Source organism: Mytilus galloprovincialis, chromosome 4 (genome assembly GCF_965363235.1).
Source record: "Mytilus galloprovincialis chromosome 4, xbMytGall1.hap1.1, whole genome shotgun sequence".
NCBI classification, from domain to species: domain Eukaryota; kingdom Metazoa; phylum Mollusca; class Bivalvia; order Mytilida; family Mytilidae; genus Mytilus; species Mytilus galloprovincialis.
The window spans coordinates 82,105,803-82,177,891 of record NC_134841.1 but is presented as its reverse complement, the minus strand read 5'-3'; the positions used below and the strand labels follow the sequence as shown (position 1 = coordinate 82,177,891).

At 31.6% G+C, this 72,089-nt stretch overlaps 5 protein-coding genes and 1 long non-coding RNA gene across 7 annotated transcripts; 5 read left to right on the top strand and 1 right to left on the bottom strand.

The window, feature by feature from the left end:
• Positions 1-2,445: 2,445 nt before the first annotated feature.
• LOC143073135 (uncharacterized) lies at positions 2,446-7,985 on the top strand. Its single transcript, XM_076248467.1, has 2 exons — positions 2,446-2,603; positions 4,614-7,985. The coding sequence occupies exons 1-2, from the start codon at positions 2,601-2,603 to the stop codon at positions 6,555-6,557; spliced, it is 1,947 nt and encodes a 648-aa protein (XP_076104582.1). The 5' UTR covers positions 2,446-2,600; the 3' UTR covers positions 6,558-7,985.
• A 2,290-nt stretch (positions 7,986-10,275) lies between these two features.
• On the top strand, positions 10,276-14,677 carry LOC143073134 (uncharacterized). The gene is made up of 2 exons (XR_012977403.1): positions 10,276-10,479; positions 12,316-14,677. It is a non-coding gene; the product is annotated as an uncharacterized LOC143073134 (long non-coding RNA).
• A 6,425-nt stretch (positions 14,678-21,102) lies between these two features.
• LOC143073133 (translocon-associated protein subunit beta-like) lies at positions 21,103-26,789 on the top strand. Its single transcript, XM_076248466.1, has 6 exons — positions 21,103-21,185; positions 21,904-22,067; positions 22,699-22,797; positions 24,332-24,443; positions 25,077-25,154; positions 26,626-26,789. The coding sequence occupies exons 2-6, from the start codon at positions 21,904-21,906 to the stop codon at positions 26,734-26,736; spliced, it is 564 nt and encodes a 187-aa protein (XP_076104581.1). The 5' UTR covers positions 21,103-21,185; the 3' UTR covers positions 26,737-26,789.
• Positions 26,790-32,760: 5,971 nt separating this feature from the next.
• LOC143073132 (protein TTE1956-like) lies at positions 32,761-35,465 on the top strand. The gene is made up of 4 exons (XM_076248465.1): positions 32,761-33,251; positions 33,756-33,880; positions 34,318-34,448; positions 35,184-35,465. The coding sequence occupies exons 1-4, from the start codon at positions 32,803-32,805 to the stop codon at positions 35,418-35,420; spliced, it is 942 nt and encodes a 313-aa protein (XP_076104580.1). The 5' UTR covers positions 32,761-32,802; the 3' UTR covers positions 35,421-35,465.
• Positions 35,466-35,920: 455 nt separating this feature from the next.
• Positions 35,921-49,567, bottom strand: LOC143073131 (COP9 signalosome complex subunit 2-like). Of its 2 annotated transcripts, XM_076248463.1 has the most exons (14): positions 49,473-49,567; positions 46,079-46,192; positions 44,928-45,008; positions 44,240-44,365; positions 43,950-43,967; positions 43,643-43,810; positions 43,110-43,214; positions 42,011-42,080; positions 41,504-41,603; positions 40,391-40,522; positions 39,571-39,668; positions 38,801-38,883; positions 37,930-37,988; positions 35,921-36,528 (listed from the first exon to the last, which is right to left on the bottom strand). In XM_076248463.1, exons 1-14 carry the CDS (start codon positions 49,548-49,550, stop codon positions 36,387-36,389), a joined length of 1,374 nt encoding a protein of 457 aa, XP_076104578.1. In that variant the 5' UTR covers positions 49,551-49,567; the 3' UTR covers positions 35,921-36,386. The 2 variants fall into 2 exon arrangements, with proteins under 2 accessions (XP_076104578.1, XP_076104579.1); XM_076248464.1 differs by lacking the exon at positions 43,950-43,967.
• Positions 49,568-55,543: 5,976 nt separating this feature from the next.
• LOC143073130 (DET1- and DDB1-associated protein 1-like) lies at positions 55,544-71,326 on the top strand. Its single transcript, XM_076248461.1, has 5 exons — positions 55,544-55,623; positions 58,533-58,613; positions 59,145-59,196; positions 61,382-61,443; positions 66,280-71,326. The coding sequence occupies exons 1-5, from the start codon at positions 55,621-55,623 to the stop codon at positions 66,376-66,378; spliced, it is 297 nt and encodes a 98-aa protein (XP_076104576.1). The 5' UTR covers positions 55,544-55,620; the 3' UTR covers positions 66,379-71,326.
• Positions 71,327-72,089: the final 763 nt, after the last annotated feature.

The following is a 72,089-nucleotide window of genomic DNA, read 5'->3' as shown; positions in this document are numbered from 1 at the left end:
TTTATATCTTTTAAAAACAGCTGTTTTGTAAATGAATGTTGTATGTAGTTTTTAAAACTTTATTTAGTGCTATCAAAATTGTTCTCCCTTATAAAAATCTCGCTTCCACCTTCGTCATCGTTGTGGGTACGGAACAGACACAGTATGGGAAAGACAATAGGTACATTTATGTTGTCAATAAAATTTACTCCAAATGTCGTCTTTTCATGCCCGGACGGAACATTTTTTCAATCCAAACCTACATCTCCCACGAAAATAAGGTCAATTGGTACGTTTTTGCAATTGGAAACGTATTGAAGTTTTTATCTCAAATTCCGAGACATTAAAGGTTTATGAATTTTATAAATCTTTGTGTTGGCGTTTGATAAAATGTATCTATTTTTATGACTGATGAAATACATGCATCAGTGTTTGCATTTCTATTTTCAATTTCGTATATACATGTATTAGTAATACCGGAAAGTGGAAAACACGTATATTTTTTCTTGTTTCGTTTTAGCGTTTTAGTTCGTAGAATAAACGTGACAAATAGTTTCTCCAAAAATAAATTAACAAAATGATCCAACTGCAATTATATGAAGTATTTGTCTTGTCTTGTCTGTATTTTATTGATTGAAATAATTATCAAGTTTGCATTAAGGTATTCGTTGTAAATAGTCTTCCTGGTACATTAACACAGTATAGGGCGTATATCAGATTTTATCAAATTCATTTTCAAAGATTGAAGACATAACTATATAGTGTGACATAACATCTACCCATTATAGTTCATTATACGAGTTCGGGTACCAATGTCGCCGATATTTGCGTTCAGTCATCCGTTGATTCCCAGTTACCTTATTGTGTATTATACTAACTTACCAAAATTTGTCAAACTATCAAAGACAAACAAGGACTTGTTAGTCTTGTATTATTTTAATTTTAGTTTCTTGTGTACAATTTGGAAATTAAGTATGGCGTTCATTATCACTGAACTAGTATATATTTGTTTAGGGGCCAGTTGAAGGACGCCTCCGGGTGCGGGAATTTCTCGCTACATTGAAGACCTGTTGGTGACCTTCTGCTGTTGTTTTTTTTTTTTCTATGGTCGGGTTGTTGTCTCTTTGGCACATTCCCCATTTCCATTCTCAATTTTACGTATAACTAACTTGGACTAACATATAGAAACTTATAGCCGATTATATTCATAAAAAAATGCTATATAAGATGATTACCTGTTGATAAATATGTCTCGTCTGTTGATATCTAAATGATATTTAAAAACTTTAACAAGTAAACTATGCAAGGCAGTCAAAATCACTTTACTTTGACTGTAGGTGCAGGGTAAAATAATCTCCGTAAAATTGAGAAGTGCTATTAAAGTTGAAACCCGAATAATATGCATGAACATATCATTAGTTGTTCATATTGTAAAGATATAATCGTCGAATGTATCTTTAATAGAAGGGAGTAAGATCGATAAAAGTCATAATCTGGCCAAGGTAAATTCGAAAAAAAACAACAATATTCATATTTCAAAACCAAGCTGATGTCGGCAAATGAATGGCCGGGATGCTATTCTGCTCCATTATGTTCAACTATTGTACAACTTTGTGCTATCACTTGATATCCTCAACATTGTGTAAACAGCACACTCTTATCACAAAAACAAAAAAGCATCGGTGAAGAAGACATAAACAAAATATATTTACCTATAACAATCTTTTTGGTGAGCCACTAGCTGGGTGAGTCTAAATACTTATGTGACAATATTTCTCAATACGAGGCTATTGAAGTATATTAGGCAGTTCTGCATTTCAAAATAGAAGTTTGAATTCATACACCTAATATGCAGGACAAAATTCAACAATATGCAAACGGACATCCTACGGAGTATTGTCATGTGAATATCTTTATATGGAGGTTTTTTGTTTAGTCTCCATCTAATTTATTTATAATACTTTTTGATTCTCGATTTCAATAAGGGTTCAAAAGGTATGCACTCCCTTAAGAGTTGTTGATAACACAGTTTCGTGTTCTGTTCGCCATTTTATATACAAAACATGTATGTCGTCTAAGACCATGAAGACTGCTCTCTTATTATAATATTTCTAAAGAGATGTTTCAAGCTAAAACCAATATCTTATATTTCATTTAAGAATATATTTCAATAGTTGGAAATTTTTGCGCTTATATCAGAATCATCGTTAATTTTGTTTAAACTTGCAAAAGTTATGTTTAACTTTCAATGCTCTCCTGTACTCTAACACTTTTAAAATTGTTTAAGGTCACGTATACCCAAGTAAAGGTCATTCATAATATTTTCAAATAATTGAATATTGTGTACTTAAAAATATAAGAGAGAAAAAATTCGACCAATCAGAATGTATCCAGGAAGTGGGGCTGTTTTCATAGAACCTAGTCAAGAAATTGAAGTATCCGGCACACCTTGAGAATTTAAAAATACAATCCGGACACAGTCTACTATATAAAGGTGTTTAATCTGTCAATCCGTCAAACCTTATTGATGCTCATCACCTGAGAGATTTAAACTAATACGGTTCTCCTGAAAGTTTAACTAAAAACACCGCATACAAAGCATCTAATACTTATAACTGACAATGGTAAGTTATAACATTCTTTGACTTAATTAACCCTGGGTAATGCATATAGTTTGATGAAATAGCGTGAGGGTAATAAGCTATTATCTTTATTATTTCTCTTAAATACTTAACATTAAAGCTGGTATTTTATTTTTATATTTTATTCCAAATTTAACTACATGTTTATTTATTTTAAAATGCATTCAATTTAAAGAGAAAACACTAGACTTTCATCATTGTAAATAACTAATTTGAAGAAAAAAATCAACTATCAACACAATTTTTTGCGTCTGCTAATTTTTTTTATTTTAAAGACATGATATTTAAAGGATTTCATCTTAAAGGATATTGTCTAATAGAATGCATATTTATTTGTTGTGTTTTCCGCTTTTTGTGTATAAAACAATCTTAATTTTATCTTAAAACGAAAGGAAACGAATTATGAAGTAACAAGACATTCATATCCTGTGAAAATGGGAAAATCAAAGTGACTTTTTTTAGGGTCGGCGACTCGCCTATCGGTTCATAGAAATGTATAGATACAAAATATAAAAATAAATATCGCAAGGTACCTTAATTAATGTTATACATTTGAACTAAAAAAAATCGGAACAAAAACACCCTGTAGAAAATCAAAATTTACTATACATGAAACCAATTTAACATTGACCTGTTATTTTTTTGCGGCTACTTTTTTTTCTTTTTTTTTATATACCACTTTGAAATTATTATGTTCAGTCTTTTAAAATAAACAAATAAGCGAACATCCTTAACTACTATGTTTTTTAACAAATACTGCTCGTTAACGAATTTTTTACCTTAATATTTTGTTAGATATGTTTAGTTTTGTCTGACAGGTTATTTGTCTGTTGATAACATTTTACGTTGGGTCGGGTTGCTGTCTCATTAACGTTTGAGCAATGACCCATGTATTATTCATGTATTATTAATGATGTCTCAAGAAACTGGAGGTCTATTGCCATGACAGAAATAAACCCCAATCAAGTTATAATAACAAAAATCGATGTATGCAATTTAAGATTAAACTAAAAAAGAAATTTTCGACCAAGGTAAGCATGTTTTTATGCCCCACCTACGATAGTAGAGGGGCATTATGTTTTCTTGTCTGTGCCTCCGTTCGTCCGTTCGCTTCAGGTTAAAGTTTTTGGTCAAGGTAGTTTTTGAAGAAGTTGAAGTCTAATCAACTTGAAACTTAGTACACATGTTCCCTATGATATGATCTTTCTAATTTTAATTCCAAATTAAAGTTTTGACCCCAATTTCACGGTCCACTGAACATAGAAAATGATAGTGCGAGTGGGGCATCCGTGTACTTGGGACACATTCTTGTTTTTAAAGTAAGATGATACATTTCATTTGTAAACACATTCCATGTTAGAACCAAAACATTGCACAAAGAAGGCACTCACAATTTTATTTAATCAAATCTTTGATAATTTGAATCCGGACCCAATTTGGAGATATTTTCTTTTTTCTCTTTTTTCTAGTGGACAAAATAAAATTGCAAAAATATGTTATTCATATAATGTAAAAAAGATGCTTATAATAGTTATCAAAGGTACCAGGATTATAATTTAATAAGCCAGACGCGCGTTTCGTCTACATAAGACTATAAGGTTGCACAACCTTTGATGAAGTGTAAATACTTTTACCGAATTCCGGATCGAGGCCTCATTCTATCGTTTATTTGAGTAACACCTTATATGTACATGTAATAAATTAACCGCAAATTAATATGATTTAAATATTTATAATAATTACAAGGTTTATAATTCTGTACGCAAGTTTTTTTCTACAAATGACTCGTCAGTGACGATCGATTAAAACTTTATAACAGCCTTTTTTTAACCATATTGATGTTAACTTAAATTCCACTAAAAATTGATATAAATGAAAACTAAGAAAGCTACATGTACAAGATGAACAAAATATTTACTTAGAATAAAGTAGTTAAAGTAGTATAAGAGATTGTTCGCCTATATTTAGCTTTGCTTTATTTTTTATTCACAGAGTAAAGAATCGTGTACCGTTGGAATAGGAAAATTGAGGCATGTTTCTTTGTCACTCTTGCAAGATGTTCTTCTAAACCTGTACAATGTCAAGGTTAAAGTCGAGAGTTTGGATAAACCATTCAAATCCAACAAAGAACTTCCGACCAGACGCGCCATAGATATGAAATCGGCAAGTGATGTCGTCCGCCTCAGACTTGAAGGTATTTTTACTGATAAAGAGGAAAGAAAAGAATGCTTTGAGGGCATTTGCTCCAAAATCATCGAAAGCAAAAGAGTCAAGGATATTATTGATCAACTGGAGATGTCGGTAGAGTTAGCTTCAGATACAGTGAAGGAATGGCAAGTTGAAAATGAACTTTTCGTAGGAATAATACCTAATTATTCCGGTGATACCATCTTGTTTGAAGCAACTATTGATGACGAAACAAACAAGCTACACCTCCACTGGGACAACGAAAAATTATCATCAGACTTCCTGCCCGCCGTTTGTGGTCTATCACAAGCACTCCGTAATGAGTCAAGGCAACCGTCATTATTTGAGTATCTGGCCTTTCAGATTGCTTATTACAACATTGTACATGGTCACCAGGGAAGACACGCAACAGCTAGATGCCTTGGAACTCCAGGCTTCCGACCATACACCCAAACCTATATGTCTTTGACAGACCCAGGCGATGGCCACGTGCTTGGTACGACACGTTTCAATGACTGGATGAAAGGTGCTATTGTACACGTTGAACATTTGGAACGACCACGTCATTTACCCAGAGAAAAAATCGAATCTTATCGCATCCCGTCGATAATTGACTTTGCCAGAGTTCGCCTTCATGTAGGGCCAAACGCACCAACAACATATTTTGTTGGAAGATGTGTTAAAGATTCTGGTGATTTCAAAGAAGACTTTCTGAAAATTGTGAATATAACAGCAGCCTCTGCAACTGCCGCTTTTAACCAAGGTGCAGCCGAGTGCAAGGTGTCCATGGAAGGTCTATCGACGTCACAAGCAGTAAGATATATGTTGGCACTCCGTGGTCAAGTCATAAAAAAGAAAAGGCAAAGCTTGTCTGCAGCCTGGAATCTCAATCAAGTAATTTTAGACGACTACGAACGAGAAAATCCAGCTCAATTAAATCAAAGAATGGAAATCGGGACAAGAGCCATAGAAATCACCGTCATCGGTGGATTTGATAAGATCACGTGGGATGGAGCAAGCGATACCTACCCTTCTAAATGTATTATGTATCAGCTCACATTTGAAGAGGCCCTAACAATAGTACACGAAGCACATCTTCGTGGACTTGTCACATATTTCTCAGCAGGATTTAAATTCAACGAGATTAAACATGCTGTTTATGCTGGTGTAGATGGTATTGGAATTGGTGGAGCACAGGTATTGAGGTTCATGGATAGCGAAACCGGAATGCATGGTCCATATATGGAAGAAAACATCCCAAGAATAATGGAAAGCCGAGATGAAGCAGCAAACTCCTTCAGAGGAAAAGGAGTTAAACTTTTAGCTAGACTTGATACTATGTTCTACGAAGGGTCAATCTCAGAGGAGAAAAATTCTTCCAGACAAGAACTATTTTCAGCACTTCTAAATATCAACAAGGAGAAAATTGAGGAGCTCGTCAATCGTCTTGATGACGTCACAAAAATGAAGAATGAGGGAAATGAACCGTTGATCGGGAGAGCAATGCGCCTGTATGAAGCTGGAAATCCTTTGCTGAAGCAATACTTTGAATCAGAAAGCGAATGGCTGCATTTTCTGAGCGTTTTGAAAAGTTATGTCGCCGCAAAGGATGTTGATTCTATCAGTGAAGAATACGACAGTGACCCGTGGTTGAATGCTCGTAAACAGTACCGAATGTGGCAATGGAATGCTACAAAGTGCATTTGCCGTCAGACCTCTTTTGAGGTGCACTGTAAATCATACCAATAAACTGTAAATCATACCAATAAACTGTAAATCATACCAATAAACTGTAAATCATACCAATAAACTGTAAATCATACCAATAAACTGTAACTCATACCAATAGACTGTAAATCATACCAATAGACTTCATTATGTTTTTTTCTTTCGAGGAAGTGTGTATTTTTATTTTTTATCAAAAGTAATGAGTTATCTATTGCTTTTGACAATGGTCTTTGTATTATTGTTCCTCTTGTTATGTTTGTTTTTTATTACTTTTCATCCACATACATTTACTATTATAAACTTAAAGTGTGTGTATGCATAAATGTTCTGTTATCCATTGTTTTTACCAAGAGTCTTTCAACTTTATACGTTTTGTATTTGTAATTTGTAAAATTGTTTTTTACCAAAGTCTTTCATATATATTTTGTTTAATGTTTGTTATTTCATCATTATGTCATTAAACCCATCTTTTTTGTTATAATTTTCATTTAATTTAAGACATCGACTATGAATCTTTTGCGAAAACGTCAATGTGTTTTTTCTTGATCGAATTATGTTGGCTTTACTATGTTTCGATAAATAAAAAAAAAAGATCCCTTCAGAATCAAAGAATCATACAGTGTATCTCCCCTTAAAAAATGGAATTGTGCATAACCAGAGATCTTTGAATTGGCTCATGCTTCAAATGAAATTAAAAAAAAAAATGTTCCATTTGACATTTCTTTTTTTATTTTAAAATAGTTTGAAATTGTACAATGTATGTTCTTTAAACATCTTAAATTGGAGAAAACAATACTCTGACCAAAAGATAACCACGGAGAGAAAGCAACCAGATTATTACATAATTTTTTTGTTTTCCGAGCTCTAACGTTATATCACCATAATTTTAAATCAAAATGTAAACGTTGGATGGTCAAAACCGTCCTGCCTGAATGACGGAGGAAGAAAGTTGTTCTGAATAAAGTTGTGATGTAGATTTTAAATATAAATAATTTATGCTGGACAATATTGAAACAGATCTCAATTATAAATCATGAAATCCTTTTTATCCCTTTTTTGTGTTTTTGAAAATTTTGTATTCTTGTTAATATTTGCAAATGTGCTTTGTCTTATATATAATGCCTTTTTGTGTTTCTTTTATGACATGTTTGTTTGTTTTTGTAGTGATTGAGATTGAGATTATAACAGTTATACAATGGTGATTGCCTATTTTTGACATTTTTACCTATAAATATGATCAATGTAAAGATAATTTGAGTCAGAGAAGAGACATGTTGCCGAGCATTAGAAAAAAAGAACTAACAAACAAACTTAGATTTGTTTGTCAATGTGTTATCGTTTATTTGTGTTATTTAGTATTAATTATATTGCTTAGATTTTATAGTTATAAAATATCTTATCTCATGTTTACTGTAAAATTTGTAGAATTAAAATGCATGAACTTGAAAACTTATTATTCTTGAACTTGAAAACTTTTCTTGAATTCTTGAACTATTATTTCTTTTGATTTTGCATCCGAGAGTTCGCTGTCCTCCTCAATGTTTCGAAATATCAGAAGATCAATGAAATTTGATTTAAATCCCCTTTTCTTAAAATTTTCGTAGCCTCCAACAGACTTGCTTCAGCAAAAGAGGTCAGCTGGTCTGCCATATTTAATTAATTTGAGGTCATACAGTTTTTACCACAAGTCGGATAATTTTTAATGCAGTGCATGTAAAAATCCTAACCGTCAATTATAAACAAGTCAAATGGAGCTTGTATGTACCGCCAAGTTTTTCACGTCGAATTGAATGTGTCTTTCGGTGTGAATGTATTTGCATTAAAAAGTAAACATACAGCCAGATGATATTAAGAAATGTAGAAAAATAATGATGCAATTTTCATCAACAAAATAAAGGAAAAATTATCCCTCTTAAATCAATAACTTAGACAAACTTGAAATTATCCTAGATGCATCTAGCCTGAAAGGCGTATAACTTTTATGATGCTTAACAAAAGTTATAGTAATGTATATGTATACGCCTCCGGATGCGGGATTTTCTCGCTGTGTTGAAGACCCATTGGTGGCATGAGGCTGTCACAGTTTCTGCTCTTTGGTCGGGTTGTTTTGTCTTTGGCACATTCCCCATTTCATTTCTCAATTTTATTCAAAATTAGCCTATTTAAGATCAAACATCCTGCTGGGGGTAAATTTTACGTGTTACTCAATGACTGCACTCAACACCATGGACAAGCTCACAGGCACTCGTCTGACAAATATTTGTTCCTATATACCTTTATATAAAGGTATATAGGAAATTTTTTCTGAGACGAGTGCCTGTGACAAGCTGCATGATAGTATATATAGATGGTATGCATCAATATACTTAGCATTAATATGATAGTTCTGCATATGTGTAACGAGCGGAAGTAAACTAACCATAAACTCACATTTCATATCAGCACAATGTGGTGTCACGTGTTCGGGCTGATACTATGGGGTTATCAGCCTGGGTGCGTTCGCTCGTCGGTAGTACAAAATTATGATTCAAAGATTATTATATGTCCTTTTCTATATATAGCCCGGGTATCATCCCTCGATCTATATAAGAACTCGACTAACGTCTCGTGGTGATATCCGAGCTGATTTTAGCTCCATGAGGGGTCCGAAATCCGCCTCTGTTTTTCAAAATCGAATAAAAGGAAACGGGATTTTTTTTTGTCACTAAGGGATAGTTTCATATTTGTTATTTGTGCATTTTTTAGTTAACGCACGACAATCAACTTTGAGTAATGTACAAGTATGCAGCGAAGTCTAGTCAGAATGAGGCATCATAGAAAGAGTGCCAAGCTCTCTTCACTTCAAAAACCCCTCATGATCAGTAACTCGTTGGTTTGTTCCAAAATAGCAAAATCTATCCTGCAGAGAGCCTAGTACTCTCTACACGCCACATGCGATGCTTAGAATTTTAAATTTTAATTATTGAGTTACTGTAGGGTTCTTAAAGTGAATAGAGCTTGGTACTCTCTCTACACGCCCTATGCTGACAGGACGTAGCTGCGTATTTGTACTTCACTCAAAGTTGAGTGTCATGCAGTCGTGCAATAACTTAAAATGCGCAAATAACAAATACGGACCTATCCATTGATAAAAATTATTCCGTTTCCTTTTAGACGCGTTTTAAAAACAGATGCGATGTTTAGAATTTTAGAATTTTAATAATTTGGTGAAAATTTCTAAATTTCAAATTAACATTTAAAAAAAGTGAAATAGTGTCGGAAAAATACTCGAACGTGACATGTATTAATCTGTGTATACATACTTATGAAATAAGTGACAGAAACATGTTATACCTTGTATTTGATCCAGGATCTTTAACTACAAACAGTCAGAGGTCAAAACGTTTCACGTATTGTAAATTCACCTATTATTTCATATAAAAACACATATTATTTTAAAACATTGTCAAAACTAATTTGCGGTCTGCTTTTGATGAAATTAATGTTTAACATGTTTTAATGGTTATCATGAAGACGTTTTTTGACATGTCATTTCTGAGAAATCATTATTTTCATACAAATATTGAAATAAAGTGTCATACAAAAAATTATTTGCCTTTAAATTGTTAAATGAATTAATAGGACGTAAATTTCGGCTGGGTGAAACACTTTTAACCTCCGACTAAAGCTTATGACAAACCCGGTATGGGTTCGGATGGGATTAACTACTTTTATTTCCTGTCAAGGAAAGGGACAGAACTCCACTTTCTTTCCTACGGTAGAATGGTTCCCTGTCCTTCTGTTTGGCTCTGATATACCTATATGTTATAAGGGAAAGAACCAGCTTAACCAACACCACAGAAAAGAATAAACATCTCTGGAGAGAATTCAGATAACAGTTGTGTATTGCAAGTCTGAGATTTATCAACAACGTGTTTACTAATTTAATTAAAAAAAATACATGGTAATTATAACCTTTAACGTGAGGGTACCCAAATTGCACCTATTTTGACAAAATGGGAACAAACTTGGGGTATGCAATTCCATCAGGAAAAATGCAACTCTCTCACTCAGTCACTGTGACAAGATCACAGTCACCATTCAAACATGACTACGTATTTAAAGACCACATTTTAGAATCCCTCAGCACTGCAAAATATGTCGGTATCACCCTTTCTCACAACATGTCTTGGGACTCACATATCAACAACATTACTGCAAAAGCAAATAAGATCTTAGGCTTTCTTAAAAGAAACTTAAAAATAAACCAGGAAGAAACAAAAAGTTTAGCATACAAATCCATGTTCGAATTAAGATAATGCTCTTCAGTTTGGTCACCTCACACCCAAAAACAAAAAAACAACATTGAAAAAGTACAAAGAAGGGCAGCACGCTACGTCACCAACAGGTACCACAACACCAGTAGTGTCACTTCCATGATTGACCATCTTCAATGGAAGTCACTTGAAACTCACAGAAACATCAATCGACCTCACAACATCATCATGTTCCATTGACTTTGCATAGTTCACAAGTTTAAGTTTGTGTTGGAATCACTTATGATACATGATATTTGGTGTGCAGTTTTATAAGCATTGGTATTTCTTCATGGTGGTTTTGGCACTGCAACATCAGTAATGGCTCATTGACTTTGAATGTTTGCATAGTTACCATGTTTGAATATTGGTACTTTAATTTCAACATTTTACATTATTATGATGATACATATACATGTACATGTATACTGAAATATACATAAAGCCATTGATACACATTTCTGTGTCAACACTTTGTTTTAGAATAACATGAAAATATTTGCGTTCGTATAACAGTATAATGTTGTTGTCGTCATCGTCAGTGTCGTTGTTATCTGCGTCATCCGAAGACACATTTGTTGTCCGGACAATAACTTTAGTTTAAGTAGATGGATCTCTATGAAATTTTATAAAAAGGTTCAATACCTCAAATGAAGGCTGGGATTGATTTCAGGGATGATGGTTCCAACTGTTTTGGAAAAAGGGGCCAAAAACAAGCATTTTTCTACTTTCAGGAGTTCAGCTTGTGTATAAGTATTTCAATTGTACAACAATGTTTAATACCACAGGTAGAAGGTTTGGAGTGATTTTGGGGGTTATGGTTTCAAAGGTTTAAGCATTTTTGTAGTTTCCAGTCTATAACTTCTGTTTAAGTGTTTAAATCTCTCTGAAATTATACAACAAGGTTTCATACCAGAAAGGGATAGTTAGTGTTGACTTAAGGGGGTTATGGCTTAAAACGTTTTGGGAATTAGTGGCAAAAAAAGGGGAAAACTAGTTTTTTCTGTTCAATGGACAATTAAGACAATTTAAAAGCAGTGTAAGGGAGGTAATTCAAAAACATTTAACATGCAATGTTTGGTATGTTCAGATTTACCTCCTTTACACTACTTATAAATTATGTATAAAGGAATGTCAGGTTTTGGACTAATTGCAAAAAAGGGGGATGGTAGTAGTTTTCAATTTTTTTTCCCGAATTTCTTAAATTCCATATTTTTGAAAAGTTTGAAGAAGAAATCCTTGACTGCACAATATTGTGCAATAGAATTGTAAGATCTTGACATTTGTTTTGTGTCAGAAACTCATATTATGTCAAAATTTTTATCAAAATCCAAATTCAGAGCGGTATCAAGCTTGAATGTTGTGTCCATACTTGCCCCAACTGTTCAGGGTTCGACCACTGCAGTCGCATAAAGCTGTGCCCTGCGGAGCACCTGGTTATCTCTCTGTATAAAGTAATGTAAAAGTTGACTTTTTATTTTCAGATGGAGAGATCTTCAGCAAGTGAAAACAAAATCAAGTAATTTATAATAGAGTACTGGGGTAGATAGACGATCACACTTTCAACTTGTAAGTCTAGTAAAGCTTAAAATCAAGTCTGGATCAATATGGAAGATCCTACTGAAGATACAGATAAACAACATCTAGGCAGTGAATTTGTACAAGTGAAAGAAGAACCTTTAGAAATGGACGAACATTGTCAAGATGAGGTTGATTTTATGAACTTGATGGCTAGTACTGAAACTGATACTAACATCATTAATACCTCTCTATACACCAATAATGAGGCTCCTGTTGTAACCGCTAATTCTACTGATGATTACACGGAAAAAACTTTATTTTTATGTGACACATGTTTACAGCCATTCACCAACAAGGCAAATCTACGAAAACACATGCGTATACACGATAAAATAAAACCATATAAATGTGACATATGTGGGTGGGCCTTCGCAATGAAACAGAACATGCAATTTCATCGTCGCATACATACGGGAGAACGTCCCCATCAATGTTCTGTATGTGGTAAAACATTTAATCGATCACATCATGTCGTACGTCATATGGCTATTCATTCTGCTTCTAAAAAACAGTTTAAATGTGAAATATGTGCATTGGATTTTCATAGAAAAGACCATCTTCAAGTACACATGAAAACACACGAACCACCAAATTCTCGTGTAAAAATGTGTCCTTACTGTGGGAAATGTTATAAAGTTGGTGCAAGTTTGGAAAAACATATAAAGGATTTACACAGTGAGAAAAATGAAATTCCAGAAATTACTAAGACAGATACAAGAGGAGAAAAAACTTATGAATGTGGGGAATGTGGAAAGCTATTTGCTCAATTAAAGCATCTTGAAAGTCACATGTTAACACATTCAATATTACCAGAGATTCATGAATGTGATGTGTGTAGTAAAAGTTTTAGCACACTTAAACTTCTCAAAGAGCATCACCATTGTAAAAAATCTCGCAAAAAAACACAAGAAGATAAGAGTAGAAATTGTATATTTTGTGGGAAATTATTTAAGGGAGACAAAAGATTGGAGAATCATATTAAAAAAAAACATCTGAAAGAGTATGGAACTTATGGAAAGGGAGAAGCAAATGTAGATGAGAGTTCTCAATTAGAAAATTTAAAGAAAAAAAGAAATGAAGAAGTTTTAATGGATGAAACCAGTAACCAATGTAACAATGAAACAAATGAGTTTGATACCATGGATGTTATCATTAAAGTTGAACCCGAGGAAAATTGACTCAAGAAATGTGTGTCCCCACTGTGAACACCTATAGGTATCAACTTGTTTGTTATCCTACCACAAAATCTCCACTCGAGGTACTGGTTCACCATATATAACTACGATGAAACTTAACTTAAAGACAGCTGTGAACATCTTTAGGAGTTTAGATATCCATTTGTTTATTATCCTACCACAAAATCACCACTCCAACTACAGTGGAAACTTGAGAGAATAGAGTGACTCAGTGAGTGGTGTACCAAAACTGGTTACGCTTTTTTATGATCAGTCGCTGTTATTTAGTTGTAACGGCATCTATTTTCCTATGTATTTTATTACAGGGGAAACTGCTCAAAGACCACTTTGATCACCAAAGGTATGCACTTGTTTATTACCCTACCACTCCAGATGCTGGTTCACCATATAGCATGATATATACAAGTACAGAGGAAACTTAGTAAATAAAATAAGACTTACCGGGTACTAATAGTTAGGTGAAGAAAATCTATAAAGTGACATTAGTGACAAAAATAAGGTTGGAAAGCATGTAAGAACACTGACTCAAGTAGTTTAAATAGGTTCATGTAGCTGTAATCAATTTTATAGAGTTTTGTCTTGCAACATTAAACATATTGAGAATGAAAACCATTAAACCATTTCTTTATAGTCTCTCCATGCTATGCTTTATTGTGAGGTGCCTTTTAAATTTATGCTTAAATTAAGATAAATATTAACATTAATTTCAAAACTTCAATTTTGCATATAAATGTAGTAACCCATATATGTCCACTCTAATGACATGAATGAGCAGCAGTTCACCTGTCAATATAAAAATTGAGGCAAAATTGTCTCGTATATTAAGAAAATCTGTTTAAATATGAAGTATGTGAATGATTATACTTATTTATACATGTTATACATATACAAGTTTACACAAATATTTGTAATATTTGTAATTATTTTTTCATATGAAAGCTACTGTCACTGGTATATATAGTTACCAGCATATGATTGTTAATTGCTTTTATGTTGGTGTTTCATGGTATAACTATTAAACATGTTAAATGTAAAATGTGTATGTTCAAATAAATATTGTCTAACTGTCTGTTGTTTATCTGTCTATTGTCTATAAAACTCTGGGTTTTTTTGTCTTAAATTTTAGTACATGTAATGTTTATCCAGTGTGGTACATATTATAATGTCACAAATGAAGTAAGGTGTAAAAATATCAGATTTTCATGCACATTTTTCATTGATTTTGAATCAGCATCATCATGCCCATAGTCATAGACAGTAAGAGAATTATAAATTTCTTGTGTCTAAATGTAACTCAAGTAATGCAACTAGAAATGTTGAAAGATATTTTAATATTCTTATCATGTAACTGTCAATGACTGTCATAAAATTAAAGTACCCAATACATTTAATAATTTTCCCATTGAAGGGACATAACTCTGAGAAATCTTGAAAATAACTTGTCTAGTTTTAATTGTATCCTTTATGGTCAGTTTTCATCAGAAAAATAATTCACTTTCAATGTTAATCATTTTATGTGTATCATATCTTCAGACACTTGTATTTTATTTGATAGATCTATTAAAATACAAATTTTCAGGAGATGTGGTATGATTGCCAATGAGACAACTATCTTTAGTTCTTTTAGATAATGATGCAATAACAAAAAAAGAAATTTACTCTTTATGTGTTTCAAATATTCAAATTAAATATCCTCATGGTATTGTTGTCTAGATGTTTCATGCTTTTTTCACCACAAATTGTAGAATGTTATTGATAATTCAAAGAGTTTTCTGTCAACCAACAGGGGAAAAATCAACAGAAAAAAATTAAAACCAAGATTTAACATTTTAGAACATTTGTCATGTCAAATGTAAAGTCATTTTAAGAACTTTGCTTTAACTGAAACCAATTACTGTTGTTTTGAAAATTATTGCAATGTTTTATTATGGTTAAAATCTTAACAGGAGAAGGACTAGTATTTAAACTTTTGATAGTATCATTAAGATCCTGTCAACTAGGTCGTCTGACAGCACAACAATATATCAAGATAAATTTGCATCAACCAATTTCAGTAACTTATAAGCACAGTGTACATATCTATAGACATGCTAATGGCTTTTCCTTGAGTAGTCCCCTACCAACAAATTCTGAATTTGAAGAGGACTTTAGGTTTGCACTCCGTCTGTCTCACGGTCTGTGTCCATCCGTCAGTCTGGCGAATCAGTTTTTCACACTTTTTTTCTTCATGCTTGAAGATATTGATTTGATATTTGGTATATTGTTTTATAATGACAAGTTACAGATCAAGGTTGAATTTTGTTCCGGTCTGATAATTTTGTGCAGAGTTATGGTCCTTTGACTTAGAAAATTCACTAAAATAATCAGTTTTCCTCACTTTGTTTTGTGATTCTTGAAGATATTGATTTGTTAATTGGTATAAAGTTTATTAAGACAAGTTACATTTCAAGTTTGAATTTTGTTTCGGTCTGATGATTTGTTCATTGTTATGGTCCTTGGACTTAGAAAATTCACTCCAAAAATCTATGGAATTAATTTTGGGTCTTCCAACTCAAGTCTATAGAAGTCATATCGAGGAGAACCACTAATGGTAAGTCAATGATATTAGTATGTAGCTGTATCCTTGTCTCCCTTCAATGAAGTAGTGAAAGCAAAACTTTGGTGTTCTGTTTCCAGTGGCATCAGGAGCATCAACTATTTGTTCAAGTTTGTGATGAGATCAGTCTGAAAGGAACCAGTAATGGTTTATATGTCAGACTATGTCATTATTCACAAAACGGTCTGACAATTTATTATACTAGTAGTAGTTTTTATACAAGTTTTGGTCTTTTTTTCTAATACTGTATGCAAATACCAAATATATTTGATATATTTTATGATTTATATGTCAGTCGCACAGGTTTGATTTGACCTTGACCTCATTTTCATGGTTTATTGCTCAGTGTTAAGTGTTTGTGTTTTGGTCTGTTTTTCTTAAACTATAAGCAATCAGTAAACTATATTTGTTGTATGGAAGATTTGTTAGCTGTACATGCCTGCCTGTCATGGTTCATCTGACCTTGATCTCATTTGCATGGTTCATTGGTTAATGTTTAGTTTTCTTGGTTAATGTTAAGTTAACAATGGTTAATGTGACAGTTGTAATAAAGCTTTATATTTAGGACTATCAAAATAACATTAATAATTAGTAAAGAAGGCCAGATATTTCTTGGCACTCTTGTCTAATAACTTGTGAATAAGTATTTCAATTGCTCTGAAATTGTACCACAATGTTAAGTACCACAAGTAGAAGGTTTGGATTTATTTTTGTGGTTATGGTGCCAACAGTTTGGGAATTGAGGGCCAAAAAGGGACCAACAACAAGCTTTTTTTGTAGTTTCTGGACAATAAATAACTTGTGTGTAAGTGTATAGATCTCTGACATTGTACCACAAGGTTCCATATCACAAAAGGGAGGCTGGTGTTGAGTTTGGGGGTTATTACCCCATTCATGCAGGAATTAGGGGCCAAAAACAAGCATTTTTCTTGTTTCCAGACAATAACTTGCGTTTAAGTGTATGGATCTCTCTGAAATTTTACAAGGTTCCACACTACAAAGGAATGACTGGAATCCAGTGTAGGGGTAATTGCTTTAAAGGGGGGGTTCAAAAAGTTTGAGGGTCATTTTTTTTCAAAATTTTTCAAACTTCAAATTTTTGAAAAGTTTCAAGAAGAAATCTTTAATTGCAAAGTATTGCACAATAGATTTGTAAGATTTTGACATATTTTGGGGTCAGAAACCTATGTTATGTCAAAAATTTGATCACAATCCAAATTCAGACAGTATCAAGCTTGAATATTGTGTCCAAGTATACCCCAACTGTTCAGGGTTCAATCTCTGCATTTAATTGCACTTTAATAACTTGTTTTTTGGGTCTAATATCTTGAAAACTATAATAGAGAGAAAATTCAAAATGATTAGTAAGACAATGATCGTTTGTCGAGTTTTAATGGAGTTTTCCTTGAATGGCGAATTTTGCATTTTTGTAAAAATAAGGAGATGTATAATTGCCAATGTCAATATGAGACAACTGTCCATCAAAGTTCAAATGAAGTGGATGAAAGCAATTATAGGCAACCGTGCGGCATATCATTTGGAAAACCATAATGGATAGATAGAAACTCTGAAAGTAAAAATGAGCAGCGAAACAAGATCTACAAATAAGTCAACAGAGCAGAAATCGTCAGTTTACACCTCATAGAGGTTCTTGTCCTTAAATGACGATCATCATTTATCTACACTTTTATTTATGTTTTGGACAAACACGAGAAGAACAAAAGAAATTTAATTTCTGTCTAGTTGCATCTGGTAAGACCGGCATAATTTTAGCAGCAATACAAAATGACATTTGCGCTTTTAGAACTAGTATGTCTATGAAAGCCATAAAATGACAGTTTATGATAGAAAGACATCCTTGTCCTAGAATATATCCACGGGTATGGTATATTTTAATTGCTTTGTGGTCTGTTTTCTTTATAAACAAATGTTTTTTTCAGTTGGTATCCCCTCGCCTTACGAATTTCTTTTTTTTTTCTTCAAATGTTACATGTAAATTGGACTTAATGATCTGCGACTGCTGATCCATATTTTCACGAGTTAAAAAAAAAGCTCATTTAAAAATGATTTGAAATCAACTGTATGTGATTGTCTACCGTTAAAATAATTAATATAATGGAGAAAAAAGACATGGTCACCCAAAAATATGACGAAGTACACAAGGAAAAAACAAAAACTGCCGCAACACGAATTCCTACCTACCTACCTAGTCCGTATTATGCCCAGAAGCACATAGGCAAGGACAAGATCTTTCCACTCATCTCTCAGTGTTCTGTGCTTTCTTTTCTATTTCGCCCCAGCTCGGGCCAGCTGACTCCATGTTCTTTCATTTCAGCTTCAACTTCAAATTGTTTTGGGGCGACCTTTCTTTCTTTTCCCCTCAGGTGTCCATCTCCTGGCGACTTTTGTCAAGTCCTCAGCAGGTCTATTTAGAACATGGCAAATCCATCTACATCTTTTTTGCTTCAATAGAATCTCCATGTTGTTGGTTCATGGAGTCTTTGTTGGTGGTCTTACACGGCCAGAATATCCTTAAGATCTTTCTATGGCAACCGTTGTGAAAACTGGAAGTTTGTTATTGTTTTTTTCTGTCAATCTCCAGCATTCTGCCCCATACTAAAGATATCTTGAAATTAGAATAAATAGTAAAACGGCTTGTTATAGAAGTTGCTTGACTTCCAGATGTAATGTAGCTTTAAAAATGCAGTTCTTGCTTATTCTTTTCTGGCTCTGATGTCTTTGTCTGCTCCTCCTTCAGATATCACTACACTGCCCAAGTAAATGAACGATGAAGTGCAATCCAGGTGTGTATCATTTAATTCTTTTACAGAAGGCTCTGAACACGAATTCCACTAGGATGAAATCATGTGCTTCGGAAAGCAACTATATATCAAGTAAATTATGAAAGGTACCTGTAATTTTGCATAAACTAGGTGATACATACATGATCCATATGCAAGCGCTGACTAGTGGAATATGTATAGATAAATGGAAACTTAAAAAGATTTATAGAAATGATCAAAAATATATTGGCACTCGTTTCTGAATGTATGTCAGTTTCGTAACTCATTCGGCCTTCTTAACTTGTTTGATTCGAGCGTCACTGATGAGTCTGTTGTGGACCGTCAAATAGAGCGTCTGGCGTAAATGATTTATTCTTGGTATCTCTTAATATATTGATTTCAAATCAGATAGTTTTTATAAGCTTTGTTCATTAACTAAAATAATAGATCATGCATGCGCGACGAGAGACATATATAGTACTTCGGCATTGTTGAAAGTCCAAGTCGTAGCTATCATGATACATATGAAGTCTCAGTGTAAAACTCTTTCACAAGCTTTAAGTATTTTCCATTTTTTTCAAAGACATACCACGTCCACTCTGTGTTTTTGTTAGATTCTATTTGTATCCATCTGATGAGTTAAGACTTTTTCAACTGATTTTTTATAGTTTATTCCGTTATGTTATACTGTTACACCAGTGACCACTATCCCAGGTTAGGGAGGGTTGGGATCCTGCTAACATGTTTAACCCTGCCACATTATGTATGTATGTGCCTGTCCCAAGTCAGGAGCCTGTAATTCGGTGGTTTTCGTCGCCACATTATGTATGTATGTGCCTGTCCCAAGTCAGGAGCCTGTAATTCGGTGGTTTTCGTTTGTTGATGTGTAATATATTTGTTTTTCGTTCAATTTTGTACGTCAATTATGCCCGTTAGCTATCTTGTTTGAATTGTTTTACATTTGTCATTTCGAGCCTTTTATAGCTGTCCGTTATGCGGTAGAGTGAGGAGCTCATTTTCGCCGTGGACACAATTTCGCCGTTTTACAATTTTGAGGTGTTAAAACTTCAAAGGATGGGTGAAATGGAAGAAATATGCCGGTAAATTATATTATTAAAACAAATATAATTAATTTTTTTAAACTTAGACAGAATTTCGGCACTTACCGTAGAGGACGGAAAAACAAACACCGATTTTTGGTCAAATTCCTGAATGAAAAAATGATTTCAAAGAAATATTTCTTAGTAATTCTTTGACTGATTGCCATAAATTTCCGTTGTTCACTCGTTTGAAATGCCTGCTATTTATTTATAATGAAATTGATTTGATAAATATTGTTTAAAGCTGCAGTTTTTTGGTTATTGATATAGCGTTTGACAAAACATCAAGAACTTTCAAGTAGCCTTCAATCTAACTTTTCATATGAATTTTTTTTTAAAGAAACACATTTTCAAGCTAAGAATTTTTTTTTTTGATGTAATCATCATATAGAAATGTCAGTATACTTCAAAAACATAGACTGGCCTGAACATAAACTGCATAAAACATGGAAAGTTAGGGCGAAAATGAGCACCCACTCTATATGGGGGTTTGCTCATTGTTAAAGGCCGTAGGATGACCTTTAGTGGTTGAGTTTTGTGTCATTTGGTCTCTTGTGGAGAGATGTCTCATTGGCAATCTTACCAAATCATTTTTTTTATATATAGACATAAAATGATAGAATTCATAGTATATATGAAGTCACAGGACAAAAAGTCACAGACAAAAAGTCATAGGACAAAAAGTCACAATTCAGTTTTGATTAATTTTTCTTTGAAAAAGAAAACGTTTTTTTAAATAACATGTTTGTATCTTCTTGAAAGTTCTATTATATATACACTAACTTTGTCACAATTAAAATGTATATATTTTACTGATAAATAAGAAATATGTCACACTGATATATAAATGAATCTGGTATTTCAAATTGTTTCAATGGTTCAAGAAAATTCCCCCAGTCATTTTATCTTTTCAAATTCAATTTGTGTAGTATGAAATTGCTTCTGGTATCATTCACGTGTAAAAAAACAATCTTACATAGCTTGCGGCAAAACAGCCACGTTGATTGAACATGTTCAATCTTTCCTTTATTCGAATCCATATCCAACACTAATTTCACTTCCGTTTTCTTTTCATACCGGCATTGTACTAGATTCAAGGTTTGTGGTATAAAAAGTGTGAATATTATTAATAATTCGGAAAATTTTTTAATGAAAACAATCTCCTGTAAAATAAATTAAGGCAAATGTTGCGATTCTTTAAATTAAGTGAGTGTTTTGCAATGTTTAAATGCTTTCCCATGCAGTGATTCGTATGTCGACGTGGCTACAAATAATTTTTGACAAATGCATGACGCTAGATATTTTCCCATAAGCTTTTCACAATAAGTAATGATAATGCTATAACATCAATATTTTGAAAGTTGAAATTTACTTAAACATTTTCTCGATCTTTCTCTCCTCCTGAAATGTTTACAACAGCTGTGTTACTGTTGGGATGCTATTGAAACCTCCCCCTTTTTAGAAAAATATTCAGTAATAGTTTCCTTGAGAAGTTAATAGTTTCATTTATTACTCGAAGATGGAAACATCTTAATAAATGGATTGTAGCATGCATTGGCCCTGGTATTGAAAAGAAGGTTCATATCTATTTTTTTCTATAAAAAGGGGGGGGGGGTACACTTTGTGTGTTGAGCATATCTAAGTGACATATAATTTAGTATGAGGGTTTGCCAATGTAAAAACTAAGTGCTTTAGCTAAACAATTTAAATGATAAGACTTGGAATTTGATGGGAATTTAAAAAAATATATAATGAAGTCGGAAGATGATGTACATGATGTATAGTCTATAGAATATAATTGTACTTTTAATTTCAGATGAAGTTGTGGGTGGCAGCTATACTGTTATCTTTTACCTGTTATACATTTGGAGATGAGGAAAATTCAGCTCGTTTGTTAGCATCTAAAAATATACTCAATCAGTATTTAGTAGAAGGAAGAGATTTAACTGTAGAATATAAAATATTTAATATAGGAGCTAGGTAAGAAAGTTTGTTAAACTTAGTCTTTATCATTGTTTATCTTAAAACATTGTAAATTCAACCAGACTAGCACAATAAAAATATGATTATGAGGTTAGTTTGTCTCACATAATTAGGAAATAAACATCAAAAACACATATGGCTTCAGTATATGAAGTATGGAAAGATTAAGATATAAAACAGGGAGGAGAATAAAAACATAAAGGCCCTACAGGCTTCACTAAAAAGGGATAACTGCATTAACTGGTCAACTTGGCTGTAAACCCTAGAGAGATGCAAACTTAACTTGGTACCTGTACATTCATTATAACTAGCTAATACATTGTAACTTAAGTTACTTTTACAACCTTTCCATTGTAATGAGATTGAAATGTAAATTAATTTGTCAGAAGTTCTAGACACTGTGGCTGGCATATGTTACAGTTTTTGCCTGACCCTTATACTGACAGCAGTGGTACTGACCCAGTGTTTGTACATATGTATATAATAACATTTATGAAAATTTGATGCAACAATGGTATATTAATTGCATAAACATTGATAAAAGGCAGTTGTACTTAAAAACATTTTTTTTCTCAAACATTTGAATGATTTGTAATGTTTAAGTCATTGTATTTTGCTTTGATTTCAGTGCTGCCTTAGATGTGGCTCTGCGGGATGAAGGTTTCCCTGAAGCAGATTTTGAAGTTGTTCGTGGGAACTTAGAAGTTAAATGGGACAGAATTGCACCGTATCCTTTTTCAACCACATGTTACATACATTCACCATCGTACATGATCATAAGATCAATTATTATAATAGCTACGTGTTTGATTTGAAAATCCTTATCTTTTTTGTTTTTTTATGGCCCCACAACAAAGTTGTCAGGGACATATAGTTTTTAACTTGTTTTCAAAATGTTTTTATTCTTTTGAAGTGTTATTAAAAAAGAAAATACCTTGACAAAACAAGATCATTTTCACTAAATCTGGAGGATAAATGATACATGTATTATGAATGGTTAAATCCTGAAACTTTCAAACTGTCAATATTGGTGTTTTCACAAAACGACTTTCAGAATGTTTCTGCTAAAGAATTAAATTGTACATCATCAATCTCACCATGGACTTTCACTGTCATGACTAATTTATAAATGTCTTGTGTATATTAACAGAAAGGATTAAACTATATTTCACTAAAATTATACCTTTAATCCAATTTGTGCTAACACTTGTTGTTTTTTATTGGGGTTACTTCATCATATTACAACTACCCAGTAGTCACTTCGTAACTTGATTTAAAGTAATTACATTGAAAATACATGTAGGTCGTTTTGCTTTTATTTGATACTGCATGTAAAACAAATGAGACTTTTGCATTATTGTACAGTGAAGTTAGAATTAATACCCTGATATACGGATATTATTAGAAACAATTTTTAACCTATTTTAACTTTTTTTAGCTTTGCTTAAAAGGTCAAGGAACAGTAAATGGGCTATGTTGCAGATTTTGCTAAAATTTTGCATGCAAGCTTGGTTCATTAAACTACAACTGAAAAAAGAAAAAAAGAATGTAATTGTCTCTTTTATTATCTTAATTGATTTCTTTCAATATGGGTGAATATTTGTATAGAGAGTGAAAACCATCTTAAACTTTTCTTAAAAAACTATATTGTTGTTGACACATAAATTTCTGTTTTATCGATATAAGATAATGATATGGTCACCAAATTAGTTTTTTGTCTAATGATCAACTTGGTACCGTGTATCTAGTAAAAAACATAAAAAGTTAATGTTTTACGGCATGCAACTCAATTACGTGATGATTATTTTGTCCTTTTTGTTGGATTATTTCTCAAAGAACCGCACTTTGAATGATGTTTATCATAAAAACGAAGTTGGTGACCCTATCTTAATTTGTGTTGTTAAAATGGAAATTAATGTATCAACTACAAAGTTTTCTAACTAAAATCTATGGAGTAGAATTAGAGACTTGACAATTTTAAGACAAATTTTAGAAGGTTTTTCACAAATTTTGTAAGAATTCAATCCGATATATTTCAGATTATAAAAGATAGAATTGCATTATTTTTTTTGATTTTCAGTTTTAATTCATCCGTCCAGAGTTGCATGTAAAATTTTACTGAAATCTGTGACATAGCCCATTTACTGACTAACTGTTACTTGACCTTAAAGTTTATTCCATGTTCTTAGAATACAGAACAATTAAAAGAACCAAAAAAATTATTACATTTGAAAAAAGTATGAGTTTTCCTTAACTTGTAGTGCATCTAACGTCACACATGTAGTTGTAGTGAAACCTCTTCAATATGGATACTTCAACTTCTCATCTGGTGTTGTTAGTTACAAGGAAACAGAAGGCGCAGCAGAAAGCACTGTAAGTTTGCGAATAAATTTTGTTTTGTCAAGACAGCATTTTTGCCTTTTCTGCTTTTGTTACAAACAAAGCTGTTCATGTCATTAACACATTTCACTTTCCGATTTGACATTATAATTTGTACTCGATGTCATGATATGCACTAGGAAAACATATATACTAATCATATTGATAAAAGAAATTTATTATGCTACCAGTTTCAAATTCAACTTTATATTAGAATATACATGGAAATTAAGAGAAAGAAAATGAATCCTTGAAAATGAGATTTCTAATTTCTAAATTAAACATTTTTGATTTATTTATTTTTTCTCTGCAGTGTTCTCCCCAAAAATTTCATAAAAACATCTCGGTAAAAAGGGACTTTTTAATATCATGTTATAAAAATTAAAGCATTACATTCATAACACAATCTCTATGCAAATAGTCTCAAATAGCATCACATTCAAACAAGATAACATAACCTTACCATGATGCTAAAAGGCAAATGGGAGAGCACTGCTTTGTCATTTTTCCCAAGCGACAGTCTGGGAATCAGGTAATTCATTATATACTGTGGCCTCCAGTTATGATATTTTTAGTTTTATATTGATTTATTGTTCTATGCACTAAGATGATAATTTCTATTTATAGTTTGGATACACCTCTGCCCCAGGAGAAGGAGGGATTGTTAATAGTAAAGATTTTGATAGAAAATTCTCACCTCACGTAGTAAGTATTACAAAACATAAGGGCCTACTTCGATTTGTCCAACTTGGGTTGACTCAGGTTAAAAGATCAGTGCTAATGCGCATGTATGCAACCTTTCCGAATCGAAGTCAAAACTCTTCCGTTGAGCTGACTCTCATAAAAGTCCAGATCCTGTACATGCTGTATGCTTTAGAAAAAATAGTTTGTTCGTGATATAAAATTGTAAGAAAAAAATTGGTTCTGAGAAAAAAATATAATTTCTGTTTTATTTATTAACATCAATGACAGTTGATACACACATGAACAATATTTGTTTATTCCAAGATACAGGCAAAAATAAATTCCCTTTGACATCCCCTTTCTCCGGCTGTATTTTGTCAAAAACAAGTTATTTTGTATTAATATTTTTTGTTGCAATCACTTTACACCATCTTGAAACTCGACAAAATTTGTCCCAACCCAGGGTTGATGTTAAGTTAAATTGGGTAGGTTCAAAAGGTCAAACTCGGGGTGAGGGGGGTGGTTGTGTTTCTGTTAGTCGATTAAACTCGACAGACTCCTAACTGAGTTGGACGAATCAAAGTAGGCCAAACTTGTCAGTATTGTCAAACACAGTAGTTGAGTAAATACATTTTTGTAAGTCTTCAACTGGTGTAAATAACTATTATCAATAGTGCTTCCTGCATCTTTTGAATAGAGCAGGGTATTTATTTTTAGCATTCATAGAAGTTACTCAGAAGTATAATTTATGTTAGTTTTACAATGTTACTGCTACACAATAACACTGATGTACTATTATGATATTCATGTAGTATTTCACAATATCTTGTTCTATAGGAGTAAAAAAAAAATCCGGGTATTAGCTATTTAACTTAGACAGATAATTTTAAATTTAAAACTTGGATGATATCTATCTTATTCATATTTATATTAGTAGACACTCAAGCATTCTTTCCATTCTCAATTTTATTATTCATGTAAATTTTACAACATACACATAAAAACAAAAAGATGGGGTATGCTTGCAAATGAGATAACTATCCATTAGAGTTCAAATGTATGTTTTTTTACAGTTGATTGTTTACAATTTTGTTATATTAATCTTGAACAAGATAAGATAATAATTATGACCCAGTGTTTTCCATTCAGCATTTAAGCCGAGTGTGCCAACCACCTTTCTATTTGAAGAGGTGGTCAGATTTTTTTTCAAATACCTGATTTTTTCGGTTCCGCACTGTAAAAGTTTGAATACTAATCATGCCTCACTGACTTGCTTTCGTTGACAAAGATGGCTGATTATCAGACCAAAAGAGAAACTCAACATATAAGATAATAACCAGAAGAGAGTAAAATCATGCACACATTAGTCTCATCAATTTTTTGATAAAGTTATTCCGTTATTCAAATATTAAGTAGTACCTTTATACTTATATGAAACTGTTTGAAATAATCTATTTAAATGAAATTTTAACATGTATTATTTGTTTTTCAGTTGGACTGGTCAGTATTTGCTGTGATGACCCTGCCATCTTTAGTCATTCCATTTCTACTATTTTACAGAAGTAAAAGCCGATACGACCAACCTAAACCAAAGAAAAATTAACTTTTGTCTATGCAATTTTAATTTTTTCTTTAATAAAAACTTTTTTAATTTTATCACCTGTTTTGTCAGTGAACTACTATAGACTGATTGTTGTGAGCTCGCATGAGTCAAAGGGCTACACCTAAGAGTAAAGTGAGTCATTCTGATCAGTTGTCTTTGTTCATAAACTTTTCCAGAAACTACTTGGCCAATTGGAACCAAACTTGGCATTGTTATAAATATGTTTGACAATCCCACATTTTTGCAATAAATGATTAAATAAAAAAGTTTAAAAGAGAGAAAATATTTGTATTTCAAATTGGACAAACAAGACAAGTTCTACTTATAAGGCAATGTTTGCTTTGATCATTTTAGGAGCTGTTACATTGAAAATTTTGGGGAATTTTATTCATCAGTCAAATTCACTGGAGTTTTTGTGCTTAAATACAAATTTTTAGTGTTGTTTTTTTGGTCAAATCTAAATTAGATGGAGAAATAAAATTGAGAATGGAAATGGGGGAATGTGTCAAAGAGACAACAACCCGACCAACTAAAAAACAACAGCAGAGGGTCACCAACAGGTCTTCAATGTAGCGAGAAATTCCCGCACCCGGAGGCGTGAAAATATGGTTATCAGCAAAATTAATCAGCAGCACATGGATGCTATACAAATGAAATAAGTCCACATGACAGAAATGATCATACTACTTCCTATATGAGTAATCTGGGAACAGCATATATATATGTTCCTGGGATAATGGACTTTTAATAATGTGTTTTGTCAGTATTTGTAATGCATAAAGAAAAGTATGTACCTAAAGGTCATTATCATGTGAAAAAAATCAATTTGCTCCAAAGTTAATGAAAGTTTACAACAAATAAATCATTATTGCCTGGCATATATATGTAGATGTTCAAATTGACTTTGGAATTTCCAAAATGGAAACAGCAAAAAAATCCAAAATTTCCAAACCCTTCTAACTTAATGAAACTTTACTTAACAATATTAAATTGAGTGTGTAGATGCGCTTTTGACTTAAAATTTCAAAATGGCAACCCTTACCTCACAATAAGATGATGGGTGTCATCTCTTATTGATAGCTATTACAAATATAGTTTTGGTTGTATTTCTTTTGTTAGTCCACATGACAGAGATTAAAAAGAGGAGATCTAAACAAATTTAGTCAGCGACTGTCTTTTGTCATATCTAAATGATGTTTTTGTCAAGCCTGTCACTTTTGTCACAGAAAGCTCAACCTAGAGAAAGTGATCCAGCGGTGTAAGCTAACTTCTTAAAAGCTTTATATTTTAGAAGGTGGAAGACTTAGATGATTCATACTTTGTATATAGATGCCTCATGTTACAAAGTTTCCGTCTGTCGCATACCCATTGTCCTTAACCTCATTTTCATGGTTCATTGACTACTTGAAAATAAGATGAGATGCTAATTTTTCTCTTATTATCAGTAATAGGATAACTATATTTGGTATGTGTGTACCTTGCAAGGTCCTCATGCCTGTCAGACAGTTTTCAGTTGACCTTGACCTCATTTCATGGATTGGTGAACAAGGTTTAATTTTGGAGGGCAAGTCCATATCTCAGATACTAGAAGCAATAGGTCTAGTATATTTCGTTTATGGAAGGACTGATAGGTGTCATCCAACCTTAACCTCATTTTCATGGTTCAGTGGGTTTTTTTGTGTTTTGGTCTGTTTTTCTTGTACTGTATGCAATAGGTCTACAATATTTGGTGTATGGAATGATTGTAAGGTGTACATGTCTAGCTGGTAAATGTCATCTGACCATGACCTCATTTTCATGGTTCAGTGGTCCAGGTTTTTGAGTTTTGGTCTTTTTATTCTAATACTGTATGCAAAAGTTCAACTATATTTGATGTATGGAAATATTTTATGATGTACATGTCAGTCTTTCAGGTCTTATTTGACCTTTACCTCATTTTCATGATTCATTGCCCAGTGTTAAGTTTTTATAGGCCCGTCAAAATTTGACGGGACGTATTATGGTATACAAATGTCTGGCGTCCATCTGCCTGTCTGTCTGTGCGGCGTCTACTGTAATTTGTTGCATGTAAGAATTGCAAGCTGTACATGTCTGCCTGCCATGGTTCATCTGACCTTGACCTCATTTTCATGGTTCATTAGTTAATGTTTAGTTTTCTTGGTTAAGTCTGTTTCTTAGAAGCAATAGTTCAACTATTTTAAGTGTATTGAATTAATTAATATAAGGTTTACATGTATTTCTTGTTTGGTTTATATTACATGACCTCATTTTCTTGGATTAGTTACGTTTTATATGTGATAGTTGTAGTTAAGCTGTATATTTACGACTATCGATAGTATATCAATGATTAGTAAAAAAGGCGAGACATTTCAGCGTGTGCACTCTTTGTTTTTTAAGAAATGGTCTTTTGGAGAATTTTGTGCTTGGTAGATTGTTTACATTTATTGTCCATTCTAGTAGACTATGCTAGTTTATAGATGTCTTTAAATCATATGTGCCGTCAGGTATCTATCTTATTGACTAAACCTTTCATTTCTTAATTCATGCACAAAATGCTGGGTATATGCCTTATTAAACATTTTGAACACCACCCTTTCCCCCTCCCTGCAGGAAACATGCGTAAAAAAACAGGAAGAGTGGTTCAATTGAAATTTGAAAGTCTGAGTTTTGACATCACCTGTCCTCTGTTAGCTTTTCACAATGTCATCTGCTGTATGAGTACTACTACTATAATAGTCTTTTTACGATGTAAGCTTGTAAACTGGCACATAAACAAATTGTTTTGGTTATGGACAAAGCAAGGTTAATGATAACGAACTCAGAAACGTTCATAATCATTGGATTAATTCACAGCAATGTTCATATCAATCTTCATATTATGGTCATATTATGTACATATGAGTTAGTCCATACAAAAAGGTACAATAACGAAAACAATACAAAGTTCCAAGAAGTTCGTAATTATCGGTAGCAGATTTGTGATCTATAAAACAGTTACTTTTCCTCATATACGTAAGCTGTAAGCTAGACACACCTTCAACTCCTCTCTCCACTTTTTGTTTTGTAAAGATTCTGCTGAACTCTTTCATATATTTCAATCATTTTCCATGTATTAGTTTAAATGTTTTAAAATGCTAAATGAGGGTTTTACACCGGTTATTTCAAAACCACGAGATAACATAATTTTAACATTTTCCCTACGTTTAAACAGTTTCATCCTTTCTTTAAACATGGGTAGAGATGATGATAATTGTTTACCCTTTGTCTCTATACTGCCGTAAACAGTTTCTGATAAGTATAGCTTTGTTCTTGGTAACGAATGATTCTACACTTGCTTAAGTACAACATTTAATAGTTTACGTCTTTTTCCGTTTTAACTGCCAATTTTTTCTTTTCTTTTTTCTTTCGGATAAACAATTTTTTTTTTAAATATTTAAACGAACGTAAGCAAGGTGTCCTGTAAAGTTTATCAAAAAGACTTTCTGTACCATTTTGTATCGACTGCCTCATATATAATATTTTGTGAGAAGAAAAAAAATGCATCGCAAGATTGAAGCTTCCCATTAAACACGCAAATTCCCATGAATGTTTTTGGTTTTTATGCCCCTGCCGCAGCAGAGGTAACATAAACGGTGTTGATCTTGTTAGATGCTGTACACACATACGTCAGGTTGTCTCGTAAAAGAGGGGCGGAAGATACCAGAAGAACGTTCAAACTAATAGATCCGAGATCGAAAATAAACTGATAACGCAATGGCTAAAAAGAAAAAGACAAACAGACAAATAGTACACAAGACACAACAAAGAAAACTAAAGACTTTGCAACACGAACCCCACAAAAAACTGGGGGCGATCTCAGTTGCTCCAGAAGGGTGAGCAGATCCTGCTCCACATTTGGCATCCGTCGTGTTGCCCATATTATTACAAACCCGGTAAATAGCCCGGTCTAATTCGGTAGGTCACATTAGTGGAAAGGGAACGGGGTGGTAGTTACGACATATAAGGAATATATCCGATAATATGTTTGATACGGATATACCATAACAGTCAACCAACACGTGATGGCTTCAACAAAATTTACGAAGGGATGATATCAACTTAACCATTTGGAACTCTTGTGAGCAGCAACCCTCTTTCAAGGAAATCTTATTAGGAAATACAAGCCCGGGAATATTGTATCAATTGGGATATATATATACACTGCTGGAATGTTGATACATAGAAGTGGAAAGTTCACAATTGGGGAAAAATCGTCTCTTTTGTCGTAAAATTTTGTTTTTAACCGATTTTGTTGTCAATTTCTAGATGTAATTCAAGATATGAGGCAGATTTAACTGTATTTGTTGTATTCCTTATCTCTAGTTCGATGAAATATATGCGTTCAACATAGTCACCAAATTTTGAATTATCTAGTGATAGATAGTTATCTATATAGCAGAAAACTTCTTTGCTTGCTTCCTAAGAAGTCTCGTTTGAAGTCAGCCTCATAAGAATAAAGAAAAAAGTGGGCAAAAAAAGAGGGCACCGAATGTTATGAAAATTTTACGCAATGCCCTAAAAATTTCAAGGAATATGCATGGTACACATTCTCCGTTCATTTTTCTATAAATTAAGTGGAGACATGCATATAAACATACCGTTCATCCGTTATCAGATATTGAATCTTTAAAAAAGAATGCACATACATGTATACGAAATCTGATAATCGACTTCTGAAAAGTGTTTAGGATAGTGGAAAACAGTCCAGTACAAAAACTGTTGATACTTTAGATAATTTTTATGACAATCGATAATATCTCTTCCACAATTTTCATTTAACTTTTGCCATGGTTTGCAATTTACTGCTCACAGGGCTCACAATGCTGTGACATGTCTGAAATTGCCGGTGCAATTTAAACGAATAATGCAGAGAAAATGAATCCAGCTTCTTAAAAGATAATCGGGCCCTTATCAAGATATTTCCACTAGATGCAAACCTTGAATCTTACAAGTTTTCTTAAAAACCAAGGATTTGTATAGTGATATATACAAATATAAGCCTTGTTGAAACTATAAAAAAAATATATGTTTATTATTTTACTTTATGCATGTCTTTCAACATAGCTAAATATCACAGGGAATCTTAACGTATTCGACGTTGACATCAATATTTCTTAGTTTTCTAGCAATGTGCAGTTTACATATCCATATCCATATCCGTATACTGAAAAATCCTAGGATTTTAATCTGCTGTCCGAGTCCCGGTGGAAAGTATGTATCAACAATCGAACCCTTCAGTAAAAAGGCAAACTTTAAGAAACGTTGCTATAAAATTAAACGTTTAAAAATCAGCATTTGAATTAAAATATGTCACATTTGTCCTCGTCTTAAAAATGTTTGTAGTAAACATTGAATATTGTACAATTGTTCTAAATATTTGGAGATATAAAATGAAGCATTAGTTATTCGATTTCATAACAAATGGTTTGGTAAGAGGTTGTCGGGTTAAAACCCAATTTTCTATAATTCAATATGGATTCAAAAACAAAATAAGTGGAATTTTATAGGAAATAATCGTGCATCTACAAAATAAACTCTGAATGGATTTTTTTTCTGGATCATAAATGAACGTACGTGAAAATAATATCAAAATAGGTACAATTTTGATACGGCCGCACGTTAAAGTAGAGAATGAGAATCACTTCTACCACTAATTGACCACCGTCATTAGGTTGACTATCCTGTCACTGTTTAGTGTGCGCTTGTCCAAAAATATATATATCAATTTTATATTGATCAAAAGATTTGTATAGTTAAAATAAAAATCTTTATTTTATTCATGACATTTTCCCCTATTTTTCCTGATTTCAATTAATCACGATCAAAATTGATTATAATCACAATGAATTTGTTAAATATGTTCACAGAGGCTATAAGATGGAATGAATCTTCTTCTTTATATAATCTATCTTTTATTCGCGACACGTCGTCTATTTTCACTTTCATTTCAAATCCGAGTGTCGGTCGTTATTTTCCGCTAAATTTCCGATCACTTCAAGTCAACAAAAAATCAAACCGAAAGTAGAAATGTTGTTTACCGCTGTGATTTTAATTGTTTTAAAACTCATCCATTCTAGAATTATTGGGACATTTGTAATGCCACATGGTGGAATTGCATTGGATCCAACTCATTTCAACACTACCAATGCAACTGCAAAGAATGAAGCAGAGATATTACACAAATCATGTCAAGAAGTTGGACAAGTGATTGATTCACTTGATCCTGATCTTGTTTTCTTAAGCACACCACATGGTTTATCAGATTTAAACAACTTTGTGTTTTACCTGAATCCTGCTGGATATGGACAGGCAGATACGGACAACTGTCAATGTCCACCATGCTGTTACTCAATAAAGATAAAAATAGACAATTCTATGTCTATTGATTTAATTCAAGCCATGAAGACTTATACAAATGTAAGTGGGTTGAGTGCATTTGGTCCACCAGGTCAGAGTGCAGAACTATTTCCTTTAAGGTACGCATAAAAGGGTGTGAGTGAAAATTGTTATAAAATAGATAACACCAATTACTGAACCACTAAAAAAAACTCAAGATAACAAAAGGTGAACATACAGAAGTATACAATGCAAGGGCAAAATATCAAAGCTAGTGATATTAAAACAAGGAAATAAGAATGAGACTAGGGCACCAACAAATGTTACAAGTGAAAGTGTTCAGTTCAAGTGGAATTATTTATTTAAGGACACCAAATAAAACATAGAATAATTTTTTTTTTAAAGTTACCTCAAAAAATAACATTCAGTTACAAAGGTTTTCTATTATCAATTAAGATCACTCGTCATAAATCAAGCCAAGGGCTACCATCTACATTATAACTGATGTATATTAATATTTATATAGCCCTTTTAAGTGCTTAGTAATTTGCATTTATAATAAATGTGAATGTAAAATGACCAAAGAGTTTCTTTAATATAACTTTCAAAAATATCTGCATTTGTGAAATATTTACTAATTTCAGGTGGGGAGAAGTTATTCCTCTGCACTTTTTACCAAATATCAATAGAGTTAAAGTTGTAATACTGTCACAACCCAGTAGAAGATATACACAGGATGTTAGTATGATTCCTGAACTTCTAGAGCTAGGTATAATTTTGACAACTTAACAACTTCAGACATGCTGAATTCATGCTATCATGAATCTACAATCATTTTTCCTGCAGAATTTATTTGTGAATTGAAGTTCCATCAGTAGCATATTTGGGTCAGTCTCAGAGTTTTGCTACTAGACCCAAATATCTTGTGATATGGGTTTTCTCTGAACTAAGCATACCTGATGAATGTTATTTCAGAGACGTCTAGATCTGTAGTGCACATTAAAACCAATATGATATACAAATGAATCTTTCATATACTATTTGTGTTTCTATAATCATGAAAAGTTTGTGACAATAAAAACAAGTCTTTTCTTGTCTGTACATAAAACTGCAGACCTTTTCTTTCAGGAGACCTCTAATTAACATGCTATAATTATTCCTTTATGTACACACATATTGCATTGACAATTTGACACCATGTTTCAGGATCTAACTTATATAAATACTTAGAAGATTTACCAAAGAAGGTGGTGACCATTATAAGTGCAGACTTGGCTCATACACACCTCAAATCTGGTCCCTATGGTTACTCCGATGCGGCAGAACCATTTGATCAGGTGAGTTAATTATGACTCCAGATGTAGATCCAGGACTTTGGCCAGGGGGCCTCAGACTAGGCATCATTTGGAGTGGGACATGTAAAGAGTCTAAGCTTTAATCATATATGTGTAACTCCATAAGGAGATGCCCACCATGATTTATGCGATCTATTAGCATGAAATTAATTGCCTCTATACTCTTAACAGTATTTTATCTATTAAATTGAGTTATGATAACTTTCAAAAATCCTGGATCTTCTCCTGGATGCAGTATGTCAGAGTAAAAACAACATATTTCAGATGTCTTTTATGTGCGTATACTACCAGTATATTTCTACATTTGTTTATGTTTAATCCTATAATGGCAATTAGGGAGAAATGAAATTAATATCTAATGAATATAAGGCTTCATTTACTTTTAAAGTTATGACTTTCTTAAAGTAGAAATTATAGTGCTGCATATTCACATTCCTTGGAGAAAAAAATAAATGAAAAAGACCTAGAATTAAATTTGCACCATGAAATACATAATTAAACTCATTATTGAAGCAAAAATAATCGTGCATAAAAAAATACACTAAAAAGAATCAAGACTTATACAACTAAAATTAAAAATTAGAAATATAGAAATGAAGACTTTTCATTTGTAAGATCATTTTGATTAAACCGTCCATCATGGTCACAGTCAACAGATCATGTTTTTAACCCTATATTTTGATAAACTTAGTGCATGCAATTTTTTTCCCATTCCAGGCAATAGGACAGTGGATAATGACATTAGACCAATCAGTTCTGACTGTAAAAGCAGCAAAATATGTTGATAAAGCTTTATCTTGTGGATACACTGGACTTGTCATGCTTCATGGAATGATGCAAGCTGGGGAATTGTCATCATGGAAACAAAATCTTTACGCAAATTATCATCCCAGTTATTATGGAATGATGGTTGCATCATTTCTCCGGACTTCACATATTCATGATTCCTTATAATATATAATATTTTCGTATTTTTTTTAATAAAAACACCTTTAAACACATGTTTTTTTATTACATGTATCAATAAGGAGAGTGTATTATGTTTTGAGGTGTACTTTATCTTTTTAAAAACAGATTTATGTACATATTGAGGTGAACATAGCATGGTATTTTGTCTTATCAATTTTTTTATTATCTAAGGGCTACTCCAGAAAAAAATATGTGTGGTTGGGGTTGGATGATACTTCAATTATTTTTGTATGGGTGGTAGCAGGTCACAATATTCAAATTTAATCATAATGTATGCAAGTAAAATACAATTACCGTATATGGTTGATGGCCATAAGAAAAGCCCGTATTGTTTTGTTTTTTTCCTGAAAAAGCTCTTATTAAGGTGAATGTACTTTTTCAGTCAATCCAGTATTCCCCTATCCTCCAGAGTTAGGTGTATTGATTGAATCAAGTCCCAAATAGACTAATTAGTTATTGTGGTTAAAAAATAATTGACAAAAGCACAGAATTTGTTAATTTACTGCATTATTACAATCTCATAATGAAATAAATATCTGAATGATCATACAAAACATATTAAAAGTGTAAGGACACAGTGAAATAAATGTTACTTTCTATTGTTTGTCATCACGGTAAAATTCAATATATATAGCACTTGTAAAACACAATTATTGTTTTATAGAAAAAAGACCAACAAAATAGAAGTTGGACATATAGTTTATGTTTTTACAAATTCATAAGTTGGAAAATTCTCCAGAATTCTTCAACTACTTATATAACATGATATTTTTATTCTTTGTTTACATATATGTTCCTGCTTATCTTTATCAAAGTCTGGGTTTCATTGATTTTTTTCACGGATGAATGCAGATCAAACTATAAGAGTTTTATTATTTCACTTGAACATTCTAGAATGAATTTCACAGTGCAACACTGTCAAGTTTGTTTCACACTATACAGTTTTTCTAGTTAAGCTGTTTTATTGATGACAGCCACATGGAGACTGGATAGCTGTTGTGTCCATTTATCTAAAGCATTGTATCTGGCACAAGTTGATTCCCGTTTTAATTCTAAAACCTGGTTAACTTGATCAATTCTTCCATTAATGGCACTGAAATAAAATAACGTATAGATGCACAAATAAGGTTTTTCTAGTTAAAATCACTTTCCATTGAGGTGGTACTAAAACAAATGAAATGAAACAACCTTCAGTGAATAAGCTCATATACACTCCATGTCCCACATTAAGGAAAGCTTTAATGACCTACCATCATAGTCTGTTCTTTTTTGTTATATCAGAGTAACATGGTCTTATACGAAGATCTTTTTCTTGTTATCAGCATCATTTGCAGTAATGATGTGCTGAAACCTTAACTCAAATTTGAATATAACTATCCTGGCAACAAGTAACTGATGATAGGTCTAAACATTAATTTGTTATTTGGGTATAACTATCCTGGCAACCATTAACTGATGATAGGTCTAAACATTAATTTATTAAGTGGGTATAAATAAATAAATTATAATGTACAAATGTGTTGTTTTATTCCCATGAAAGCTTATGCAAAATTTTGACAGATTTTTGAATTTTATTTGTTTCTGGCAATAGTCCATTTAAAACAAGTTGTCAGCATACAGTTAAAAAGTTGTTTGCTTATTTGGTTAAGGTTTATGACCCCTTGTGTGGCCATTTTTGTACGAACTTTTCAAGCATCAATTGTGTCAAAACTACAGATATAATGAATAATTGAGACAGGCCATTTTGTATACTAGGGGGAAACTTGATGCTAAGCATTATCATTTACTGTTTCATTGCATTTAATAGAAAAAGAGTACTTTGTGGCAAATAAACCAAGATTTTTATAGAAAATCCATAGCCTTTAATACAGAGATTTTTGTTATAAAATTTGAAACATAGATTACTCACTTGCTTTTCTATGATGTGCTAGTGTTTATTTTTTACAAAAAGTTCTAACCAACCTGTAAATTCCAAAATACCTCGTGCAGAGTCACTAAAGAAGATGTGGTATGATTGCCAATGAGACAACTCTCAACAAGAGACCAAAATGACACAGACATTAACAACTATAAGTTCAACAATGAACAAAGCCCATAGCGCATAGTCAAGACTGGTTTAATATGGTTTCACTGGTTAAATCTCTAGTATTTGTTGTTAAATAGGTCATACAAAAGACAGACAACAACATTACTATTGACACTGCTTAGACTATTAAGTGACAGCATGATTTTTATGTTCTTGCTTTTAAAATGGCTAGATATATTTAATTGTCTGATTTGTCTATAAAGTTCTATCTATTGTTAAACAGTGACTTTTACATTTCTTACTCAGCTGTTGGCATGCTCTCTTTCACCACCATATCATTTCACACCATCATCCAACTAACACCCTTCTCTAGATATTGTTCATTTGGTGAATTCAATTCATTTCAAACATATAAGTTTACATAAAGACATAATTTTAAAAGTAAGTTATAAATAGAATAACACATACTTATCCAGTATACAGGAAACCAGTAAATTCTCCACTTCTGCAGGCTCTATATTTAATTCCTGTAATAGAACCATTTTTTATTTTAGTAATTTATAGAAATTGATCTTTTAAACGAATAAAACTCCACAAACAAAAAGTAAATCTTGACTTGCACAGGGTATACATGGTAGATGACATAAGATGCTTTCAATAGTTTTCCTGCATTTGAATAGAATTCTCAACTTTGAATTGGGGCAAACATTGGAAAGTTTTAAAAGTATCATGTTTTGCAAAAAGTGGTATTTTGCATTTTATAAAACGGTATTAAAATAACATTCCTTTTGTTTGACTTTCTAGTATACTGCTTTTGAATGTTTCATGACTTGTATGATATAATTGAGCATACACAAATCAATTTTACTTTTTAATGCAGGTTTAAATAGCTATTGCATAGTTTGGTATAGGGATTTATAGGTTTGTTCAGTTCAAACCATTTGTAACTAAAATGATCCACTAATTGAAAGGTACACTGTCATGACTGTACTGTTTGGGTCTGGCATTTTTTTATTTGTAGAAATATTGATGCTCATCTTAAACGTTCTTTATATTGATATGGTGAGGGTACTTGAATCCTTTTTGGACCTTATATCTTCTCAAAACTTTTTCTTGTTGCATATTTCAGTGGTGAAAGAGCAGACTGAAAAATTGGGAGGCAGAATTTTGAGAAAATGAAGAACAAAAATAAAGGGCCATCACTCAGTCACTTTTAAATAGGTGATGTTATCTCATATATATAATGAACACTATCATAGTAGTCATTTCTATTGGAGAAATTGTGACAAATTGTAGGGATTTTTTCAACCACAATTTGATAAAATATAAAACAACTTACTTTTGAAATAAAAGGAATCTGTATTCTTGTGTATGGGTTAATTAGTTTAATTAACACTTGTGTTCTGATGTTTCGTAGTAAATCTGAAAAATAAAACAAAATTGATCATTTATCTGTTTTTATCATGCATTTTGTAATTTTGGTGCTTAATTTCATTCTGAACTTTGATTCCTTGATAACAGACTATTATTTTCTTTAAAACAAATGTATTTTGATGATGAGCCAGCATAGTATAGTGGTTAGATAATTTCTCATGTTTTTTCACATGAATTTCCTGTAAACATGGTAAAGGTGTGTTATTACATTTTATCATGTTTTTATGAAGTCAAACAATTAAAATCTAGAAAGGCAGTCAAGACACACTCTTGAGGCAGCTGTACAATATATATATATAAAGTGGCTAAGCATTAAAATGTTATAAAATAAACACATATAAATATTATTAAAATTTTTCCACTCTTTAAAGTATGTCTTATTCTGGCATGATTGTTTACATAGATTAATAAACCTAAATTCAATTATCCCAATTGAAACAGTAAAAGCTGTTCACAAATATATGACCTAATAAAAACCACTAATTATGCAAAAGGAATTATATTACTTCATCATTTGATCCTAACTATCTATCAAGCTGCATATGTATTTTATATATAACAGGATTAGCAACCTACCGTGTTAATAGAACTTGTAACTAAAAATATTATAAAACTGATCCAAAATAAGTATTGTTATTACAAAGGTTATTAGTTTCATACTTTGATATTGCTTACCTTCAATATGTTCTCTGATGAATGGATCTTCCATTATATTTCTCCTGTTAGTTTTAAGTATCTTCTCAAATTCATTTATGTCATTGTTCTGATAGGAGCTAAAAATACAAAGTTTTCATTAACTTTTGAAAAGAAGGTACATATCCTCTTATAGCGTCTTTTCAACCAATATCCTTGGCACTTTATACCTTATTACATTTGCACATATAATAGTAATTTATTTGTTGTGCAATTCTGAATATGACCAGGTTTGTTTTTTTTTCACTCTTTTCCAGGCTTTTTTTTAAAAAAAAAAAAACATTCATAAAAGATATCCTCTTGTGTGAGATTTATTATCCAAGACCTCTAACATATAAAAGAATGATTGTGACCTCCTCACCAACTGTGAGGACTAATCAATCATTTCGTATAACCTTTAATAGATCTACTACACCAAATTAGTCATCACAAAGATCTCTGGGTCATTATTTTGGATAACTTATTAAAAAAAGAACATAAAATTATTTATCTCCCTAAACTTTTAGTCTTCACTGTAAAGAAAATTCCAAATTGAGCTGTTCACTGATATATATTTATTCCGAGTCTCTGTAAATTTTTTACAAATGACATTAATATTGCATATTTTTATATTTTATGTATTAATACTATGTTATCATGAGTGGTTATGTTCTGTAATATGAATGGTGTGATGTAAATCAACTTTTGTTATTGTTTTTGTATAACTTTATAGTTGTTAACCTCCGTCATTTAGTGTCTTGTGGAGACTTGTCTCATTGGCAATAAAACCACAACTTTTTATTTTTATAATTGCTTGACCTACCTCACCAAATTGGTCATTGCAAGGATCTCTGGGTCATTTTTGTATGGTTTAGTTTCCTGTGAATCAAAAGGATTGATGCCTGATTTCATCAGCATGTTGGCCAGAACCAGGTATTTCAAACAAGTTGTTCTCCTGTAAAAATAATTATTTAATCAAATAAGTTAATTTAAAAACATAATTATTTCAGTCAATAGAGAAATAACAAGAACATGTGCCCATGGTCCAATCAAACTATCACATTTTCATGTTCAGTAAACTGTAAATTCTGGATTAAAATCCTTATTTGGCACATTATTTAAATAGCATCAAAATATGTAAACTAAGTTTCAATTTGATGTAACTTCAACTGCAAAAATCATCAAAGATACACAAGTACTACCTCAAACTACCAGACATTTTAAATACATGTACATACATAACATCACATGACTTACTGATAACTGTTGTTATTTAAAAAAGAATGAATTTTACAAATAACGGTAGTTAATTTGTTAACTCAATTCAAGTGAAATATACATTATCCTGATTTAGAGTAATTTCTCACAATTTGATTGGCTGATATTGTCCTAATAAATTTCAGTACAATTTTTTATTATGTCAATATGAATTATCTCCCTTATTTATTACGTCAATTGGGACTACCTTATACCATTGACCTAATAAAAAATTTTAAAAAATGAGTTGCTTCATAGTCCTTATATTTTAATTTTTCACAGTTTTAGATTAAATATCTAAAATATATTTGGTTGATGTTGTCCTTATATTGAATTTAAATATAATAATATGTAATATACCAAAATCAGGATAAATTCGCCTCTCCCGATATGAATTTTATTGACCCGATAAATTCTCGTATTAGGACAATTACACACTGTGTAACTAATATTGTAATAGTGATGTAACTGGAATCAAAATCAAATGTGGATTGCATGTAGCTTTTCTATGTAACCAAGAGGTTCTGCATTAACACCATTGATGCTGGCAGTTGTTGCCAACATCATGGATAAAAACGATTTTGTAATTTTATTCTGCAAAAGGCAAGACTTTTTTCACAGTATTTTTTATCCTAAGGTAAAAAATAAACTATTAAAAAACTTCCAAGGCAATTATTACCTAGGACTTCCAGATTCATCATAATTTTTAAAAGCTTCAAAAAAGTCTGTATGTGCTTTCTCATATTCTCCTTCTCTCAAATGCATCTTGCCGCCACATTCTGGAAATAAATGTGCATTAAAACTATTAAGAAAATCAATTATTCATTCATTTTTATTACATTGTTTTAAACTTATAAAAAGAGGAAGAAAAATTATACTTTTCTCATTGTAAGAATATAAAACATTAAACAGCAAGTTTCTTGTTGATTTATCTGAAATGAATCCTGGTTTGACTTGGAAAGTAAGCATGTTTAAAAATCACTATGAAATGACATTTTTGTCCCTTTGATGAATAATATGAGACTAAGATATCAGTGATTACCTAACAGAATTAAAACATAAGCCAAGTTAAAAGTCGTACATTATTTAATTTAGTTTCTTCTAATTGACTAACTCATCAGTTATGTAACAAATTGAGCTATCGAAGTCCAGAACATGATTCCAGTAAATAGATTAACAAGCTTACCTCTTATTACTCCCATAATTAACGGATGTGGAATTGCTGACTTAATATGTAAGGACTGCTCATATAATGCCTACAAAACACAAACATATTAAAACAAAATAAACAAATCAATAAGCACAACTTATATTTTTTCAAGAATCAACAATTTTATATATATTTAAATATTGACATTAAAAAAATTATTACAAGTTGCACTTCTGTAAATATATATGGACAATGAGTTTTCCCATATGAACTCCTTTTAAGGCTAAAACTGTACCACTTTCACTATAAAGATGCGTAAATAATATTATCCTAGAAGGGAGAGTTCATAAGCACTACTATTAATTTTTTCAAGGTCAAAATATAGTGTTGTGCTGCATATTTTCAACATTTATTTATTTGTCCAAACTTCTTAAACTTATACTAAAATTTTTAACTACTCCTTACTACATTTTGGGTCTACCTTAGAATTTATTTTTGTCGCTATTCATGTATATTTATCTATAAATATCACATATTTACCCAAAAGAGACGTGGTTTGTGAAACAACCTTTTTTTTTACAAAGTGCAACTTACAGTAACCACAACATGTGAAATCATTGATAAATGGTATAACTGCAACAACAACAAATGGAAGTTTTTAACGACCATGACTGGCTAAACAGCCGTTGCACGGTCGGCCCTGGCTTGCACCTTTTTGGGCATTAATTTAATTTTTACCATGTGGTATTTGACATAATTTAGAATGATAAATAAAGTTTGATAATATTTTAAAAGAGCAAAAATTTGAATAATTAAGTGAATAAAAAAAAAATTATGAATAAGTAAACAAATAAATAAAATAATAGAATATAAAAATAAATATAATAAAATAATATAAAAAAATAATTTTGTTTAAATAAAAAAAAAATAAATAAATAAATAAATAAATATATAATTAATAAACACGGTGCCACCAGAAGTAGGAACAGGAGGAAAGCTAGGCCAAGCAAACATCAGTGAACGGCAGCAGGTATAACTGCAATATTTCTTTTTGTTATTGTTCTTATAAGCAGTGTAAAACTAGGTACACACATGATTCATGTCAAGCTTTGCTGGTAACTTGCTTTTAACATACCTTTAATTTTTTATTGTTTTTCTGGGCTGTGTACATCTGGATTTCCAAGGCATATATTTCCAAGAGTTGTGTCCCTTTTTTCAGATCATCTTCACCTTCATCAGTCTGAAATCGATCATATTTTTACAGATATGTATATTACTACAGTTAAGGCAGTCTATTACAGAAAATATAGTTTTGCCATCCTTATGGAAGAAACTTTCGAATTATCTAAAAAATGTTATATCTTTGAAAAAAAATGGAACTTTATTTTAAAATAAGAGTTACTTGAAATTAAAGAAATCTAATGATTAAAAAATAAATAATTTTAATAAATATTAGTAAAAAGATACAATATAATGAAAATAGGAGTATGTCTTTCAGACTTACAACTTAGAAGTCAGGTGAGACTTTGATTTTTTTTTTTATAAAATGTTGTAATGTTCAATGAGTAGTTTCTCATCTGACAAGATTGATGGAGCTATTTTAATATTTTCTGTAATTTTTTTATAATCAAGTACATATAATATGAGCTTAACTCTCCAGTTTCTCACCTGACAAGATTGATGGAGCTGCTTTAATATTTTCTGTAATTTGTTGTAATCTTCTCTGTCGTAATATAGTTTACCCAGCTTTGTATTTGTTTTAAACCATAATCTTTCATTCTTTGCTTCCTTTAAAGCATCTAACGTTGTTTCGTAAAAATTCTGAAGTAACTCCATCTGAACAGTACAAGTGGAAGCAAAATTATATAACTTGAACAATAATTAATACAATTTTAAAACAAAAAATATTTTTACTGAAATCTTAACCAAACAGTAACATTGAAATCAAATTCTTTAAAATGAATTATATACTTACCAATGAATCAAATTGTATCTAAAACACGATATTGTACTGTTAAATACATGTATTTTTTGAAAAAAAATTAGATTTCAAAACCAGTCTAATTTTACATCAGATTTAAACTTTTGTACCTCACAGACTGTTAACAGAAACTTATATGAATTAGATATATATGTAATTACTGCTAATGAGCCTTATTAGACAATGCGTCACCAGACCAAAAGGATGAAAACACTGCCAATGATTGGTAAAAACTACTAATTTTTGTTAGTATTTATTTTTAATACAGAATATACATTGTGTACCTGTTTTGAAGTGGATATGTAATCCAGGATGGAATTAATAGACTTCTCTGAGTAATTCCTGGTCACGGCTGATTTAATGTAGGTCAGTAGTTGCTGATAACGCCTCATCATTTCGTCAAAGTGCCCCTGTAAATATCACTTTTATATACCCAAGTAGCCTGACAGGTATTATTTCATTTAATATTTATCACATTATTCAAATCAGACTTGTGAAGAAAAAAGTATTCATTTGTCATTAAATACTACAGCAAAAAATATTTTGAGAATAGTAAAAATCCTGATTTAAGAATTATCATGATTAATGCATCCAACTTTGTGATGGAATCTATTTCTTGTATGATTTTAAGATAATATGAAGGCAACCTTTGTAAATTTTTTAGTGTTAATTCTGTGAGACATTCTCAAGCAAGGTTTCCTTTTTTCCTAGCAGTACAATCACAAATTTGGAGGAAGACAAGATAATTTGATGTTGTATTAAAAAATAAAGCCATTGAAGAACTGAGAACAATCAATCCACATGTTATCTATACAAACAAAATGATCTTGCCTTGGAAAGTATAAATCTCCTGAACATTAGAGTAACAATGTTTAATGCTGACTCAAAAAATACTGTGTGACTAGAAGAAAATTATAACTACCAGATAGAGTGTTTAAAATGAAAAATAAATGAACTGTTAATTATACATACCAGTTTGAAGTTGATTTTGATCATCTGTTTCAATGCTTTGAACCCCCATTCTCCTTTATCCTTTCCTTCCAAATCTAAAACCTAGTAAGAAACAAAATGACTTATTAATTTATGCTAATATTATTGGGTTCCTGTTTATTTCACTGATTGAACGATGATTGTTAATTTATTAAGGTCTAGTAGCAACTTAATCATGCATATTCAAGAAGAGAAATATAATAATATAATTTAACAGCCATGACAGCAGTGACATGGCAGGTTGTGACAGACTGGGCATTTAACATTTTGTATGAAGCATTGATTTCACAGCACTTATAAAATTATCATTGAATAACCATGGATTATCTAATGCAGACTGAGTTTTTAAACTAAACATCTTAGACCCAATCTCATAATGATTATGATTTATCTTAAATATACCTTAGGCGAACACAAAAGGACAGTAAGATGTATTTTGATAGTGTTTGGAATGTATTACACTATGCAAGTCAAGTTGCACTGTTTTGAATAGTAGTATATAATATTTATAGAGTATTTAATTTTTATAGAATATTTAGCAATGACTATGCAGAAATCAAATACTACAAGGTTGAAGGAGAGTACGCTATATCCTCAACAGAGGAATATATTAAGTATTGGGTCAATACAAAATGTATTTAACACTAGATTATTCTTTTGATTATAGTGACATAATTTTCATAAAATATATACATTTGTTCTTCAGATTGATTGAATTTTTTCCTTTTACAAAGCACTTTATAGAGAATCTAGACAACAATTGTTCAGCTCTTCCTATTGATGTGAACATACTATAAGCTAATTATAGTTGACTATTCTGCCAAGTACAGTACCTACCCACAGAACCATATTACTGATCGACAGATAAAAAATCAAACTTACCAGATTTCCCATAGAATGCTGTTCCAAAAATTATTTCTTTTAATTAGATGGTGAATAAAGATGAAATTTGAAATTTTTTTTGAGACCATTCTTCAGTTGTTCTTATAAATTACAGAAAGTTAGTAATTAACTAAATGCATTACAGTGATAACACTGAGTAGAGTTTACCTACCACTTAAATATAAAGCATCAATACTACTCAATCTTACCTTAAAAACTTCAACAATGATCAAATGAATTAGTATTTGTACCTTTTGAAAACTTTCTAGGGCTTGTCTTGGGTCATCATCTTTCTGTGCTTTAGAATTATAATATTGATTTTCTAAGTCAACATCTGGTTCAGAGTTACTTTCTTCTGAATATTCCTATAATAAAATTACATATATATGTACATTTATATAAGGCCACACCAAATTAATTCCTTGTTTGATGGACCCGCCCACACATTTTTTTCAAAACAGAATTTTTTATTTTTTTTATATTCCCACTTCCCGCATCTGGAAACATAATCATGTCCATTTCCCACACCATTTTTTTTTTTAATGTTATAAAAAGATATCAACATTTGTTTTTAAAATCACAGTCTAAACCTGTATATAACGATTTAAAACCTATAAGCACCCCACCACACTGTGTAAATATCTGTGGGAATATTTGTTTCAGCATGAAACCAATTTATCCAAAGTTGGAGTGCTGGCGAAACAAAACTATCCATAGCCACCACGTTTATGCACCTGTCCCGATTGATTCAGGCGCCTGTGGTTCAGCAGTTATCATTTGTTGATGCGGTTCATTGGTATTTTCCAGTTTGCCGGTTTGGATATATAAATTAGATGGTTGGTTTTCCTGTTCGAAATTATGTACACTAATAATTTTAGGGTTCTTTATACAGTTATAGCTTGCTGTTTGGTCTGGATCAAAGCCCTGTAAAAAGACGTACATTGACCTGTGTTTGTTATTTTTAGGTTGGGAACAACCCTCCCTCAGACAAGGGGTCATTTTACTGATGTAGAAAAGAAAATAGAAATACCAAGGATTTGTATAGTGCTACTAAAAAACCTTTGAAAACTTAGAATTTTTTACTCAAAAAGAGGAGAAATACATCATATTTTAAACAAGTTTTCTAAAAGAGGATTCTACTTATTTTGAATAATATTAAACTGTTAAAGTAAATATGTTAACATAGTTGAAGTCCAGGAATATTACAAAATTCTTGGACATGTTTTGACCATTTAATACCAGATAAATATATAGTTCTTTGGGAAAATATGAGCCCTTTTGTACTAAAAAGTGTTTTTTTACAAAAAAAAAATATATTATGACTTACTTATATACTTTCTTAGTCTTGTATTATTTTAACTTTTAGTTTCTTGTGTACAATTTGGAGTTTAGTATGGGGTTCATTATCACTGAACCAGTATATATTTGTTTAGGGGCCAGCTGAAGGACGCCTCCGGGTGCGAGAATTTCTCGTTGCATTGAAGACCTGTTGGTGACCTTCTGCTGTTGTCTGCTCTATGATCGGGTTGTTGTCTCTTTGGCACATTCCCCATTTCCATTCTCAATTTTATTACAAATTGTATATCAGGGACTTTCTATACTTACTAACCTACATTGTAGTATAGAAAGTCCTTGCTTATATTGACCCTTCATAAAAGGGATATTTATAAAATTAAGGGGTTGTTCCCAAACTGATTATGACTTGGATGGAGAATTGTCTCATTGGCAGTCACACATACATAGACCAGATTTAATTATTCAGTTATAAATTTCTTGCTGAACAGGGAAAAAATACTTCATAAATTAAAGAAATGTCAATGTACAAGTGATAAATCAAGTTTTAATATTGTAAAAACCTATTGTTTTATGTTTACAAAAAAAAATTATAATCGTTCGCCTTTACTTTTCAAGCTTCGCCTCAAAAATTTGCAAATTAAATATTTTTTTATTAAAATTTTCAAATGGCTCGCCCCAAATTTTGGAGTCCAAAAATCTGCAGAACAAGAAATTAAATTGGTGTGGCCTAAGACAAAAAGATAGTAACTACTACATCACTAAAATGCTCAAATAAAGATTGACTGATTGATAAAAGTATGCTAAATGTGGTACAATTTCATAGACATGATAGAGATCCATACACTTAAATTCTCAAATTATTGTCTGGAAACTAAATTAAAATGTCATTGGACAATGATTGCGCTGACAAATTGACAATGTCATAACTTAATATTACACATGCAATCATACATGAAAATATTGTCGAGAAGGCTGTGGGTTTCAGAAAAGTCTGAAACTACCTTATATGGGGACGAAGTCCCCAATAACAGTAGAAAAATCAATAAAAAAAAAAAAAAAAAAAAAAAATAGGGAAAATTTCCCGAAATTTTCATTGTACTAATGAACTCAAAATTGTTCAATATTTTTTATGTTATGTTTTGAATTCACGCATCTGCGCAGAAATCTACAATGTACTTCCTTTTTCCAGTCTCGTTTGTATGAAACTTTGAGTAAAATATATATTTATCAGTCTAGTATAAAAAAGGAAGGAACGCAATACCAATTTTAATAATTCCTTGATATGAAAAAACGTTACCTGATGATAGCGTTTCTTTGTTTACATTGCAAATGACGTCATAACTTGAATAACGTCACAACTAAAATCCCTAACAACAGAGCCAAAATCGGAAACGTTACGGTATTTCCGTTTCTTTTTTTTTAACAAATATTTAAGTTACAAAAAAATAATTCATACAGACTTAGTCCCCATTTACAGGTAATGCCTGCCTCATATTACATGTATTAGTATCCTAGGTTGACATCACATCGTCATCTTAGCTTTGGTAAGTAACAAGTAAAACATCAAACTGAATAGCTGTAAGAGTCAGATAATAAGAAATCATCAAATATGTAATGATTTGTATCTCTGCTATGTACATGTACATGTAGTAGACATGGTACATTGTAGATGGACACATGGGCTAGATTTTTAATGTAGCGGAAAAGAAACTATGTGCAGGATATTACAAGCTATATGATTCACTATTGACCCCTACGGATCCATAGAGGGTTAGTAAATCCAAAGGGGGTGAGAGCGAAGATGTTAATAAATGGTACAGTTAAATAAAATAGAGTTGTCTCCCTTTAAAAATTGAATCTTTATAAAATCATTTGTTATCAATTTTTCCCTCATTGAAGTAAATTATCCATGGAAAACCAATTTCACGAAATTAGTGTAATGGAAAAATGGGAGTGTGCTATTACATTATTACATTACTGAAATACACACATATATAATTTTAAAAGGTGGTAATAAACATGCTATTAAAAGCCTAAAGGCTGCATCTGCATGCATCTGTGAACATAGAATATTCCTGTCATTTTATGTATTTATGTCAATAAATATGTTTCAATATTCAAACAATTCTGTAAGTTACAACGACTGCAAAGGTTTTGTCGGTTTTCCCATACAAAGTGAAAGATACCGGTCATCTAAAAAAAGACTATAAATTTGATGCCGGTATAATATCCGAGATTTTTTTCTTCCTGTAATAAGAATGGCACAAATTGGGATTTTTATATGTTCAATATCTGTGCATGTGCTATATGAAATACTATTAATGATCTTATGTTACTTGGTGAACGTACTAAATCATATTCTTCGTCGTCATCGTACATGCATTCATCGTCAGACATATTTTTTTTTTCTGTGAGTTTTATAAACATCAAAACAATCTGATAACGGAACGTTCTTTCCGGGATATGTAACGGCCTTTGATTAACTCCCTTTCTGTCCACTCTTATCTTGCTTATATTTAATTTCTAATCGATAAATAAATAAAACTAAATTTATGAATTATAAAATTAAATTGTTTTTCAACTAAATAAAACATTTAACTAGATTTTAAGATCTGCTTTATATTTTTTTTGCAAACGAAGCATAAACATTATACTTTTTCATTATTTTTTTGTGATAAGTTGCACATCTTTTTGTAACGATGTCTGCAGAATGCATATGGACAATTGCTCAAATGCAATTGGAAGCTGAATTTTGTACGACTACAAAACTTAAAGTAGTCAGCCCATAAAGTGTCTCGCAAATAGTAATATACACTCTCATGTACCTCAAAACGGTAATGAACTCACAGTGCGACAAGGCTATATATCTCAAGTTATGGAATTGCGAAATCCACGACTTGAAAAAATGGTAGAATTGACAAGCATAGGGTCGTGGGTCACTGCTCTACCACTACCGATGCAAAAAATGATCATAGAATAACATGAAATTATAACTTTTATTTTCTACCTCAGGCATAGATTACCTTAGTTGTGTTTGGCAAAACTTTTAGGAATTTTGGTCCTTGAGCAATGCTCTTCAACTTCGTAAGCAGTTATTTGGCCTTTTTAACTTTTTTGGATTCGAGCGTCACTGATGAGTCTTTTGTAGACGAAACGCGCGTCTGGCGTATATTCTGGTATCTATGATTTGCCACTGGACGTTAAGCAACCAACAAAGTCAATCAATCAATCTATGATGAGTTTATTTATGATGAATTTTTCGAAATACCAGAGACATATATGTCATATGTCTCTGGAAATACTAAGGATTTTCTTATCCCAGGCATACTAGATTACAATAGCTGCTGTACTTCTTTGGCTTTATAACTTTTTGCTCTGAGCGTCACTGATGAGTCTTGCATAGACGAAACGCGTGTCTGGCGTATTAAATCATAAGCCTGGTACCTTTGATAACTATTAAAACAACCTGTATGGTTTGAAATACTAACTTGTAGGTTAACATATTAGTGTGTACAGTTTGCTAAAGACATATATATATTTTTAAACGTGACAAACAAGCTTTTAAACCGCAAAGTATTTCTTTCATACAATTAAGTTTGATCATGGACTATATTGATAAATGCATGCATCTTATAAAACAAACCTGAAACTGATAAACTTGGAAATTTTCATTGAGTACGCCTGGTATTGAATATGTATCTCCCATTCAGTGAAACGATATTCATGAGTTATCAACGAAAAGGTTAAAGGAAACGTGCATTCCCAGACATGCCATATGCGTTTCCTATCATAATTCAGTTTCTTGATAGATGGAAGCTACTGACAAAAATAGTGATTTACAAAATGGTCCTCAATTTTAAAGTTGAAGTCATCCCATTGACAGTTTTACTGAATTTGAAACATCATAAGTTGGTTAATCATGTGACTGATGACCAAGGATATGTTCCAATTATCTTGGATTGTGACATAACAGAAAATATTTATCAAAGAATGCACCCGGGAACTTGCCAAAAGCAACACGACGAGCACCTGACCACATGAGAAGCTTGATCTGCTTACCCTTCTGACAAATTTCAAATATCCATACGTCAGTCTTTTGGGGGCGGAAAGGAGGGGGGATGCCCAGTCTTAAATTCCTATGAAGTGTTTTGTGTATGAACTTTTGTTATCTTTACGTTTAATTTGGCAATAGTGCATGTTGTCTGTTTATCTTCGAATTGTGGGATTTTCTATATTCCTTTTGTATTTGACATAAACATTTAATGCAATAAGTTGATGGCCTGTATAATTCCTCTATATACGGAGTTATATAGTATAGAAAGAGGTAATGTACGGGTTTTGTTGATATTTACATATTTTATTATTGATCGCTTTAGTCACTGGCAGATACTAGATATTGACCAAATAAACGACTACCAACTAGAATCTATGAGTAACGCGATGGTTTCATCTTTCCAATTGTTAATTTCCCGTTTATCCGCTGCATGCAAATAAATCATCATAGATACAGATATAACGATTGAAATTGTGTACGCCTGTTTCGCATTTCGTCTACAAAAGACTTGTCAGTGACGCTCGATTAAAAAAAAAGTTAAAAAGGTCAAACAAAGTACGAAGTTAAATGGCAATGAACAGTGGCGGATGCAGGAATTTTCGAAAGGGGGGGGGGGGGGTGCTAGCCCAGGGCAAAGGGGGGGTGCAGGGGGGGTGCAAACATATGTCCCGATTCAAATGCATTGATCGGCCAAAATAAAGGGGGGGGTGCGGACCCCCGGAACCCCCCCTCTGGATCCGCCACTGATGAAGACCCTAAAACTCCTAAAAGTTTTGCCAAATATGGCTTATTTTATCTATTCCGATTCAAACATACCCTCTGTCCCATTGTATGACATATCTCAATTGACACGTTCCGCTCGTGCATGATGTATATATAGTGCTTTATTAGCAGGGTTTTCCCGAATATACATAAAATATACATATATACATCAAAACAATTCTAGAGCATGCAGATATGAGAGCATGTTTATATTTTCAAGTTTAAAATAATTTTGTTGGTAAATGTTGTTTAACCCATTATTATAGCATTCTGCACTTATCAAACCCACGTGTTTCTTTTAGAGTATCTGGTGGTGAAAAAAAAAAACGCTAACAGAAATTCGCAAATGCAATTAGAATACCAATATCTGGTGTACCAAAGAAACCTTAAACATTCATTTATCTAATATTTAGATATATTGTCTCAATAGTTATCAAAGGTACCAGGATTATAATTTAGTACGCCAAACGCGCGTTTCGTCTTCATAAGACTCATTAGTGACGCTCATTTCAAAATATTTATAAAGCCAAACATGTACAAAGTTGAAGAGCATTGAGGATCCAAACTTCCAAACTAAGTTGTGCCAAATGCGGCTAAGGTAATCTATGCCTGGGATAAGAAAATCCTTAGTTTTTCGAAAAATTCAAAGTTTTGTAACGGGAAATTTATTAAAATGACTACATTATTGATATTCATGTCAACACCGAAGTGTTGACTACTGGACTGGTGATACACTCGGGGACGAAACGTCCACTAGCAGTGGCATCGACCCAGTGGTGTAAATAGTTATCAAAGGTACCAGGATTATAATTTAGTACGCCAAACGCGCGTTTCGTCTTCATAAGACTCATCAGTGACGCTCATATCAAAATATTTATAAAGCCTAACATGTACAAAGTTGAAGAGCATTGAGGATCCAAAATTCCAAACTAAGTTTTGCCAAATGCGGCTAAGGTAATCTATGCCTGGGATAAGAAAATCCTTAGTTTTTCGAAAAATTCAAAGTTTTGTAACGGGAAATTTATTAAAATGACCACATTATTGATATTCATGTCAACACCGAAGTGTTGACTACTGGACTGGTGATACACTCGGGGACGAAACGTCCACTAGCAGTGGCATCGACCCAGTGGTGTAAATAGTTATCAAAGGTACCAGGATTATAATTTAGTACGCCAAACGCGCGTTTCGTCTTCATAAGACTCATCAGTGACGCTCATATCAAAATATTTATAAAGCCAAACATGTACAAAGTTGAAGAGCATTGAGGATCCAAAATTCCAAACTAAGTTGTGCCAAATGCGGCTAAGGTAATCTATGCCTGGGATAAGAAAATCCTTAGTTTTTCGAAAAATTCAAAGTTTTGTAACGGGAAATTTATTAAAATGACCACACAAGTTATTGATATTCATGTCAACACCGAAGTGTTGACTACTGGGCTGGTGATCTCCGACTAGATGTACAATTTTGTGAAGCATGACAGACTGAATGTAGTTTTAAAATAAGAATATTCTTATTTTTAATTATTCTTATAGTGATATTTAATTCATTTCCTCGTAAATCGGAAATGTGTTTATTGTATTGTGTTGTTCTGTATTATCAATTTCCATTTTTCAATAGTCGCAAATATTACATGATCATTACTGAAATGAGAACACAGGCACTGCACCATTACGAAGTGAAGGTACCCTTCATACAAACCCCTCTGAGAAAGCAAACATCCTTAATAAGCAATTCCAATCAGCTTACACATCTGAAAAAAAAATATAGAAATACCAACGAAAGAACCTAGTTCACACCCTATAATGGAAAAAATAAACATCAGCAGAGAAGGAGTATATAAACTAATAAAAAATATAAACACTAACAAAGCTACAGGACCAGATACTATCGCTGGCAAAATACTTAAAGAAAACATTGAAATAACTTCATACATTCTTACCTTCATCTTCAACAAATCTCTTGGGACAGGCAAAGTACCTTCAGACTGGAACCATGCTAACGTTACACCAGTATTTAAAAAAGGAGACAAACATCATCCTGGAAATTACAGACCAATATCACTTACCTGCATCTCATGTAAATTATTAGAACATATATTAGCAAGTAACATGATGAAACACCTAGAAACAAACAAAATATTGTATGAACTACAACATGGCTTCAGATCTAAAAGATCATGTGAATCACAAGTTATTTCTCTTGTACACCAACTTGCTCAAAACAACGACAAAAATATTCAAACTGACCTAGTAATCATGGACTTTGCGAAAGCGTTTGATAAAGTGCCACACAAACGCCTACTTTACAAATTAAAACACTATGGCATCTCTGATCAAGCAATTCATTGGTTCGATTCATTCCTCTCCAATAGAACCCAAACACTACTCCTCGAAAACACAACTTCTAACATAATTCCAGTAACATCAGGTGTTCCTCAGGGGACTGTACTAGGTCCAATACTCTTTCTCATATATATATATAAACGACCTACCAGACTATCTAAAATACAGCAAAATAAGACTCTTTGCTGACGACAGCAAAATCTATCGGCCTATAACCTGCCAAAATGATTGCATAAAGCTTCAAGAAGACATAGAAGCAGCTATAAAATGGGAGAAAGACTGGCTCATGTCTTTCCACCAGGACAAATGTAACATCCTTAGAGTATCAACAAATAAAAAACAAATACATTTTTGTTACAACACTGATGCATGGTCATATCTTAGAACAAGTTCAATCTGCAAAATATTTAGGCATTACACTTTCTTCAGACCTCAAATGGAACAAACATATTCAACAATCAGCAGCAAAAGCAAACCAATCATTAGCATTCATCAGACGTAATCTAAAAATAAATTCTAAATTAGTTAAGGAAAGAGCCTACCAAACAATAGTCAGACCAAAACTAGAATACTGCTGTACAGTTTGGGATCCATACACCTCAGAAAATATATATAAATTGGAACAAGTACAAAGAAGAGCTGCAAGATATCACGCAAGATATACTTGCAACAGATATCACAATACCAGCAGTGTATCTGAAATGATAGAACATCTAAAATGGCAATCCTTACAAGAACGAAGACTAAAAACCAGACTCCAAATGTTGCACAAAGTCATCAACAATGAAATTGCAATACCATCGCAAGATATACTCATAAAAAGCCAGTCTAGAACAAGAACTACCCATCAACAGACATACAGACAACTTCAGTGTAATAAAGACACCTTTACTTGAAATTTTCTTTTTTCAGCCAAACAATCAAAGATTGGAACAAATTACCACCCGATATCTCAAACCAAACCTCTACATACAACTTTAAGGATGCACTCACTCATGAGGTGCTCCTTAAAACATACTCTCATCTGAACTAAATGTGCTTATTGTTTTTATCTTATAGTTATAAAAAAAATATATATATATAAAAAATGTAAAAATTGAAACTTAAAAAATTGTGAATTTTTCATAAATAAATAAAAGTAATAAAAAAAAAATAAATTAACTTAAAGCGACCTCATACAAGCATGCGCCGGAAAGTAGTCCTCAAAAAGTTGATGGTATTCCGTAACTAAAGAAGAAGAAGAAGAGCTAATAAGAAATCCGGATTTTGTTGTATTATCCGATTTTGATCCGGATTTACAGTATTTCCGGTTCGGACACAGACGTTTGGCAAGACGATGGTAATATTTATCCCATTATTTTCACTGTTATAGTGATTTCTTGCACTTTTAAGTACCCAGGGTATATCCAAAGCAAAGACAATCATAACATACTGCGTATTGTGTTAGTTAATAACAATGCAAAAGGTTTAACGCTTGATAATATTGAAACTTCGTAGGGGCTTACTGGTTATTTGTCTGGGGATGTCTGAATTTTTACTTTGGAAATGTCACAGAATGAGAATATGTCCTCAAGATGAATGTTGAACTCTTTCATGAGTGGTTGTTTTGCAGTAACAAAAAACGTTTCTGTGTATTTATACCTAGTATTCGACATGAGACTTTTGCCAACTGTGCCATACATCATGTACATGTGTCACAAGTGACATGCACATTTTCACCCTTGGGCTCAGTATCTTTCCATCATCTGATCCCTGCAAGTGTTCGGAACTTATAAAATATTATCTTAAAAAATGTGTATTCTTGTCATATTAATTCCCCCTTTTTTGTTTGATCCCACTGGACGTTTATAAGAAACCAACAATCAATCAATCTTTCTTGATCCCATCAACGGTTTATGAAAAATCTAAATCAGTTTCACTAATTAGCGCCAAGAAGCGACAAGAAACTATTTAGCGACAATATTTTTTTTTTTTTTTTTTATTAAAGTTACTTATTCCAAATAAATATTAAAAAAATATGCAAAACAAAACAATTTTAGCGACAAGAAAGTTAATATTGATGGAAAAAAATTGAAACATAGATCTAGATCTAATTGCTACATTTATTTACATGATATTTTGTTATTTATTATGTATAACAGCAGAGTCCAATGGAGTCAGAGCTCAGACATAAATAAGTCTGAATCTGCTTTTGACTCATAGAGGTCTAGATTTGTCTCCCTTTAATGCAAGACAAAATACAACTTTAATAAGTCAAATATTGTTAAGCAAGAAATAATTCACCAGAATCAAAAAGTTGCAAATATCGACTCGTACAAGTTGATAAGTTATCAAAATTGGTTAGCTTCAAGACCCATGCATATTTATAAAAAGGTCATGCATCTAAATCAAATAATGACAACATTGAAGGACAATGCTTTGTCTTCTAAAGAAAAATATTTTTGCTGTCATAGGTGGTGTACTTTGGCCACCAAGTACAATTAAGTTTTATCATCAACATAAATAGACCTAAACAAGTCTGTCATTTTCTGACTTAGATAAGTCTAAAATTGAAACACATTTTTATAATAAATACATGTTTTGACTACTTTTATTTTTAATAAAAAAAAAAATGATTTCTTGTCCCTTAATAGTCTTCTTGTCGCTAATTAGTGAGACCCATCTAAATCATTTCCAAACTATAGGCAAATATTTAACAGTCACTCAAGGCAAGGTTGTTAAGTTTTTGACAGTGCATCCCACTTTTACCCTGTTCTCTGTGAGAGAAACACTTTTGCAAAACTAAAACCTGATGTCAATTCAAAAGATCAAAGAAGGGAAATTTTATAATCATTATAGTACATGGTATATTGTACATGTGAATAATACCATGTCATAACTTTGACTTAATTTCTTAAAATTTTCTCCTTTTAACTTCTTCACTCTCTCATGTTTATCATGTTTATATAGAATTTAAATAAAAATTGAAAACAACAGGAAACCATGATATTGCTTTTCGCAGTTTTGATATCATTATATATTTAAATTGGGCTTTAGTAAAGAACAACTTAAAATAGGGCAGATATTTTTAAGCCCCATTTATGTGCACTATGTTTTTCGGTCTGTGCGTCTGTTCATTCCTCCGTCTGTCCCTTTTCAGGTTAAAGTTTTTGGTCAAGGTACATGTATTTTTTGAGGAAGTTGAAGTCCAATCAATTTGAAAACTTAGTACATTGTAGACATTGTTCCCTATGATCATGATGATACGATCTTTCTAATTTTAATGTCAAATTATAGTTTTGACCGAAATTTCACAGTCCATGGAAGTGATTGAACATATAAAATGATAGTGCCAGTGGGGCATCTGTGCACTATGGACACATTCTTGTTGATAAAATTTTATCATGTTACAAATGTAGCTTATCGCCATACATGTACAATGTATAAAGTACATGCAGTAATAACATCCAAAGTGCCAATTTCAATGCACCAGATACATGTATGCACTAATTTAGACTGTCTTTTCCATGTTTTCAGTGATGTTTGAAGCAGAAATATTTGAAAATCTTTAACCTAATCAAGCCTGGAAGGGCTGATAAATCCTAAAATATTAAATATTTATCATGTGTTAATTTAGGAGTATATTTGTATTCTGGTTGGAAATCAAGCTGGAATAGTGCAACAGAAAATAATTATTCGAAATTTTGAAATTATTTGTAAACATCAATGATTAAAAAAGATTTATAAAATACATGTAAGTTTGTGGTTGAATTTTGACACCATCAGCATTTTATTGGTCATGTTGGTTGTTGGATTTTAAGCCAGTATTGCATGGTCCTCAATTCTTTTTTCCTGGTTGCACTTGAAGAAAATCTACTGGTTCTCACTATTATTTCTCTTGCAAAATACCAAAATTGTTAGTCCTTTGTAAACTTTCCAACAACCACCATGACCACTTTTATGAGTCTTTCTGTTAGATATTCTCAAACAATAATTGTATACAATGTTGACATGTACATTACATGTGAATTAACAAATTATAGTACACATACACTGTATACATTTTTGTACATACTGTTTTACATGTACATGTACATATATATACTATAATACTAATATTGTGTATCATGTGACTATTTTTTTTTATAGTGATTTCTGAAATTACTTCAAGTTAAGCTTTCTGAAAACACTGAACATGTTTCTTTTCTATTTTAAATGATATAACATTCTTGAATAATATTAATGCTTTCATATCTTATTTGTTTTTAGGCTGACTTTTTAAAAGGTTTGCCGTCACATGATGAGAATAATTTCACCAAATATCACACAGATGCGAGTTGTAAATCAAGTGTAAGTTTTACAGAAGAATAATCATGAATTTATTAAATGTAATTTCTACAGTAGAATGATTTAGTTTTTTAACGTAATTTAGATTGTTTCCTATTGCCATATCATTAGTATATTGTGTGTTTTTAATTTTCTTACATTTTCGACCTTACTTAAACTAAGTCATGTAAGTCTATTACTCTAAAATGCATTAACATGAAGGATATGGTAACACCTCCCACAAATTTAAGAATGTAAATTACAGATTATCTTACCACATGTTAGTAAAAAGAAATTCTAAATGTGGACACTCTTTAATTTTTAATGGTGCACATGTATAACACAACTGAAATGCAAATGCATGCCAATCAGATCATATATATACTGTAAATTGGGCTATTTTGGTTGTAGTTTTATTTTGGTTTATTTGGTGCCTCAAATGAAAGAGCCAAAATTAAACACACGGAAATACTAATTTGCATTTAATGCAACATGCACATAATGTTATTCAAAAATATATACTTCATCTACATGTATATATATATTTGATTTCAGATAAGAAAGCCTACAGTTTATATTTCAACAAAAGATTATCCATCAGAACAAGGTATAACATACATTAGAAAGCAGGTGTTGCTTTAAATATCAATCATCTTGTTTTACATACATGTACATGTATAACTGGAACATAAGTATTCTTGCTTTAAGCAGATTTCATAACCCAAAATTAAAGGATTTGAGGACAATATTGTGATCACCATGTTGGTCCATTCATTTGCCTGTTTGTCCGTCTGCTGGTTGTGACTGTTAAATATTGGTATCACGTGGTCTTCAGCGTCATCTGAAGACAGATTGTTTCGGGATAATAACTTTTGAATAAGTGAAAAGAAATCAATAAAATTTAAATACAATGGTTATGACCACAAAAGGAAGCTTTGGATTGATTTTGAGGGTTATAGTCCCAAAGGTTTAGGAATTAGGGCCCAAAGGTGCCAAAAACAGCATTTATCTAGTTGTGTATTAGTATTTCAATTGTTTTGAAATTGTACCACAATGCTTAATACCATAAGTAGAAGGTTTGGGTTTATTTAAAGGGGTTATTGGGCAAACAGTCTAGAAATTGAGGGCCAAAACAGCTCCAATAACAAGCATTTTTCTAGTTTCAAGACAATAACTAGTGTGTAAATGTATGGATCCCTCTGACATTGTACCACAATTCTCCATATAACACAGGGAAGGCTGGAATACAGGTCGGGTTAATTTTCCCAAATATGTAGAAATAAGGGGCCAAAAAAGGGCCAAAAAGAAGCATTTTTCTAGTTTACAGACAATAACTTGTGTTTGAGTGTATGGATCTCTATAATTTTTTACCAGAAGGTTCAATACAACTTAAGTAAGGTTGGGATTGATTTTGGGGGTTATGGTCCCAATAGTTTAGAAATTGGGGGCCAAAAAGGAGGCCCAAAATAATCATTTTTGTAGTTTTCAAACAATAACTTATGTTTTAGTGTATGAATCTCTCTGAAATTAAACAACAAGTTTCCATACCATGAAGGGATGGTTGGTATTGACTTTGGGGGGGGTTATGGCTCAAATTTTTGGGAATTAGGGGCAAAAAAGAGGAAACAATAAGTTTCTGGTCAGTGGACAATTAAGACAACTTGAAAGCAGTGTAAGGGAGGTAATTCTAAAACATTTAACATACAATGTTTGGATGTTCGGATCTATCTCCCTTACACTACTTGTATATTATGTATAAAGAAATGTCAGGTTTTGGACTAATTGCAAACAAAAAAGCGGGGGAGGTAGTTTTTTCTTTCTTTCAAATTTCTCGAATTCCAAATTGCACAATATTGCACAATAAATTTGTAAGATCTTGACATTTGATTTGTGTCAGAAACTCATATTATGTCAAAAATTTGATCGCAATCCAAATTCAGAGATGTATCAAGCTTTCAAAATGTTGTGTCCATACTTGCCCCAACTGTTCAGGATTTGACTTCTGCCGTCGTATAAAGCTGCACCCTGCAGAGCACCTGGTCTTCTGTGTATTGGCTCTATCAGACTGACACTTGAAATTTTGATGTGTTGAATACTTTTAGGCATTCTAGCTTGACATTGCTGACCTGAAATATAAACTCCTTTTCAGTCTGTAAGAAACTCACACATGTCACATGTTCTACTGATTCTGTTTTCCAATAATTACTGATTCTGTTTTCCAATAATTACTGATTCTGTTTTCCAATAATTTGTATTTTGAATAAGGATAGGCTTAACATAACAATATGGGGAAGATGTGGTATGATTGTCAATGAGACGACTTTTCACAAGAGACACAGAAATTAACTACCTTAGGTCAACTTCAACAATGAGCAAATCCTATACGACATGTTCTTGTTTAAATAACGAAATGTACATTTGAATAAAGGAAATAGGGGCTTTATCATATATGTCAAGTTGATATTTAACAATAACAAAAAAACAAAATTAGATCTAGAGGTAAACATATGTTGTTTTACAGTAGTTGTGGGACAGTATGTCCGCTAATAGTAAACAATTATCATAAGGAGCTTTACGGTTCCACAGCTACTTTTACAGTAGACAATTGCCTAAAGTGTATAAAACTCTGTCAAGTAAAATAAAAATGAAGAAATGGTATTAATTTAGCAAAGACAAAAGACTTGTGCATTCTACTTTTTAAGTGTAGCATAGTCTAGTATTGCTAATAAGAAATATAAACTCATAGTGGTTGTTATGAAGTACATTACTATATGTTTGTTTATCTTTTACAGTAATAACAACTGAAAAAACAAATATACTTCTTCGATACCTACACCAGCAATGGGACAAAAAGGTAAGTAAAATGTCAAATATCCTAAGATTACATATTACTGATTCATATTCCTTGATAGAGTAGGGGTAAAGTTAAAAATTACCAATGTAACAGGACAATATTAATGCAAAATAGGGATGTGTGTTCACCAACAACGATTATTATTCTTGCTGTATATATTTTTATACGACCGTAAAAATTTTAATTTTTTGGTCGTATATTGCTATCACGTTGGCGTCGTCTTGCGTCGTCGTCGTCCGAATACTTTTAGTTTTCACACTCTAACTTTAGTAAAATTGAATAGAAATCAATGAAATTTTAACACAAGGTTTATGACCACAAAAGGAAGGTTGGGATTGATTTTGGGAGTTTTGGTCCCAACATTTTAGGAATTAGGGGCCAAAAAGGGCCCAAATAAGCATTTTCTTGGTTTTCGCACTATAACTTTAGTTTAAGTGAATAGAAATCTATGAAATTTTGACACAAGGTTTATGACCACAAAAGGACGGTTGGGATTGATTTTGGGAGTTTTGGTTCTTACAGTTTAGGAATTAAGGGCCAAAAAAGGGCCCAAATAAGCATTATTCTTGGTTTTCGCACAATAACTTTAGTATAAGTAAATAGAAATCAAAGAAATTTAAACACAAGGTTTATGACCACAAAAGGATAGTTGGGATTGATTTTTGGAGTTGAGGTAACAACAGTTTATGAATTAGGGGCCAAAAAGGGGCCCAAATAAGCATTATTTTTGGTTTTTGCACCATAACTTTAGTATAAGTGAATAGAAATCTATGAAATTTAAACACAAGGTTTATTACCATAAAAGTAAGGTTGGGTTTGATTTTGGGAGTTTTGGTCCCAACAGTTTAGGAATAAGGGGCCCAAAGGGTCCAAAATTGAACTTTGTGTGATTTCATCAAAAATTGAATAATTGGGGTTCTTTGATATGCCGAATCTAACTATGTATGTAAATTCTTAATTTTTGGTCCCGTTTTCAAATTGGTCTACATTAAGGTCCAAAGGGTCCAAAATTAAACTTAGTTTGATTTTAACAAAAATTGAATCCTTGGGGTTCTTTGATATGCTGAATTTAAAAATGTACTTAGATTTTTATACGACCGCAAATTTTGAAAAAATTTTCGTCGTATATTGCTATCACGTTGGCGTCTGCGTCGTCGTCGTCGTCGTCGTCCGGCGTCCGAATACTTTTAGTTTTCGCACTCTAACTTTAGTAAAAGTGAATAGAAATCTATGAAATTTTAACACAAGGTTTATGACCATAAAAGGAAGGTTGGTATTGATTTTGGGAGTTTTGGTCCCAACATTTTAGGAATAAGGGGCCAAAAAGGGCCCAAATAAGCATTTTCTTGGTTTTCGCACCATAACTTTAGTTTAAGTTAATAGAAATCTATGAAATTTTGACGCAAGGTTTATGACCACAAAAGAAAGATTGGGATTGATTTTGGGAGTTTTGGTTTCAATAGTTTAGGAATAAGGGGCCAATAAAGGGCCCAAATAAGCATTTTTCTTGGTTTTTGCACAATAACCTTAGGTTAAGTAAATGGAAATCTATGAAATTTAAACACAATGTTTATGACCACAAAAGGAAGGTTGGTATTTATTTTGGGAGTTTAGGACCCAACAGATTAGGAATTAGGGGCCAAAAAGGGACCCAAATAAGCATTTTTCTTGGTTTTCGCACTATAATGTTAGTATAAGTAAATACAAATCTATGAAATTTAAACACAAGGCTTATGACCATAAAAGGAAGGTTGGTATTGATTTTGGGAGTTTTGGTCCCAACAGTTTAGGAAAAAGGGGCCCAAAGGGTCCAAAATTAAACTTTGTTTGATTTCATCAAAATTGAATAATTGGGGTTCTTTGATATGCCGAATCTAACTGTATATGTAGATTCTCAACTTTTGGTCCCGTTTTCAAATTGGTCTACATTAAGGTCCAAAGGGTCCAAAATTAAACTTAGTTTGATTTTGACAAAAAATGAATCGGTTGGGTTCTTTGATATGTTGAATCTAAAAATGTACTTAGATTCTTGATTATTGAAGTTTTTTTGGTCCAGTTTTCAAATTGGTCTACATTAAGGTCCAAAGGGTCCAAAATTAAACTTTGTTTGATTTCATCAAAAATTGAATCCTTGGGGTTCTTTGATATGCCAAATCTAACTGTGTATGTAGATTCTTCATTTTTGGTCCTGTTTTCAAATTTCAAATTCTACATTAAAGTCCAAAGGGTCCAAAATTAAACTAAGTTTGATTTGAACAAAAATTGAATTCTTGGGCCTCTTTGATATGCTGAATCTAAACATGTACTTAGATTTTTGATTATGGGCCCAGTTTTCAAGTTGGTCCAAATCAGGATCTAAAATTATTATATTAAGTATTGTGCAATAGCAAGTCTTTTCAATTGCACAGTATTGTGCAATGGCAAGAAATATCTAATTGCACAATATTGTGAAATAGCAAATTTTTTTTTAATTAGAGTTATCTTTCTTTGTGCAGAATAGTAAGCAAGAAATATCCTATTTGTGCAATAGCAAGAATTTTTTTTAATTGGAGTTATCTTTCTTTGTCCAGAATCAACTTAAATCTTTGTTATATACAATATACAATGTATATACACTTTTTACTACCAACTGATAAATTTAAATAATCTTTACCATTCAGTGATAACAAGCAGTTTTTTTACATCTTAATATTTTATGATGTATTTAAATGAGTAGTTATTGTTGCAAACTCCATTAGAAATTTGAATTGATATCAGTTTTGAAAAAGGGAAACGGGGATGTGAAAAAAAAGGGGGGGGTTAAATTTTTCTCATTTCAGATTTCATAAATAAAAAGAAAATTTCTTCAAACATTTTTTTGAGAGGATTAATATTCAACAGCATAGTGATTTGCTCAAAGGCAAAAAAAACCTTTTAAGTTCATTAGACCACATTCATTCTGTGTCAGAAACCTATGCTGTGTCAACTATTTAATTTTAGATTTAAAAAGTTTGAAGAAGAAATCTTTAATTGATTTGTAAAATCTTGGCATTTGTTTTGTGTAAAAAAAAACCATGTAATGTCAAAAATTTGATCACAATCCAAATTCAGAGCTGTATCATGCTTGAATGTTTTGTCCATACTTGCCCCAACTGTTCAGGGTTCGACCTCTGCGGTCGTATAAAGCTGCGCCCTGCGGAGCACCTGGTTAATTTTTGGCCTAGTTTTCAAGTTGGTCCAAATGGGGGTCCAAAATTAAACTTTGTTTGATTTCATCAAAAATTGAATAAATGGGTTCTTTGATATGCCAAATCTAACTGTGTATGTAGATTCTTAATTTTTGGTCCAGTTTTCAAATTGGTCTACATTAAGGTCCAAAGGGTCCAAAATTAAACTAAGTTTGATTTTAACAAAAATTAAATTCTTGGGCTTATTTGATATGCTTTATCTAAACATGTACTTTGATTTTTGATTATGGGCCCAGTTTTCAAGTTGGTCCAAATCAGGATTCCATATCAAGTATTGTGCAATAGCAAGAAATTTTCAATTGCACAGTATTGCACAATAGCAAGAAATATCTAATGACACAATATTGTGCAATAGCAATTAATTTTCAATTGGAGTTATCTTTCTTTGTATAGAATAGTAGTCATGGTACTTGATTATATATGTTGGAAATTTGCCAGACATTTTCTATTTTTATTTGCCAATAACTTTATGTAAATAACTTCATTGGAAATTTGCCAATATAAAATGTTGCTGATGAAGCTTTTTTTCCTTATCTTATCTAAAATGTTTTTAGATAATGTATGTTGGACATTTGCCAGACATGACTATTTACATTTTGGATATTGAACCATAATAGTTTAATATTAAATTTAAAAACTTTAAATTCTAATTTTCATTTCTTAAACCAAATTCATAATGTGACATAAACCTAGATGTTGTGTCAACTATTTAATCACAATCCACATTTATAGCTGTATCAAACTTAAAAGTTGTGTCCATACTTGTTCTCATTTCAGATTTCATAAATAAAAAGAAAATTTCTTCAAACATTTTTTTGACAGGATTAATATTCAACAGCATAATGAATTGCTCAAAGGCAAAAAAAATTTTAAGTTCATTAGACCACATTCATTCTGTGTCAGAAACCTATGCTGTGTCAACTATTTAATTTTAGATTTAAATAAGTTTGAAGAAGAAATCTTTAATTGATTTGTTAAATCTTGACATTTGTTTTGTGTAAAAAACCCATATAATGTCAAAAATTTGATCACAATCCAAATTCAGAGCTGTATCATGCTTAAATGTTTTGTCCATACCTGCCCCAACTGTTCAGGGATCGACCTCTGTGGTCGTATAAAGCTGCACCCTGCGGAGCACCTGGTCTTAATTTGTTAAAAAAAAAAAATTATTTCTCTGACTTGTCTGATTAAAGAGCCACATTTATTATAAAATTGATGTAGTTGACAAAATTCCATCAATTGTAATACTATGGTAACACTGAAAACACTGATATAATGATAAGGAGAAGGTTTATAAATCTCCAAACACTCTTACTCAAACACACAAAAGCAAATTTGATATAAGCCAAAAAGACAAAGGTTGAATGCATAAAATTAGAATTTTATAACACATATAACAATGTTTAGTACAAGATATCTCACCATGATTATACCCAGTAAGAAAAAACAAATGCTAACTGTATTTAAGATCAATTAAAAAAAAAAGATATTATAAATTATAGATATAAACAAAATAATGTTGATGTTTTAATTTGTTGCAATGCAAAGAAGACATTTATATGGTAACAATTATCACTGTAGATTTTCCATGTTTTTTGTTTGTTTGAAGAATTCCAATAAAAAGAGAGATTCCAGTAAAGCCAGTTTAGATACAAGTACAGAAACCTCATCAAAAATGCCCCGACTAGGTGACGACGATGCATCATAGTTACTATTTATTTTATGTCAATTGTGTTCAAATGGTGATTTCTACTGAATGTATGGAAGTTTTAAAGGTGCTGAAGATGGATAAGTGTTGTCAAGTGGATGAATTTCCTGTAATATTGAGACAATACTGATTGTAGAACTTTCATTGCAAAAAAACAATCAATTCACTATGTGATTAAATACACATAAGGGTATTTTAGTGTAAATTATGAGAGCTGTTCCAGAATTAAATGCAGAGGGGCATGGGAGGCACAGTTGTAGACCCCAACCATCAATTACAATATATGAATTTTTATTTTACTTGAAATAATTCCTAAAAAAATCTGTGGGAACTGCAACCACCCACAATACATTACTTTGATTGCCAGCTTCTTCCCCACCTTAATTTATTTTGGAACAGCCCTAGTGATGATACCTAGTGATTCGTTGAAATATCTCTATAAATATAATAATTTAATATGAATAGAAGGGTTGAAAACAGCAATCACTTTTTAACTGTCAATTGATAAACACCCACTTGAAATGTAACCCGTTTGTATTATTTTATTATTAGTTCTGTTACCAGCTAGTACTTCTATGGATAAATAATCCTTCCAAGACTTTTTAAGGAAAGAGTAAACATGGGTGAATGACGATCCACCACCAATGAATTTGTTATACTGTATACTTGTAGCAGTTTTGTTCCAACCATCCATTAAGGATAATCTGAATTATTTATAGACAGAGTTTTTAAAGGTCTTTGTGGTTTTTTCCCCTGAAACAGTTATCAGCCAAATTACATAGCCAGTGTTTACTGAAACACGATAAAGTTTTGATCCTTTTACTCGGCATAAACAATAGTAGAGTGTTAGGTGCAGTGTTTTCATTGATTGTTCAGCAATGTGTGATATATTGTCCTCTTTAAAATCAGTCAAATAGAATATAAATACAGTTACTATTCCAGTATCATGCATAATTTGTATATTTGTATTTTACTCTTAAAAGATGTTGATTTAAATTTGAAATCCCAAACTTAAACAGAAGTATTTCTACTTTAACTAGGCACTATTAAAAGAATGTTATAGGAACCACTTACATATATATTTTATTTTGGCATTGCAGGAGACGAATTATTGAATGTACACGATATATTCCAATGTTCTCTGTGTAACAGTCTAGTGACAAACATTTTATGATTTTCATTGTAATGATTATGTTGGACTCTGTTTAACAATGGAGGTTTCTGGTGGCCTTTTATATTATTTTTTAAAACAGAAAAGTCTTGTTATTAAAATTGTATTGTTGAAAATATTGGTTTACATTAAACCCTTCATATGTTTATTAATGTAAAAAGGAAAGAAATTTCAATAGTTGAATTTTAAACTAAAACATGGATTTTAAGCATCAAATTAATTAAGTTTAATGGTGCCACCGTGTATCATCGTACAGCGGATATAGGTACTAGCCAAGCGGGCATGATCGATTTTTAACTGAAAATCTTTGTTTTGTTTTATCAAACATTCAGTGTACATTTCTCAACATCTGAAATTCCTGCTCCAAAATAATTTTCGCATCGATTTTTCCTATTTATAAGACATATTTTATATTCTAATAAGAACAATTAACTTGTAAATGCGCAAATAGTTGTGAATGTCAACATCAATTTTCAATGTCGATATAGTTGTCGATACATTTACATGTTTTACCATGTTAACCTGAAAGAAAGCTAATACAGGGCAAAAGTAATAGTTACCAATTATTAACCTACCTGTGATTACTCATTCCTTGAAACTTTTTGGGTGATAAACGAGTATGAAAATTTTGTTTTTATGTACGGTGTACTGCAACTTAACTATGCAACGTACAGAAAGATTTATGTGGTCAGCTAAACACCGTACACAACGCTTCTTTTCGGAATAAAATATCGAAAAACACATATGCATGAAAGGTTTCAATGCCTTTTATTGATACAACTATACTTATTACACATGCACAGTGGCCTTCTATCAGAAAAACAGTTGCAATAGAATTATATCGGATGAGACGAATGCCAACTTCTTTAACAAGTATTTGGACATGTTTTTAGTAATCGTTCTTGTTTTGGGAAAAAAAATGAGACATCTGTAATCATCATTCTACAACCAAATAATTTCTTAAAACAACAGTTATATTTAGATTGAGGTACACATTGATCTTATGTGAACAAAACAAGATTTACGTTACTGTGTGAGGTCAAAATTGATCACGCCCACTTGGTTAGTACCTATATCTGGTGTACTGTGGGTACACTATAAATGGTTAAAAATCTATTATAGTGTCAGAAAAAAAAATTAAATACCTGAATTACTTCATACATAGTATGGTTGCGTGTCTTAAGATTGAAGTACTTTTAATTGAATCAATTGTTCTATAGAAATGGTACAAAAATTATCATATTTAGTATTATAGAAATGGTACAAAAATTATCATATTTAGTATTATATACACTTCAATTTGATAATTCAAGAAAAATAAACTTTTATGATAGTGCTTTAGATGTTGTGTTTAAACTTTTAATTATAGTGTATATAGTGTATATATTTTATGTAATATTGTATATATAGTCTTACAATAATAGAATTGGTAAGTAGAATGAAGTTTGGTGTATTTATACATGTGTCATTTGATAATGGTGATATAACAGTTAGTTATGTTTTATTTATGTTAGAGGAATTACACTACATTTAAGAAAAAAATAGTATTTTAATTGCATGCTATACGCATGTAGTTGAGATTTTGTTATAAGTGCAAGCTATATGCATGTAGTTAACTTTTTGTTATTTCATCAAAATAATTTTTGAAGTTCTGGTATAAGTAATTTCAATCTGAATCTGATTATTGTGACTTAGTGCAATTGTATTTATTAATACCAACTCTGATGAATTATGTCCAGTTAATATATTATTACTGTGTTCATTGTGATTTTTCCAAACTGATTGACAAATGCTGTAATACATCTGTTATGCTTCTTTTATTTAAAAGTTTAATCATAATGAAATTACAAAATTAGAGAAATTCTTAAATAAAGAATATTGATAAAGCATAATGTGTTGGCAGCTGCTTCTGTGTGAATTATCACAGAAAAAAATATGAAAATAATTTTCACATTTTGAACTTAAAATTGTAAAATTTGCTTAACAAATTGTATTCTAAACATTAGATATCCAACAAAAAATTTCAGAGCAGGATTTAAAGATTTTTGCAAATAGTTAGAAACGTGTTTAAATTTTGGCACACTTTGGGACTTTCATAAAATAAAAAAAAACATCAACTAGAATTTCTACTTTTTGTAATACATGTAATATGTGAACATGTGTTCGAATTGGTAGCCATTTTAGTACACCAAATTTTGGGAACTTCAAATGATATTATCATAATGTTATACTAGCTAGGTTGTGTATTGAATATTTTCCCTATAGTGATGTTTTAAGCTCAATAATTATAAGACAATATGAAATCTCATCACATATCCTTCTCGTTTTATTTATGTTTTATTCCAAATATTTAGTAATAGTATTCATACCATAAATAAACTAACTAAATGCTTCATGTTTAAGAGGATGAGAAAATCTTAAGTTGTCCTAACTAAATGCTTCAGGTTTAAGAGGATGAGAAAATCTTAAGTTGTCCTATGAAATCTTTATTTAATTTCTGGCCATTAGAGCAGTCATAGTACTGTAAAAATAAAGAAAACAACTTTTTTTTTTACTGCCAGTAGAAATTATTGTTTTGTTCTATGTAAAGCTGAAATACTAATTACTTTGTTTTATAAACTTACGAACTGATTGTTTTGTTCTATAAACTGAATAAATAATAGTTTTGATCTATAAACTGAATAAAGATTTGTTTTGTTCTATAAACTGAATAAAGAATTGTTTTGTTCTATAAACTGAGTTTATAATAGTTTTGTTCTTTAAACATGATAAACTGAATTCATAATTGTTTTGCTCTTTAAACATGATATTACTGAATTTATAATTGTTGTATTCTATAAACATGATAAACTGACTAAACATGATAAACTGACTTGTTTTGTTCTATAAACTGAATAAATAACTGTTTTGTTGTATAAACTGAATTTATAATTGTTTTGTTCGATAAACTGTAAAAATATTGTTTTGTTCTAAAAAAATAAAGAAAAGTTCACAACCGAACAAACTAATATAGTTTTCATTTATATGGTTTTACTGGTGAATTGCAACAAATACATGCAATTTCTAAAAACAAAGACTATTTTTTTTAAATAACATCATGTTCTACTGTTACACAAATATCCAGCATGGCAAGAATTTTTTTTAAAATAATAAACTTCTTTTTAATTTTTTAGTTGTTTTATATAAAGGTATATTTGAAATCTATTAAAAACTGTGTTAAATATTTGTATCATGAAACAAGTAACTTTATTTAAAAATGCAAGGTGAAGGAGTACATCTCAATTTGAAAAGGGTTTAATAACATTAAGTTATGGTGTATAACTTATAGAATGGAGAAAAAAAATATAGAATGGAGAAAAAAAATATATGCTCAATAGGCAAACATTTTTTTTCTTTTCAAGAAATTGACCCCCAATATTAGCTTCTACACGAAATTGCATAGTAGATTTTTTTAACGAGATCATAAGTTTTGACTTAAATTTGACAGTGTAGTACAACTGAAGAACATTGATATAATAAACTGCAATTGTAAGTCCATCTAATAAAAGTAGTGTAATCATATGATATTGTTTAGTGATGTACCTTTTTTGTCAACTGTTTGTTAAAAACAACAATTTTCTAATAATTTTTTGTTATTGTTTCATATATATGTTGCATATGGAGAATAATTGTTGTGGAATTAATGGATGGCTTTTGTATGCAAAAGAGGAAAGCTTTACTTCTGGTAGCATGAAATACATGTATATAATTCAATAAAAATGTTAACACTTTTTTAAACATTTGTTTTTGTTTTTATTATATATAAAGAAATGAAACAGCAACATAAAGACCCAAATGATCATCTGATGTCCAGAGGGCAACATACAGTCTTGAAAAATACTAGTAGTTGTCAGTACTGTACTTTGAAATCTTACAGGGGCAAGTAAACTCATCATAGATACCAGGATTAAAATTTTGTATTTGCGCCAGACACACAATTTTGTCTACAAAAGCCTCATTGCAAAATATTCTATTAATAATTACATAATGTCATTCAAATATGACATGTGATAACTTCTTGTAATAACATTAACTGTACCATTTTTTTCTGCACCAGATGTGTATATAGACATTGTCACAACAAATATATCTTCAGTGATGCTGTGTAAATTAATCAGAATTATCAATACAGAGGTATGTTCTCCTGGTTGATCATCAATCTGTTATCTTTTATGCTGGTTCTGAACAATCTTGTCATGGCCAGTATCTGTATGTTATTTATATATAAGGATTATATGTAAATATTATTTCTTTGTGTCATTTACTTGGTTTTGTAAGAAATAAAAAATATTGAATCTAGGCCAAAATATTTGAAAATCAATGGCTTATTAAAATATTCCAGATTTTGTACTAGCACAAGAATATGTAATTGAGTAAAGTTGTAAGTGATTATATTTGGTTTATTGTATCAGATGCAATTCTGTAGGATTAAACCATTAGAAGAAATAAGTGATATTGATGTGATGAATAATGTTGAAAGTATAAAGTTGTCTTGTATATG

Excerpts from the sequence above, each read along its gene's own strand:
- LOC143073132 (XM_076248465.1), top strand. The coding sequence starts at position 32,803 with ATGTTGTTTACCGCTGTGATTTTAATTGTTTTAAAACTCATCCATTCT. Across the intron at positions 33,881-34,317 it reads TCCTGAACTTCTAGAGCTAG|GATCTAACTTATATAAATAC; the intron begins GTATAATTTTGA and ends ACCATGTTTCAG. Across the intron at positions 34,449-35,183 it reads CGGCAGAACCATTTGATCAG|GCAATAGGACAGTGGATAAT; the intron begins GTGAGTTAATTA and ends TTCCCATTCCAG.
- LOC143073130 (XM_076248461.1), top strand. Across the intron at positions 58,614-59,144 it reads ATGCGAGTTGTAAATCAAGT|ATAAGAAAGCCTACAGTTTA; the intron begins GTAAGTTTTACA and ends ATTTGATTTCAG. Across the intron at positions 61,444-66,279 it reads ACCAGCAATGGGACAAAAAG|AATTCCAATAAAAAGAGAGA; the intron begins GTAAGTAAAATG and ends GTTTGTTTGAAG.
- LOC143073131 (XM_076248463.1), bottom strand. The coding sequence starts at position 49,550 with ATGTTTATAAAACTCACAGAAAAAAAAAATATGTCTGACGATGAATGC. Across the intron at positions 45,009-46,078 it reads CCCTAGAAAGTTTTCAAAAG|GTTTTAGATTTGGAAGGAAA; the intron begins GTACAAATACTA and ends GTTTCTTACTAG. Across the intron at positions 41,604-42,010 it reads AATTATGGGAGTAATAAGAG|AATGTGGCGGCAAGATGCAT; the intron begins GTAAGCTTGTTA and ends ATTTATTTCCAG.
- LOC143073133 (XM_076248466.1), top strand. The coding sequence starts at position 21,904 with ATGAAGTTGTGGGTGGCAGCTATACTGTTATCTTTTACCTGTTATACA. Across the intron at positions 22,798-24,331 it reads AAATGGGACAGAATTGCACC|TGCATCTAACGTCACACATG; the intron begins GTATCCTTTTTC and ends CTTAACTTGTAG. Across the intron at positions 25,155-26,625 it reads GAAAATTCTCACCTCACGTA|TTGGACTGGTCAGTATTTGC; the intron begins GTAAGTATTACA and ends TTTGTTTTTCAG.